General features: G+C 48.1%; 1 protein-coding gene across 10 annotated transcripts; it reads right to left on the bottom strand.

Moving 5' to 3' along the window:
* Nucleotides 1–13815: 13815 nt before the first annotated feature.
* Nucleotides 13816–63188, bottom strand: GTF2IRD1 (GTF2I repeat domain containing 1). Of its 10 annotated transcripts, none has more exons than XM_018076784.1 (28): nt 63065–63188; nt 60914–61055; nt 57844–57990; nt 54021–54204; nt 52185–52495; nt 51661–51750; nt 50673–50756; nt 49102–49285; nt 47853–47878; nt 45043–45163; nt 42101–42138; nt 40981–41061; nt 39148–39237; nt 38548–38607; nt 38038–38103; nt 36734–36917; nt 35569–35627; nt 35319–35384; nt 34405–34488; nt 28011–28194; nt 27277–27305; nt 26450–26548; nt 22068–22115; nt 18176–18253; nt 16166–16358; nt 15687–15724; nt 14855–14991; nt 13816–14077 (listed from the first exon to the last, which is right to left on the bottom strand). In XM_018076784.1, the coding sequence occupies exons 1-28, from the start codon at nt 63185–63187 to the stop codon at nt 14003–14005; spliced, it is 3021 nt and encodes a 1006-aa protein (XP_017932273.1). In that variant the 5' UTR covers nt 63188; the 3' UTR covers nt 13816–14002. The 10 variants fall into 10 exon arrangements, with proteins under 10 accessions (XP_017932273.1, XP_017932278.1, XP_017932274.1 ...); XM_018076786.1 differs by having other exon boundaries at nt 13864–14077; nt 14936–14991; XM_018076789.1 differs by lacking the exon at nt 26450–26548.
* Between the last annotated feature and the right edge of the window lie 8077 nt (nt 63189–71265).

Raw genomic sequence — 71265 nt, 5'->3', positions numbered from 1 at the left:
GCCCCGCAGCCTCCTCGGCCCCGCAGCCCCCGGCCCGCAGCCCCCAGGGCCGCCCGTCATGGTCCGTCCCTCGCCCCGCCCGGCGGGCCCGGACCCGCCCTCCACTCACCCGGCACGGCAAGCCCGGTTCCCGCTGGCTGGAGACGCCGCAGGGCTGCGGGGAGACCGGGGCGGTGGCGGCTCCTCGCGAGCCCTCGGTCGCTGTCGGGGCGGCGGGCGCCGCGCTGCCCCGCCTCCTCCCGCGGTGTCGGGCCGAGCCCAGCACCGCTCCGGGCGGGGGAGGGTTGCTCGCGCAGCCGCGGTGGCCGCAGACGCTCGCGGGGCCGCTGGGAGCCGCAGTTCCCGGGGCTGGAGCTTCCGCTGGGCCTGGCCGCGGGGGCCTTGGCGGGGCCCGGCCCGCGCTGCCCTTCCCTGCCTCGGGGGGCTCTGCCCACAGCACACTTCTCCTCGGGGAACGAGGAGGGTCCCGGGGCCTCACCATCGGCCCCTCTCCACACGGATCGGCCGCGCTGTACACCCGGAGCTGCTCCAAGCCCTGCAGAAAAAACGCTGGCGCTAGCGACAGCAGCCACCAGCAGCAGAAAGCCTGATTTTGGTTTAATCAGCAACTTGACAGCAAAGCAGTCTTTTATTTCAATTACAAAGGCGTTAAGCATAATGCATCCCATCTACGAGATCCTTTTTCTTGGCTAGAAACAGACAAATATTTTGTCTGACATCACTATTACTTTCCTTTGAATTTAGGTTCAGTGTGGTAAATGTGGATGGAAAGTTTTCTATTCAAAAGAAAATGCTGCATTTCAGAATTTGATCCCAATGATGCCTCAGAGCTTTTTCTTGATTTTTAAATTTTTATAGATTTTAGAAGTAGATGTGTAGTGAATGTAGATTTTAATGTAGCTGTATTATATCCCTTACCCTGTAGCATAATGTTTACAGGTACCCAACCCTGCTACTCTATTTCATATCAATCCCTCTAAAGTTCCATTAGCATGTTTAGTCTTCTTTTCAAGGTAGAATTGTAGATAAACACCCTAAGGCTTGGACCAGAAGATATCACACAGACACAGCAACTTCAAGCCCAGAACTTTGGAGGAACTCCAAGGACTGTAGGTGTAATGAGTGAGTAATGATGAAATAAACAATTTGCTCATCAAATTATATCTTAAATTAATATACTTTATACCGATATAGTTAAAGCTTCGCTTAGGCTGAAAAATCATAAGTTGCAGAATAGTTAACCACAATGCTGACATGACAAATTGTTATGCTTTGCTAAATGAGTATATTATATCCTGTTATTCTAAAAGTGTATTGTCCAAGTGTACTTATAAGGCAAGGAGGAGATGGATAAGGAGCAGAGGGTCAAGCACAAGGATGATAAAGAATAAACAGGACTGCCATCTGGAAAGTCCCACATACCAGGCCTCAAGGACAGTGGACTAATCAAACTATTGGTGGGAAGTCCCTAGCAACTAAACTGAGCCCGGGAAGGAAGGACCAAACAGAATGGAGCCCGCGAACCTAAGTCCAATGAAGAGATGACAAGTGACTGTGGGAGGGGAAATTAATAAGGGTATAAATGTTGCTGTTTGCTTGTTGCGCTTGCGGACCGTGAGCGGAGCAGAGGTCTCCCCGGTCACCCAGCACACTGTTTTGCTCATTTGCACTTTCAGTAAATCTTATAATAAATTTTTACTACTTTTCAAATTTAAATATTTTGGTTTGATTTAACTGTAACAGTAGGTGCTGCGAAGAAGACAAAAATGAGGAAGTAGGGGTCCCAAACACCCCCAGAACCAATTCCCAAAGGGGCGTGTCGGGGGACAGAACGGGGCAGAACCGGGGGTGGACAAATCTGGAATTGGATGGATCTTATTATAAAATCATAGAGCCACTGTCTGGGCGTGCGCACATGGTACATATTCCTCTAGGCCTACGGACTCATTAAAGGACCTACTTTCTTTTAAATTGGCCTGGAGTCTTTTTCTCCATGGTCTTTTAGGCAACACCAATGAAATGCTATTAAAAACAATTCGTTTTTAAATCAAACTATGATTTTCATAAACATCAACATTTTGTCTATAGTGTTTATAGTGTGTATAGGACTTAAAATGTTCAAAAAAGCACTAACTGTATTTTCAAAACGTTCACAGTGTGTTTAGAGTTTGTCAAGAGTAACCACCACACACTACAACTTGAAGTAAATCTCGTTTGTAAAAGAAATGGAAGTGTGCTCTGTTGAAAGCATTCAGATTCCTCCTAGTGGTAATAAATAGCAATAAATACATCTAGGGAATAAATCTCAGAAGCTGGGAAAGGGCCTTGCAGGAGATGTTGTGGTACATTCCTGTACCATCACTGTTGAGGCTGTGGACTTCGTGCAAAACAAATGCTGAGCTGCAAACACTAACCAGAATCCCCCAGCAAGCAATCTGAGTGAGAGTAAACAATCTGAGTGAATCAAGATGTCCTGGCTCTTTTAGTTCCTTGCTGGTGTTCAATTGGACATCACTGTTCTCATAATTTACATAGTGAGAGACAGAAGCATTCTGTAGTGGCCTATAAAAACAAACGCCTCAAAAAAAATTCCCAAACCCCAACACCAAAACACTCCAAAACCCCCAAAAGATTAAAAAAAGCCATCCCCTACTGATTGCCACCCTAACCTAAACCAGGAGATTTCGCCCTGCAGCACTTGGGTGGTTCCTTTTTGCAGACTCTGGGTAGGGAAAGGCATAATGCTGGTGAAAAACTTGAGCACAAGGTACACCAAATCTTTCTAAGCAACCACAGACATTTTCTACATCAATTTGCCAGTTCCCTTTGCTGTTGGCATTTTTAGTGGAAGGGATCCATAACTTCATGCTCCACCATAACTTCATGCTGCCATCTTCCAGCTGCACCTTACTGCACACACAGCCTGTCCTGGCCATTTCATATAGATTTAAATATCCTAAGTACACTCTTCCCAGAAGTTGCTCAAGCAAATCCTTCTGGAAGGCAGTAGGAGTTTACCTGCCTAAGAAATGGAAGCTCACTGCCAGGATATCAATGGGAGGCTGTGTCCAGACCGTGTTCTGCAGGCATGGATCGTTCTGGGGGCAGAGAAGATGCCTTTTGGTTCCACAGCATGATGCCATGATTTATTTTGAGAGTCATATCTGGCAGCTGCTTCTTGCTGGTAGGGCCACTGTTGCTACCACGTGGTGTGAGAGACTGAAATGTTACAGTTAATGGCTTAAACATTGTTAAAATCACCAAAGGATTTTTGTTCACTGTAGCAAAATGTGCAAAGAAGCAACTGCTCATTTGCGACCACTGAAGCCCATCCCTCCCCGCATATGCTTCCTGACAGGAACTGGACTGTGAATTAAGCCACCTGATGGGAACTTGAGATAAGATAAAGATGGTACTATTGTGCAAATATCTCAGGTCTAAGGGGAAGTAAACAAGCCTGAGGGGAGAAGAAGGTGTCCACAGAGAAAGCCATCAGCAAATCTGCAGATGACACCAAGATGGGGGGGGGAGTGTCAATCAGCTGGAAGGCAGGAGGGCTGTGCAGAAGGACCTGGACAGACTGGAGAGTTAGGCTGATTCCAACAGGATGAGGTTCAACAGGGCCAAGTGCCGGGTCCTGCATTTTGGCCACAACAACCCCCTCCAGCGCTACAGGCTGGGGACAGCCAGGCAGGAAGGGACCTGAGAGTTGGGATTGACAGGAAGCTGAACAGGAGCCAGAGTGTGCCCAGGTGGCCAAGAAGGCCAATGGCATCCTGGCCTGGATCAGGAACAGTGTGGTAGCAGGAGCAGGGAAGTGATTCTTCCCCTGGACTCAGTGCTGGTGAGGCCACCCCTGGAGTGCTGTGTCCAATTCTGGGCCTCTCAGTTCAGGAAGGACATGGAGGGGCTGCAGCAGGTCCAGAGAAGAGCAATAAGACTCGCGAAGGGACTGGAGCACAAGTGCTGTGAGGAGAGGCTGAGGGAGCTGGGGCTGTTCAGCCTGGAGAAGAGGAGGCTCAGGGGAGACTTCCTCACTCTCTACAACTACTTGACAGGAGGGTGTAGCCAGGTGGGGATTGGTTTCTTCTCCCAGGCAACTATCAGTAAGACATGAGGGCATGGTTCTAAGCTCTGCCAGGGGAGGTTTAGGTTGGATATTAGGAAGAAATTCTTTACAGAGAGGGTAATCAGGCATTGGAATGGGCTGCCCAGGGAAGTGGTGGATTCTCTGTCTCTGGAGGTTTTTAAGATGAGACTAGGTGTGGCATCAGTGCCATGGTCTGGTAACCACGGTGGTAGTGGATCAGGGGTTGGACTTGATGATCTCAGAGGTCCTTTCCAACCCATCTGATTCTAAGATTCTAAGATCCCATTCTCAGCAGCTATGTTGACACCCTAATCCGCAGACTCATTTGTTGAGGTGAGGTTTGCACTACCTGAGGGGGAGGGTCACACCCTTTAAGTTGGAGTGGTGCTCTTTATAAAGGTAATTGTCCTCTGCTCAATTATAAAACTTCCCCTCCTCCCCCCCAGGAAGGTCTGATAGGGCATTGTGAGAGCCAGCTGTCATGTCTTAGAAGGTGTAGTAAACCATCAAGACCCCCTGAGGCCTTCCACCAGCCTTCCTACACGTGATCCAAAAGTGTTGCAACAGATCCAAAGTTTGTTGCAAGAGACAGTGTAAAAGTTCCCCCCCACCCACAGGGGAGGTACTATGGTGTTCCCACCTAGCCTTAGTGCATTTTAACCCATCAGACTTTGTGTTCCATGGGCTTTCCCCTCCACGCCGGGATCCAGGCTGCAACCATCACATCGACCAACAGACATCAAAATTACAACAATCAAGTGACATCGCAGGTTCCTAGAGTGGTGAATGTACACCTTTCTACTCTTATGCTTTCTTTTTCTTTCTTCTCCTTTATATATTTTCTTAAGTAATATTTTTATGCTTTCATATTGCTATATTACTAGAGATAATAATAACCAAAACAGCTACATACCTGCTCTCCATTGCAACCAAATTGTTCTAAAATAAACACTACACATACATGTATTTACAAACACTGATCATTCAGGGTCATCTCACTAATCCACCTCTAGAGATCTGTTAGTAAGAGCCTGGGTCACCCTTCTCTTGTGAGGTGGGCCATAACACCTGGGTCCTCAGAAGAGTGGATATTTGGTATTCTCTGGGTCAGGATTCTCCCCACTCTTCTGTATCCCTCTCTATGACTTTCTCCAGCCACATGAAGCTATGAAGTCAGACTGCAGAGTCTGCAAGCTCTAAGAAAATCTATCAGACCCTCAGAGCACAGGGTTCATAGTTCCTTGCTGTGCACAGCTCCTTTTATATTTAGATATAATCTCTTTCCTTCTCAAAAATTATTTTTTTTAATAACAACTCCCAAACCAGTGTAGCTTCAATTCAGCCCAGGAACAGTAACGTGCTCTATGTGTCACAGCACAGCAGTGATGACAGATCGGAACAACACTACAGTGATCCGTATTTTTCCTGCACACAGATCAATATAAGCTTATTTTATGCTCCTTTACCTATTTTCCTTTGCTCTAGTTGTCTAGATTTTTTTGTGGTTTTCTTTCACTATGGTTTTTTTTTCTGTTAAATAGTAAATAAAGGCATCCTGTATTTTTACTTTGAATATGGTGCATGAGATAAGGCTGCTGAACATATGGGCAGTGCAAATATTTGTCTAGGAAAAGCACAAGCACTGTTTTCCTCCTCTCATTTATTGCTCTGTCCTCAGTTAAGCATATTCTGGGGAGTTTAGCAAGGAATGTTTACTAGAATGTCTTGGTTCCATGTACCCCCCACACTGATATCTTAGATCAAGTGATCAAGAACCTTCTATTACCATCATTTTTAATGACAATATAAAGTCTATAGAGCAGACAAGAATTCTACATTGGTTTGTGAACTGTAACTCTTCCAAAAGAAGAGGGAAGCATTTAAAAAAATAATTCACCATTTGCGACAGAGCATTACAGTGACAATAAATATGCATTTTTCCAAAGATCAGAATAAAACCTCCCAACTTAACATGTTATCCAAAATTGCAGGTGCTAGCAGCAGGTCACCCCTAAATGCATTTTCTTCCATCACAAAAGTTTGAAAATCCAGCAAATCTGTGTGGTGAGATGCTTCAATAAACACAGTGGTTAACATGGACATTAAAAGCATCCATGGCTGCTGAGTAATTATTCATGTCTCTGAACAGTTGCTGCCCTTGCAGGCTTGTACAGACACTGATGTAGAAGCTTGTGCTTCCCAATTTTTCCTGCCAGCCACACCAGCCAGGGACCAAGTGTCTCTAAAATGAAAGCTGAGAGTGTTGTACACAAGATGGCACAGAGGGAGAGGTGCCAGCATGCCACCAGATACCCTGGCCCTGCTCCAGCCCAGTGCCAGGCTTACATGGCCTGGTGGAGAGTCCTGGGCAGCAGACAGGACAACATGAGCAAAAGAGAAATGCAATAGCTCAGGTCCAGAGCTAATGCACTGCAAATTCATTCAATGATACAGAAGCCAGCAGTGCTTGTGCCTCATATGTTCAGCCAGTCCCTCAAATATACTTACATTGCTTTTGGCTCGTAGGAGGAAATTAGATCAGGAGTTCGCCAGCAAAGCATTATCATCTAATAGAAGGTTTTTGGGTTTTTTTGGTTTGGGTTTTTCTTCCTGCTTCATGCTCCCTCCTAAGAAATCTTTGCAAGTGTGATTATGGAGCCTAGATCAAGCTGCTGACAAACAGACCAGCAATTTGGACACCACAGTAATTGATAGAAATACCCACGACGGGTGAAAAGGGATTCTTGTACTTGTCTGCAATAAAGAAAACAGACAATTCTATTCAATCTTTTTTTTCTGAAAGAAAGGAGTTTAGGAGCATTTTTGCTCTACATTACCGAACAATTTCCTTGGCAGCTAAACTATAAAAAATATAAAAGCAAAAAAATTCAAATAAACCAATAAAAATTTTATGGAATTGCCTGTGTTCAGATTATGGTTCCAATCTTCCTAGGCACTGTCCTTCTCCCTAGGTATTCCAACATACAGGTGGTGCAGGGATGGCTGGGGACCATCAGCAAGAAGCAGGAGCAGGTTGGTTGTGATGGGATCATCTTCCAGGGTTCGGAGCTACTCAGCAGGGCTGATTGTCATCTCATCATCTACCAATCTCTCCAAGATACAACTTCTCCTCAGGGGCCAAAAGCCATCTGAAAGTGACGATGAAGGAGTTGAAAACTGCACAGCAACAAGCAGCCAGTGGTCCTCACAGGTTGCCCAGGACATGCAAGGGAGTGCTCTGCCCTGTGCATCTTGGTGGCGAGAAGTCCAAACCAGAATCAGTTTTCCTCAGCTGCAGAGCTGGGTATTTTTTTGTGCAAACTAACCATTCAGGAATCTTCATTGAGTGAGAGCATGTTTGTCCACATCCATCACCATCCTTCCCAGAGAGGTGATGTTCCTGGGAAGGTCCCCTGGCAGCACCAGCACAAGCAGTGTGTCAGAACTCTGCGCAGGAGTTTTCTCACACATCAGTGCTGTCCTCTACAGGGGCTTCCTGAGGCAAACACCAGGCCACCTTAGTTATTTTTGACTGAACACCATCAACTGTCACTGTTCCTTATATGCCTGCAGATCTATTAGCATGATGCCTCAGAGCTTTTTGGGTTTTTTTAACTTTTGTAGATTTTAGAAGTAGTTCTGTAGTGAATGTAGATTTTAATGTAGCTGTATTATATCCCTTACCCTTAACGTAGTAGTTACACATACCCAACTCTGTTACCTCATTCCATATCAATCCCTCTAAATTCCGTTAGCGTGTTTAGTCTTCTTTTCAAGGTAGAATTGTAGAAAAACACCCTAAGGCCTGGACCAGAAGATATCACACAGACACTGACCTTCAAGCCCAGAACTCTGGAGGAACTCCAAGAATTGTGCATGCTGCGAAGAAGATGAAGATGAGGAAGAAGGGGTCCCAAAGACCCCAAACCCAATTCCCAAAAGGGCATGTTGGGGGGCAGAACCAGGGCTGGACAAATCTGGGATTGGATGGACCTTATTATAAAATCATAGAACCACTGTCCAGAGGTGCACACATCCTTGGATCTCAAGCCTGAGATTAAAGGACCTACTCTCTGTATCTTATACACTAAATTGGCCTGGAGTCTTTTTTTCTCTGAGGTCTCTTAAGGCAACAGCACTTCTAAATGTAATCAGCATATTGCAACGTTATCTTCAATTATTTTGCACTCAGGTCTGTTGACATTTTGCCATGAAAAAGAAGGGGTTTTTTTTTGTACTGATTGAAACAGAAGACAGATTTACTGATGCAGACACCAGCAACATAACCAGCAACTTAAAATGAGTCATTAATGTTAGAAGAGCAACTGAAAGGAAGCTCACTACCCATAGACAAGTTGGATGCACCTCTTTCCAGCAGATTTTATAATCCTTTATAAGACCTTGAGCATGCAGTCAGCTCTCCATAGGCTGACACCAGCCAGTGTCCTAAAGCTGGAGGTTTCCAAGCTGGCAAGGTAATGTTGCACCATTAGAACAGAGAAGAAATCCTGTGCCACCACAGAGCAGAGCAATGATGGTGCTACATGTGGGGGTTGTTTTCTTAGTTCACTTCACCTGCTTGGAAACAAGTTGTGTTGATTTAGTCAGAGAAATGTGGAAAGTGTTTTGGAGAAAACTTTGCAGCAATACAGGAGGAGAGATTGTGATCACAGGCTACACAACTGCAGTCACTTCTAGGGGCTTTCCCAGGATGGGCCATGCCCTAAGTGCAGCAGCCCCTCACTGGTGGGTGATGCTGGATTGCAGCCAGTTGCACAGATGACTCCCTGACCCTCAATGAACCATTCTCAGCACCCTTTCTCTCCTCCTTTTTGTCTTAAAAAGCTCCTGCCCACGCCCTTCTCAGAGTGGTATTAGTGTGCAGGTTAATGAGGAGCCTCATTACCCTCCAGTGACCATGCAGCAGCTAAGGCAGGTGTCCATCCATCTTCTTTGCTACCATTTGCCATTAGCAGGACAGGGCAAAGCAGCAGAGCTGCCTCCTCCCTGGGCCGCTGGCAGCAGCAGATGTGCCACAGCCCTGTGCCTCCAAGTCTGGTGGCAGTGATGAGATCCCAGCCTCTATCATGAGGACTGTGAAACCATTTTAGTAAGACAGGCCGGGGATGGCCTGTCCCTTCTAGGAATGCCCATTTCATAATCTTATTGGGAAAAATACTAATAAATAAATTTCATGATGCCTCATGGAGCTTCATTCCACTTAAACATCACCCCTCAAAAAACCCCACTCATGGAAAGTCTTTGCATGAGAATGCTCCAGTTCAGTTCAGCTACATCAACCTGCCTTTATACCCCATAGACCTGTAAATCTGAGTGTGAGACAGCTCTGCAATACATTCATTTTACAAAAGACTTAGATACTCCACTGGCAGCTTCTCCATGAATTACAGCACTGCAACTCCATCCCTCAATTGACCCCAGAGCCTCCAGTGTCACTGCTACCCACCAGCTCTCCCTGTCCAGCAGCACAGGCACATCAGTAGAGTTCCTTTCTCTGGATTAGGTAATCCTAATCAATCGAATTAACAGTCTAAACTGAGCAGTGTTTGAGCCATTAACAGGAGAACATAATTCGAGAAATGGCAAAGCCCAAGTTATATACTAGCTATATGGGAGATAAATATATATACACCCAAGTTTTGCAAATATATATATATATATATGCAAAACGTTATGTGGGGAAGCAAAGCCATTGTCTGAAGGTCACACAACTTGCAGACACATGAAATAAATGAAAGTCACTGTGCCGTCAAGCAGCTGCCACTCCTTGGAAAGGCTCCGGTGTGCACTGTGCTGATGAAAGACCCTGCACAGAAACCAGTGCTTCTCACTGGGACTGCAGAAATGGTATGGAAAAACATCCACCAGGCTTTCCTCCACCTTGCATCATCTGACACTGGCATACAATGGGCTTTAAACCCTGCCATGGCCAGGCAGGCAGATGGGGGTTGACCTGGAGGGCAGCACTGAGCCCTGGCTGGAGCTGCCCAGGAGCTCCAGAGGCAGTCAAGCTGTGGCACCACCGAGACGGAGCCTCCCACAACACCTGAGCCTCTATTCCATTAGCTTTAGCCTTGGATAAGGAACTTGCTCTAAGCTGTGCAGGCTACAAATGACTACAGGTAATGTCTATGAAGTCATGCTGCTTTGTGAGTAGCTGGAAGGGGCTGGATAATGCGGGGAGGAGTGGATTGTGATGACTGCTGGGAAACAGTTCGAAACTTGGTTGTAGCTCAGACCAAGTCTTACTTTGGCATTAGCTGAACTCCTCAAAAATATAAATATAAATTAAAATTAAAAAATAATAGAAAAAACCAACAAAAACCCCAAAACCAACCAACCAACCAAAAAAAACACACAAAGAAGGAAGCAAGATCTTGCACTTCGGTGCATTATTAGTTTCCCAGCCTTGCCGTAGTGTCAGGAGAAGGTGGTTTCTGAAGGCACCCACCAGCCGTGCTGTCTGCTGAGCTGCATCCCACAACCCAGAATTGCTCCGGGCTTCGCAAAGGGATTCCTCTCAAATGCCTTCAGGCTTCTGAATTAAAGCACAGATGCTGTTTATACTGTTCTCTAGCATCTCGGTGCACTATATCTTTAAAAAATGATTTGAATCAAAGCTCTCATTCTTTAATTAAACCTCATTTAGCTGCCATCTGTCTTGGATCAAAATGGCTTCATGTTTTGCAACTCTTAATGAAGATTGTTATTGGATTTGTAAACACATAAGCAACACAAAACCCCCAAAAAACACCAAAGGCTTTGAAAAGTAATAAATGAGAAACACAGCGGAAGTGTTAAGATCATCTTCACTCATCTAATTGTAATGGAGTGGCTCCCATTCAGCAGATAATCGCAATATTCACAAAAAACAAGTGCCACTCTGACTGCAGGATCAAGATTAGGGAAGCTGTAAGAATTACAGCTGAGGGAAGCCAGTAATAAAATAAATGATCTATCATTTTTCCAAAGTGGGAAGGGTCAGCGCTCCTAGGTCACAAGCAAACACAGGCACCAGGGCAAGAGTTTCCCACTTCAGCCATGGAAAATGGAAGTGGATATTGTGGCCCTTAAACTACTCAAAATTACAGCAGGAATCACTGCTATTCAGTCTGCAAAATATACCTGTTATAAGAACCCAGCAGCCTCAAAACCCAGCCAGGGGAACCTGGAGGTGCCAGGCAGATGCGGGGCTCCCTGGCTTAGCATACAGGGCAGGGCACAAGCTGCCTATTAGAAAGTGGGGCTTGGGGATATGCAGAGCTCCATATCATGGATCAGGAAACTTAGGGAAGAAAATCTGAGCCCAGAGCTTTGGCTTAGCCCGTGCCAGAGCAGCACAGCCAGCCTTCCTCTGCCCCATCTTGCTCACCAGACTCCAAGCTGAGGATGCCAGCAGGAGAAGAGTCTCCTTGGTCAGTTTCCACCCCCCTCAACCATTTACAGCCTTTATGGTTACATTCAGCTCTCTGAATCAAATCATTAGTTCCCAGCACAGCTCCCATTCTCTAATTTAACTCTGTAGCCTGCACTCACCCCTGCCTTTTGGCAGCATCATTAGGGCCTGTGTGAGCACAGCCCCACCCCACCAGAGCCTCTGTTTGAGGGACGCTGGGATGGGCAGCCTCCAACATCCCCATCATTACTGATCTGCACAACTGCCTTTGGTGCTCTGGCATCAGACCTTTATGTTCTTCACAGAAAAAAAAAATCAAAATATAATGAGTGTGCTCTCTTAGGTGACACCGACTCAGTGGGATCTGACCTGTGAAAAAGCCCTTTTCAGACATTTAGGAAGAGAAAAATGTATTTTTACCTCTGAATCATGTTTCTTTGTTTCCTAATTGGAGATGCTGCAGGTTTGAGCATCAGGCAGAAACAAGACTCAGATTTTGATGCCAACTGCTCAGATGTCAAACTGTATTTATAATTGGGGTCACTGATACAGGCTTTGCCACCTTTGTGCACTATCCTACATTTGTTTCGGATTTGGTTTATCTCATGTGATCATTTACATCTAACTGTAGAGGAAATGCAAGTCCAGAGACAGGAAATAAAACTGCAGCTGTCTTGAAACACTTCTACTCACCATCAAATAACACTTCTACCAACCGTCCGAAACTCTTCTGTGGCCTTAAGAGACATGGACTCAAGCAGACCAAAAACATGTAAAACAAATAAAGCATGGCATTGCACTCAGAAAAACTGTAATGAGTGACTTTGATCCTGTGTCCACCACAGTCCACCCGCTGGCAGACCACAGCTGCTGCTGTCATGGCAGGTTTGCTCTGTGACAAGGCTCTGACCCATCCTGCATCCTGGAGGGACACCCAGCAATGGTCACCCCCCCAGTGATGCCATGTATTGCTGCTTGGGATGACTCCAAAGTTACAATCCTCTGGTGGCTCATGCTGAGCTGCATTTAACTACACCCAAGCCAGATGTTTCTTATGCCAGGATTAGTTCCCACCGTGTCTCACCTGTGCATGGCTCTCAGCAGGCATAAAGCACAAATTAAAAATGTGCAATGGTTAGTAACAGCAGTCAGGGCCATTTGCTTCTGCTGCCAAACTCCAGAGGTGGAATATACAAGGCAGAAATTTCAAATAATATCCCTCAATTTATTGCCTTGTTTCTTATATGGGGCAAAGTGGCCCAGGGTGTGTGGAGGAGCCCAGGGGTTTCCCCAGATGCCCTCAGCATTGCCATTTGCAGTGGCCAAGCAATCTGGAACCTGTGCAGCCTCAGCAGGATCAGCCTGGAGAGAAGGAAGTGCAGGGGGGACCTTCTTGCTCTATACAACTACTTAGAAGGACAACTACCTAGCCAGGTGGGGGTCGGTCTCTTCTCCCAGGTAACAAAAGGAAATGGCCTCAAGTTGCACCAGGGGAGGTTTAGACTGCATGTTATGGAAAAGTCTTCACCAAAAGGGAGGTCAGGCATTGGAACAGGCTGTCCAGGGAAGTGCAAGAGTCACCATCCCTGGAAGTGCGAGAGTCACCATCATCCCACTCAAATCCCATTCAAATCCATGTGGATGTGGTTCATAGGGATGTGGTTTAGTGGCGAACATGGCAGAGCTGGGTTAATGGTTGGACTCGATCTTAAAGGTCTTTTCCAAATGAAACAATTCTGTGATTCTATTGAAGGAACTTCCTCCCCCATAAGCCTCCCAGAAAGCCATAGAGCCGTAGAATGATAATCATAAAATCATAAATAGTGAAGGACTTCAATGGATGAAAATCTTTTCCTGGTTTAGACTCTGGTTAAACTCATGCAACCCAATGCTTCTGTGCCTTCCCAAGACCTGGGATGGCAGGAGGCTGGAAGGGAAGGCTTGGGAGGATCTCACCTCTTGGGAGGCCTGAAACCTCCTTCCTTCTTAATGCAAATGCACTTCAGCTCCAGAGCTGACAGGACTCATGAGTGCAGGTGCCTGATGTTCAGAAGGGCTGGTTCCCTCTCCTCTGTCACCACTGCAGTTCGGTACCACTCCCCTGGCAGCTCTGTACATGGATTTTTACAACTTTGATTTAAATTAAATGAAACATTAAAACATTGCAGACCTCTTGACTTCAAGCACTGGTGACACTACGGATTTACTGAGCAGCCAAAGCCTGACAAGGTCTGTCCAGGGGTGCCCTTCTGCCCTTACTCTTACCTATAAATCTATTTATCAATACTATATGTAATAAAATAAGTACTTTTAAGAGCAAGGCAACACTTTTTATTTTTATTTAAAAAGGCCTTGATGGCAGGAATATAGTGTAAAAATCATTGGAAAAACTAAAAGGCATTGATACATATTGGAATATACACTTTTTACATAAATTACATTTATTTATTTATTTATTTATTCTCTCATTTGAGGTTCTTATTCAGTATTGAGGTCTAATAGTTAATAGGTCCTGGGATCTGGACGTTTAGACCACCATAGTCTAACATGTACATGTTCATGGGCCATTGCTGAAAGAGAGGGAGAGAAAAAGAAGGCAAAAGTCTCTGTTAGGACACAACACAAAACCATACACACACCAAACCTCTGACATGTTTCGACACCAGCCGTTGCTCCCACTTTCCAAGGAGAGGAGAAGAACCAACCCCAAATCAAAAAACCATTGGCAAACTTGACAAAAAAACTTCTAAATTTGTATTTCTCTTGCTCTTTTGGGGGGGAGTTTTATTTTGTATCATCCACAACCAAAGCCAAGCCCTGAGGGAGTGCAGCTGTATGCATCTCCCTGATTTGTTTCCTATTTTTGTGGGTTTGTGGCATGCTGAAGCTCTGCATCACTCCCAGGACTGAGCTGGAGGTACACCCGGCACAGCTCAGATCATGGGGAACCACTGGGTCCTGCCAAGAGGCGCTACAGGCCCGAGACGATGCCACCAGCATCTGTGTTTTAACCCAGTGGGGTGGGAGAATTTGCCCGAGTCTGTGTGCAGCTCACGTGTGGCTCCCACTAAAGCTGAGTACCCCCATGGCACCCAGCAGGGATGTGGGAGAGCCCCAAGCAGTGGCAGACGCTTTGGTCTGCTGACCTCCCCCAGAGAAACCAAGCAGGAAAAGGTAGCCCCACAGGTGTGTCCCCTTCTTTGCCAAACCTGCTTGTGCCATTTTACATCACACTTAATAGTGTTTGTCAGGCAGAGGGAGGTGGTGACGGTTCGAGAACAAAGAGCAGCATCCAGAAGCAGAAAGATAGGTAGGCAGTAACCCCCCTAATATTTGGAAGGCTTTACCACAAGTGAGATCTGATTTGTTGATGATGTAGACTCCATATTGGAAGAGGAGGAAGAGGAAGACGAGGAAGAGGAAGATACCAAGTTTCCTTCAGAGATCCTCTTCCGCTTCCGTTTGGGAACACTGATGTCTTTCTCTGCAAGGAGAGAGGAAAGGCGTGAGGTGTCCAAGCCCTGCAAGTGGCCCCTAAATGTGGAGTCTCTTCCTGCCGCTCTGACCTCGCCTCCCACAGAACATCTCCCCACAGCAATCTGCTCAGCCTCCATGATCTGGCACAGAGCTGCCAGCTTTCCTTACATTGAAGGCATGCTCTTGCTTGCCAGATCTCCCTTCTCTAAAAAGCCACCCATTTTCATAACACTAATAGGATCATAATTTTCTCTAGGGTTGCTAATTCTGACACATTTGATTAAAACTGGCTGAGATTTATTGGGGAGGATGGGACAGAGAGAGAAACACATTCCCAGTGATCACAGAAACCTTGTTTCCTTAGAAGTTCAAAAGCTAAACAATGGATCAAATTTAACCAGTGAATAAATTGCTCATGGTGAGTAAATTGCTAATGGGAGAGAGATAATCACATCCTCCAGAATATGCTGGAAGTTTGAGACGAACAGCCCAGTCTTCCTGCAGCTCACAGAACTGGAATCATTTAAGAGGATGGTTTGCTAATGAACAGATGCTTAGCCTACTGAGGTAGGATCTTCTCCCCAGCCAGCCCTAGGGATGTGGGAGGTTTGAACACCACCTCACAACCCCCATCCATTTTGCCTTTGTATTTTCTCTCCTGTAGAGCTGGGAAAGCCAGTTATGTCCTAGCCCTTCCCTTACCTGTTTGTTTGACCTCGGGGCAGATTTCAGCAAATGGCCTGTGGAAGAGACAATGGGTGAGTCAGGCAGATGCTGTTGTTTCACCCTGTGTGCCTGCCCATGCTGGGACACAGCCCAGACCCCAACCCTGAGCTGCCTCCTCCAACACCCCTTTGCACAGAGAGGGGACTCAGAGGATCCCCAGTGTGCCCCAGAGGGAAGCAACCTGAAAGAACTCAGCTGGGTCTCTGAGTTTCCTGCCCCCATGTCATGTCCCTTCCCAGCATGATCATCAGAAATTGCACAAGAAAGAGGGGAAAAATCAGCCCTGCTAACCCTTTGCTGTGCCTACCCACAGGCGAGCACCTCCCTGCAGCACAGGACAATGTACATGGTGGCTCTGGTGGCCCTGTGGTGAGTTACCCCACTCGTGGCTGAAGAAGCAAAGACAACACTTAAAGAACAGTAACCTCCCCCATCACAAAGCTGGGGGGACTTACTGGAGCTGGTTTATAATCACCATCCGAATGCTCTCCCGTGCCTTCAAGATCTTCTCCAGCCGATGAATGTCATAGGTATTGGGATTTCTGAACGGGATATCGTCTGGCAACCCAGTAACCTCCACGGCATCAGGACTGTCCCTGATGAGTTTATAGGGCACCATGACAGGCCGGTTCAAGCCCAGAGCCTCTCCTGTAATGGCAGAGCAGAGGACAGCATACCAGCTTTACCCCAAGGGGCTCCAGACCCAACCAACTGAAGGACCAAGAGCCCCAGGGGACTTTGGGATGCCATGGCTGCCATAATGCCTGACCTTTGCTGCAGCCACACCCCACCCAGCTGTTTCACATCTACTTGCCCAATTTACTGTCTGCTCTATTAGCCTCCATTTAGAATTCTGCAGGAGCCTCAGGTGAGTTCAGAGCACGCCCATTGCACCAGCAGCTGGACCAGCAGCAGCAGCATGAGAGACAACCCAGGACAGGGGGCAAATGGGAGAGATTTGCCCATTTCCACTTCCCTCTAGGGGATCACTGGGGTGGATATCACTGCCATGCCTCATCATCACATCACATCACAGTCACATCACTCTTGCCCATTTTTTGGAATCAGTTTCTCTCTTTGGCCTCCACAACATCCTATGGCAGCGAAATACCACAATTTAATTCCTTGTTGCATTAAAAGCACTTCCTTCTGTGCGATTAAACCTGCTGCTCACCTCTCCGGATACCCCTTCAGTTCCTACTTGATGGGGAGCAGTGAACATCCCTCCCTCCTGTGCTGGTTCTTTCTGACTGTAAGAGCCTGTTCCCACCTTGTGTCTCTGCAGCCCAAAACATGAAGGTGTGAGTGGTGCCTCAGCCACATTTTTGGATTTCCTCACAGAAAGTTTGTCCCTGGAGCCTACCTGGCATCTTCTGCTCCATAAACAGTGCCAGGACCATGAGAAAGCAGGGATCTGCTGTGGGCTCAGCCCTCCCAAGGGTTGAATGGATAGAGATGCTCAGAGCATTGGCACCAGCCTCCTGGGGCGCTGTGCACATAAGCTGGCACCTCCAGTGACACAAATCCACCCTCAAAGCAGCACACAGCCCTTGCTGCAAGCAGCACCTCAAAATAAACAGGACTGGGAAGGGTGAGCAGCCTTGACAAGAGGAGATGAGAAAGGACAGCAATGACATTCCCTGCTGCTTTGCTATGAGTTTGGCTATTTTCCTTCTCCCTCAGGCAGTTATTTTGGGGAGGGAGGCTAGACACCACACTGAAGCTGTGGGGTGTCACTGAACTGCTGTGGCCTGGCTGTGAAGCCCTGGGGACTCAGAGGCTGAAAAATAACTGCACAGCTGTGCCCCTATGATGGCAAGGGGCAGCCAAGAGCAGAGGCAGCCCAACCTGCAGGGTCAAGATGCAGGGTCATGCACCCTACGCTGGCTCCTACAGACCCCCCACCCCCAGCTATTCCTGCTGCTCCTTTTCCCAAGGATGGGTGGAAGGAGAGGTTTGCTGGGTAGCACAAGGAGCCTGCAGATGGCATTTTCAAATTGTCACTATTCTGACCTCCTTTTCCACTGCAGCTTCAGCAAACTGTTCCCCACACGTGCTGCATGTCAGGATGGGGTTCCAGCCTTGCTCTCAGCCTGGCAGGCAGGGGCTGGCACAGGGCAGCACACTCGGTATTTGGCTCATGCCAGATCAGGACATGTTAAAAATGCATCAAAGACTGACAGCAGACTGAACAAATCCTGCTTCTGTACTGCATTTTGCCATCCTCCTTCCCCTTGCCAAGGATGAGCTGTCAACAAGCAGGTCACAGTCCCAGCTGCCAGAAGCAAGACACAGGGATGTTCCTGGGGAAAGGCTGTAACATGGAGCAGCAGGATGGAACCTGCGCTGCGGCAGCTGCGGTGTGCTCAGGCTATAAATAGAGGCCTTTGGTGGAATTAATTTTAACTACAGCTGCTGTCAGCAAAACCAGGCTCCCTCTGTGATGCATGCAGGCGGAGACTCACCGTATTTTTCATTGAAAAGCTCTTTCACTTGCTCTCGGAGAATCACCTTCTCTCCGAGCCTGTTGGCATCATCCTCATCTGCAAAAGCAAGGACAGGCATGAACACACCTTGTTTCCTTCTGAGCCCCTGGAAAACTAATCCCACTGCCAAAATGCACGACGGTGTCCCCATCCATCTGCCTCAGCGTGGCCTGGGGACACCTCAGAGGTGCTGCTCTATCCTTGCACCCTGTGATGCCTTTCAGAGCTGTGCAAAGCAGCTCTAAAATGTTGACAGATCTCCATTTGCCATGCACTGCCATGGCTGAGAGCATTTTACATCTACATTGAGGGGTGTATGACTAGAAAATTACTAGAAAAAATGCAAAGCAATGGATGCTCAAGCCCTCAGTGCCGTGAATGCTCCCACAAGCGACATCAAGGAACGAGAGAACACTTTTATGGCTAGGCTCTTAAGTACAGTATTGTTTTATAATATGTCATATAATCAGCTTGGCTTTACTAGCTTTTTCAATTATCCTCATCATGCTAAACAGTTTCTCCTCCATTCTCTCATTTCAAACGATGTGTCTAATTCAGTAGATTTTTACCCTCAGCTATTTAGCATCCTCAGGAGGCTCCAGGACAAACAAGTGGGGTCACTACAGGTCCCCTTCGATGCTTTTTTACCCCTACAGGTATAAAGCACCAAGTGAACGAACTTTATCTGCCTCTTGCTGGGGTCACCCCTCCAGTCCTGAGCCAGTTGTGATGTGCTGTGCAGGATCAGCTCAGTGGGGTCTCCTTCCCACATTCTCTCCTCCCAAAGAGAACCCTCACTGCACCCAAGGCAGGCACTGTCACCCTGGCTGGCAAGCCACTGGGTAGACATCATGGAATCCCTGAAAGGTTTGGGTTGAAAAGGACCTTAAAGACCATGCAGTTCCAACTCCCTGCCACAGGCAGGGACATCTTCCACTAGACCAGTTTGCTCCAAGCCCTGTCCAACCTGGCCTTGAACACTTCCAGGGATGGGGCAGCCACAGCTTCTTCGGGCAACCTGTGCCAGTGCCTCATCCACCCTCACAGGGGGGAATTTCTTCCCAATATTCCATTTAACCCTGCCCTCTGCCAGTGTGAAGATATTCCCCCTTGTCCTCTCACTTGTTCAAAGTTTGTCTCCAGCTCTCTTGGAGAGAGTAGCCCTTAGGTACTGGAAAGGGCTCTAAGGTCTCCCCAGAGCCCTCTCTTCTCCAGGTGAACACCTCCAGCTCTCCCAGCCTGTTTCCATGGCAGAAGTGCTCCAGCCCTTGGGGTATCTTTGTGGCCTCCTCTGGACTCGTTTCAACAGATTCAGGTCTTTCTTGTGTTGAGGGCCACAGAGCTGGATGCAGTGCTCCAGGTGGGGTCTCACAGTGGGTTTTTATAGCATCAAGGTGAGCCCTGTAAACCCTGGCATGAGGGATCCAAGCATCCTCTGCCTCCAGTCTGAAGCTATTTAGTTTCATTTTAAGCAATCACATGATTATGATTTTTGATTATTTTGAGCACATGATTTTTGTTTTGATTTTAAGTAAACAAATGGCTGGCAGGTTTGTTTTAAACACAAGGTGAAAACCCATCGTGAGTCCCTCAGCATGGGACTGAGCCCAGCACTCAGCACCCCTGGCAGAAACAACCCCATCCCACACCTCAGCCACTCTGCTGCTGCAGGTGCTGGAGAGAAGCTGGCACCCTTAAACCTCTGCACTCTGCTACTGTACAGTACAGCCTCAAAAAAGCCTCTTCTCCACCTGGAAAACAATTGTTTTGCCTTGATATAACTAGGAAAAAACAAAAAGACATTTCTGCAAAGAAACCCCAGGGCCAAGTTGTGCTTCAGATCCAGAAAGGGCAACAAAGGAGCTTGAATGGCATGGAACAAAAAATAAATAGAATAGATGAAACTTAAAGGTTGCCAGGGAGCTCTGATTTCAAGGTGATGCCTTCCAGTGCTGCTTCAGAGGTCATGGCAGGCGAGCAGGGGCCAACCCTATAGGCTCCCTCTGTGACTTCCTTGTCATCGATGCTCAGTTTCTGGGCTGTATATACACACCCGTGTGGATGTGTAGATGGTAGCAGACAAAGAAACACCAAAATTCAGTGTTCTCACTCATGTAATTCTCTGGGACTGAAAAATGAAGCAGCTCTTTCCTTTCCGCTCATGCCCCAAGCGATGTGAGTGCCAAAAACAAGATCCCAAGGGGTTTTTTCCACCTTGCAGTGGGCAGTACTCATGAATTCCCATCTAAGGACACAAACAAATATGAAAAACCTGGAACTGAGCATGCATAACAGAGAAGCCAAAGAGGAGGCTCTGCCCACTGGCGCTGCTTCTTGGGGACCTGCCCCTCCGTCCCAAGGCAAGAGAGATCTCCATGTCCCTTTGGTTTTACCCATTTGGATTTGGGAATTAATCAACTCAAGGAAGCCACTGCTACTCCTGAAATGTGCAGAGTCCCATCAAGCAGGTTTATCCATGCTGCTGGCTTCAGCTCTGTGTTATCTTTTTTTTTTTTCCAAAAAGTAGCCAGTTGATTAACCTTTTGTCCCCAGTCCTACTTGCCTGAAGCCAGGAGCCCTGGCTTCCATAGGCACTTACATCCATATGGTCACATTTTTAAAGCACCATTTGCTTTTTTCCTTGTCAGAACTTGACGTTTCTTTGAAAAACACCAAGTTACAGTTAGTAATTATTAAACTGGGCTTTAGGTGTCTGCTGTTGGACAACAGGATCCAAATCACTGCCTATTCTTCTAGTGACTCAAAAAACCCACACAAAACCAAATCCAAGGTATCCCAAGGATAAACAATGGTTCTGTGTTCATGATGGCACGTGCAGAGCCTTGATCTTGGCAGTGAAGCTGCAGCATGGCCAAGCAGGGTACCCAGTGGAGCCTTTCTCCTTCCCATGCCACCAACAGCATCCTTTGAGTGCTGCTCCAGGCAATGCCCCTCCTCCACTGGGCCACTGTGCATGGGGTAAAAACCTTCCGTTACCAAAACACGTGTCATGAAGCCTGTTTCATGAGGAAAACTGCCACTGCCCAACACATCCCACTGAGAATGTGGCTTAGATCCCTTCTGCAGCCAATCCCAGACACATCAAAGAAACACCCAGCCATGGCAGGATGCTTACAACAGCCAGGATCTGGCCCTTACTCCTAAGAGAATTCTTTCCACCTCAAGCTTCCATGGCTGCAATTCAGTTATACCCCTGTGCAAATCCAGAATAAACCTGCTGCCTTTACTGAGGCTATTCCGCAGTAACTCAGGTTTAAATGTAGTTAGAATAACCTCAACACATGTATGTTTTTAAAACGGAGCTATAAACTTGACACCTAGACACGCAGACAGAATTCCAGCTGGTTGCTTGCACTACCGCTGGATCTGCCTTGCCTGCCACAGGTACAGGCAGGAGAGCTCTTCCTTACTCCTGTACATTAGTCTACATCTTAAATCCCCCAAGCCTTCATGGCTACACACCAGCCTTGGCCCAGAGTATGAATTAAAGCAAAGCAAAAACCCCCCAACCCAAATCCATGCAAGCTCTCTGTTGAATGGTAAGTGGATTTTTAACAAACTAATTGCTGGGACACATGGATGAGCTGAGGAGAACATGGCACAGTGGTTTGGCTGGAGCAGAACTGGCTCTGATGCCCAGGGACTACAGCAACAGCGCTTAGAAATGCAGAGAGAATAATAACAACAATAAAACACTGTATCATTCAGTTTGGAGTATCACAGGGAAACAGAGCAGAGAGGAAAAAAAATACCTGAAATTTGGGGGGTTTGGACATTTTCATTCCCATATTAAAACGCAAGTGCATTTCTTGTCTGCTACCATCTACGATGCATCAACTGAGCTACGTACCATTCAAGGCAGCGTACGCTTTTTCCAAGGATGTTATCCGTCTAGGGGCTACAGTGCAAGTTACCGGAAAACAAAAAAAAAGAAAAGAAAGAGAAAGAAAAAGAGAGCCATGAGTGCTGCAGCTTGGTTTCTTGGTCACAAACTAAAGCAAAACCCAGGACAACTCTGTCCCTAGCAGCTTAAAATTCCTCTGGTCCTGAGGCCCCTTGGCACAGAGACAATTTTGGTAGCTAAATAACTGCTGGGTGAGCTATTTAGTGGTGAGCTGGGCTCTCCGCCTTGCAGCAGCACCTGCTTTGTTTGGAATGTGTCTGGGCCTGTGAGCATCCCTTGAGATATGCTGCACTCCTGGGCAGCTCAAGGCCCACACATGCCCAGGGATGCATGGTTGAATGGCAGCATTTATGGCATGTGCCAGAGCAGCAGCGGCTGTGCTGCATGGCTGTTCCAGCATCAGAGGAGAAAAAAATCTGAGGTTAAAGCAGATGAAAAGCAAACAGGGAATCTGTGTCAGTTCTGCAGCAATGGGGGAAAACAGGAGAAAGAGGAGTCCCTAAGGAGAGGCTGGTGCTTGCCACTGACTCCAAAGAGACGAGCGATATCAAAAAGAAATTAATTTCCTGGTGAAAAGCTGCAGGGACAGGGTTGGGGCCAGGATTTGCATGATGGGCAAAAGGAGGAACGAAGCGGCTCATCCCATTGAAGTCACAGCCACAGGGACAGCCAGTGGGGAAGCTGAGGCTGCAGCATCAGGGCAAGGAAGGGGCTCAGTGGGGAGGCTCTTACTGCCAAGCTGCAGTGCACTGGCACTGGCAAACTGGAGGGGATTGGGGAGAGAGCAGGAGCATGTGTCTAAATTTTCTTAACAGAGGCATAAGCAATCTGAAATAAAATACATATTCCACATTTCAAGGAGGCTCAGGAAAGCAGCCACTGAAGCACAGTGCTCTGCTGCTGCCCTGTGTGGGGGATGAGAACCCTTCGGTTCAGTGGCACCAAAGGAAGAGAAAAACATGGGGTTCTGCCCAGTGCAATTGCACGCACTGAGCTTTGGGCACAGACCTCAGACCCTCATAAGCTGGGACACTGAGCTGGGCCCTGCACCCCTGGGCTGCAGCAGGACAAATCCTGCCATAAGTGGTTGCAGCACTGCCACTCGCTGTCACACAGCAGGAGCACTGAAAATAAGTGATGCTCTCTGCAGCCTGGTCTCCCAAATCGCTGGTGACAGTCTGCTTGAGTGGGCACCCTGAGGGCAGCACCCATAGCACTAAATGCTTATCACAGGGAAAGAGATGCAGATGGATTATGCTGACGCTGGGAAAGCCAAGTTAGAGTCCAAGCCAAGAGGGAACAAGGTCCTAGCATGACTTCTGTCAAGGAGGAATGGAGACAGGAGTGCAAGCAGACTGCAAGCAGTGAGGTATAGAAACATATGGCAGCATCTTTCCAATATGGATCAGAACCAGTTTAGGAAGGGCAGTACTGCATTTCCTTTGGTTGGCAGCAACCCAAAGGTTTTTGCAGCATTTGAGGGGAAGATTTCAAGACACTGTTATGAAATCATGCTGGTTAAGAAAGATAATTAAAATTTCTTGTCCTGCTAACCCACACGTCCTGAGCCTTAACCATGGGAAGCATTCCACCAGGCTCAGGGCCACAATGCTGTGAGGTATGGACTGCATCCCAAAGTGCTGGACCACAGCCAGGATGGAGCAGTACTCATCTCACCCTGTGATAAGCACCCTGAAAAATGGAGTGGGGGGTCTCTGAAAGACCCAGCAGGATATAAGGGTGGTGGGGAGCAGGAGGGAGGTAAGAGCAAAGTGAACACGAGTGTTGGGATGAGCTAGGCAATGGTGCTGCCTTCTTGAAAGTGAGAGGATGCCAAACACACAGGCAAATGGGAAAAGCAGACCAAAATTAGGGAAAGAAAAAGGTGATTGGAATCACAGACAGGCTTTGAAGCTCCACACCTACTCACACTATCTGTTTGAATTTTCACCTTCAGACTAGAAACAGTGAAAAATAATTCACCCCGGGCCTCGCTGCTCCCACGAGGGGTAAACAGGGCAGAGGGGTAAAGGGAGAGGCACATGGACCTCAAAAAGCAACCTGGTGATGGAGTAAGATGCGCTCAGCCCCATCACTGCTTTCCTGTTTTCTTTTTTTTCTCGCTAGGAGTTTCAAATGCAAGGCACATCTCATCAAAGTCTTGAGGAGGATTGTGCTCTGGTTGTTTTAATTAAAGAACACTGCCTGCCCTACTTTATTAATTGGAGTATGGGAAATAATCTATCAGGGTGGTAGAGAGCTTGGGGAATAGGACAGATGTAGCTGGTGTACATTTTCAATCAAAAGACATAAAAATTAACATACAGAAAGATTTTTTTATGTTTGTGCTAGATTACTTATGCTTGATTTTTTTTTTCAAAGGCTCATATTAAGCCAGTTTTGTATCTCTGTGCCTCAGGAAAGAAAAAGAGAAAGGATAAGCACAGTGTTTATAGCACTGGAGCTTTACCCCTTCTCACTCGCTCCTGTTAAATGGTGAAAGATCATTCTGCTTTCAAAAACGGGTTTTGAAGGTCTTTTTGCAGAGCAGAGACCAGACATTTTTAGTAGTCTGGAGAAAAGACACTGGAAATCAAAACAAAAACCTCTGGATGCCAGGAGAATTGTGCTTCTGTGTTAAAGCCCTCAGGGGAGTCACAGAGGTGAAGTGCTGGTACCAGTGGTCTCAGGGATATTGTCCCATCTTTGAGAAGCTGCAAACCTGCACTGTGGATGGTTTTTTTTTCCAAACACCAGCCTCATTCCCCCCAAAATCCACCTCCTTCTGCAAACAACATCCCTGAAGGCACAGCACCCCCAGCTGCTTCTGCACCAGCAGCTCCCTCCATCCCCATTTCCCAGTAGAGGGAAGATACCACCTCAACAGATAAACTACAGATTATCTTGAGAAGAAAGCACTGAGGTGCTCAGATCATACTGAAATCCTTTTCTCTGTTTCTGTTGCACTGAAAAAACGGGTGTCCACGAAAGAGAGAGATCCATGGTCCTGCACTTATTGGGAATGCTCTTTGCAATGCAGGAGGTGCACAACTTTAAAGCAAATTAAACCCCATAATTTAACCTAAAGGCAACTAAAATCACTCCAAAGTGATTTTTTAAAAAATTATGTTAAATTTCCCCTTTTCCTTAAAATGTGTACTTTTCATGTGATTTTTGGCCAAAGTGATCCATAAAACCCATTAATTTCCCTTACCTTTATAAAGTCACCTCCTGGGCTTTCCAGTTTTAGAGACCTCTGCAATACCATCCTGCTTGGGAGTAACTATTGCTTTCATTTTAACCCTCCTCTATGAAATAAAAGTGATTTTTATTGATTTTGTTTTAAGGCCAAGCCCACTGCTGCTCATTTTACACGGCAGGGCTTCACTACACAAGACTGAGGTAAAAAGGATGCTCTTAAAGTTTTAGTGAACTATGGCTAGTTGGAAATCATTCATTTTGTTAAGGCAGATGAAAAGCAATCAAAGCCAAGGCAGTGAGTGTACTACTGTGTTGCCACCATCAACTTTCGTGTAATGGCATGGAAAAGCAAATGACTGGTTAATTGCTGCCAGTGGGGATTTTTCAGGGGGGCAAAATACAAATAGCTCTTTTCTTGAGGAGATATTCCAATAGTAATCTGACTACTAGAAAATCATTATAAGTCCTGGAATTGTCTCTGAAGATTTGGCAAGTATGGGAAATAATCTATAACAAATTGAGATGTCAAGTAAGGAAAACCCCTCATCTGTGACTCCCCTTATCTAAAACCTCAGTGGGAGGAGAGAGACTGAAGCACCGAGCCTGGCAGGGATGCTGCAACCTGCCGAGTCTGCTCAGGGTACCACAATACACATAATAAAATATATCTTTAGGTTTGCAGAAGGGCCAGTCCATGGGGGGAGCATTCAGCTGGAGAAGGAGAGAAAAAAATGTTGTGCATCAAAAAGAAAATCAATTTCCTCTCCATCTCTATTTATCAGGCTGCATCTTCCAGTCAGGTAGCATGTTGAAGTATTTGCCTTCTGATGTTCTCCTTTGTTAATGGTGTGATTTGTGTCAGATCAGGGTCTCTTAATGCAATTACACTGATTATGGCTGGGGAATGGGAAGACAAGATGTGGCTGGAGGAGCAGATACATAACCATGTAATTCTGTGGAAAACAAGAGTTCTGCAAAACTCGTGTTTCACTGAGAACTCATTTAAGGTCTAGCTACAAGTCTAAGGCCAAGGTCTGCAGAGGTCTTGAGGCATTATTGGCTGGAGCCTACACAGGGACACAGAAGGTGAACACAAAGACCATGTCTGAATTTTTCTGACAGCTCACCTTTTGTTAGAGCTCTTTCTGCTGTTCCAAATAAGGGTATATAAATGTTTTCCTCTCTGCCATATTTGTCTTTCCTAAATTGTGCCATTGCCATGGAGGCTGGCCAAGGAAATGGAAAGCCATGAATAAAGATGACAAGGTTCTTTGCACCCAGCTGTGCTCTTCCAATAGTTGTGATTACAGACATTTAAAATCGAGACAGGTTTTTACCCACATTTCTGATGGCAGCTCTTTTTTTGGGGCAGCCTAGAAATGAGAGACAAAGCTACTGCGGGAATACACAGTGAAGGACACGGTTCTGGGATGGTGATTTGAGCAGCTGTGTATGGAGTGCGTCCCAGACACCCTGTCCTCTCTTCTGCCATGACTTTCCCAGTGTATTTGCACACGAAATTCCCACAAGCTGGAGTGGGCTTTCAGTGCCACACTGCTGCAGCCCAGCATGGACCCTTGTGGTTAACCACCCCTTCCCATGACCCTCCCTTGCCACCAAACTTGCCAGCTCATTGCAATGCAGATTTATTTTAAGAAAACACTTAAGAAAGTGGGTGCTTTCTTAAATAGAAAACAGATCCCTGCCCTAGATTAGCCCTTGAAAAATGCCATCATTTCAAGGAAACAGCAGCAGTACGCTAAAGCCAGCTGTCTCAGGCAACAAATGCACCAAACAACAACAAAACCAAAGTGGCAAGCCCAGGAAAGTGAAGTTGGGACAACCTTTCTCCAGCTGATAAAATTATTGCTTGCCATCCACATTTTACAATTCCCTGACCACCACTAAACACCTGGCAAATACATTGCTTAGACAAAAAGGCATCATCTCTTACCAGGTTTGGGGATAAGTCCTTGAAAAGGCCTGTGAAAAATAAGAAAAAAAGGAGATTTAAAATGAAATGGTACTGGGAAGCCAGCATGCCTGGACAGAACACCCTCCTATGGCCCAGGGAAGGCTGGGAATCAACCTGTCCTTCACATGCTGTGGCATGACTCATGGGGGACCAGCAGGAGCTCTGTGGGGATGAGATCCCTGCTTGGGGCAGCATGTACCCTGTTGGTAAGAAGACAGGCAGCATGGTCCAGCAAGAGGGTGATGGAGCCACTCTTAAAAGTCCATTTTTTTTCCCCGTGTCACATTAGTGTGATACACAGCTAAAGTGCTTTTCCCCTCCCACTTGTGTCCGTCCCCTCTGGATGCAAAACTAAAAGGACCCTGCTATGAACAGGCAGTGCTAAAGGACTTCCCTGCACCAGCAATTATCTGCCTCATGCCTCCTAAAAAAGGGGCTGAGAGTTCTCTGCTTGCACATCAATCACACCGAGAACCTTATTCTCCGGATAGTGCCTGCCCCACCATCTCCCTGGGCAGCAAGTGGGAGGAAAGAGCGGGAGTGTCCATTTCATGGTCCCCTCCTTTCTGTTGACCCTATTGCTGCCTTGGGGGGCTGGAGGCACTTACAGCATTTACAGACCTGCCCCACTGAGGCTACAAAGCAGAGGGTGCATTTAGGTGGGCTCCCTCCTCTTCCCCTTCATGGGGCAGCTGACACTTCTTGCCATGTACCTTGTCACAGTGAACTTGATTTTATCAGCAACAGCTAGTATCCTCTCCAGGTTTTGTGAGCCAAAGGTGCAGGGCTTCCGGAAGGGGATCCCAGGAGGCAGTCCCTCTATAATCACTGACCCTGGATTGCTCTTGATCCTCTTGTATGGCACTTGCACAGGGTATTTAATGCCCAAGGCCTCACCTGGGAGAGAAGAGAGTAGTAAGTAAGCAGTGAGTGTGTGGGATGCCAGGGATACCATTTCTGCCGAGGCTCTGGCTCCATCCCTACCCTACCAAGGCACGGAACAACGTGGGCAGGCTGCTTGAGGCACCAGGTCAGCATTAGATCAAGGACCAACATTTTCAGGCTGCCTCCATGATGGTAGTAAAGGGATCCCAAGACAGGCACACATGGGCAGCAGAGCTAGTGGGGCCGAAGAGAGGTATCGTCCTGCACAATGATGACCATGCACTGCAGTGGGAAGGATGGAAAGCTGCTGCTCTTTGCTTTGGGACATTATCTGGAGATAACTCCATAGGCATGTTCCCTCTCTAAGGTAGCTGGAAACATGCACAAGTCTTACCCCTGCCTAGAAAATGGGGTGTCCTGGTTCCTGCCAGGAGAGGGTTAATTTTTGCAGTAACCAGGAGGGGCCTTAGCTAAGACCTGGAGGTTATTAGGTCACAATGTTGCTTGGGTCTGTTCACCTGGTTGTGGTACCTAACCCTGCACAAACTCCCGTATATGAACATCAGCATTTCAGAGCAGGTGGAAGGATCAGCATTGCTGCTTTTTTGCTGTACTATGTGATATCAGCGTATGACATGATAACATAGAAGGCAGTGAGGGTCATTTGGGATGTGTCTTCAGTGTTGCTCTCCTGCCCTGGCCTTCAATGCTACCTCAGGGAATTCCTTAATAATCATACCCAGCCTGTAGGGGGAACAGAAGGGTGATTTTCCCCAGCTTTTTATCCTCTTCTTCTCCTTCAGGCCTGTTATAACAGCTTTTGAGAATTTTGAATTCCCTCTGGATGATAAGGACAACATGTTTTTGTTGCTAAGTCTGCTAGGTCTCCTCAGTGCTGTCCACACCACAGTTAGAGTTAGAGGGTCTTTCAAAGATCTACCCCGAGGCTGGATAGTCATGAGTGGTGGGAGAAAATGGAAGCTCACTTCTGAACAACTACAGGACCCAGACAAAGTGGCAGGATATTTGAAAGAAGAAATGCTAGGGGCAGTTACAGAAGGATGCAAAGTTATGCAGTGTGCTGGATCCTGGCTACTACTTATCAGACACTGTTTGTCACTAGACAGCACCCTCACAGCCTCAGGAGGAGGAAAGCAGACCTACAAGGCACTGTGGCCACTCAAACTGCAGCTGAACCAGAGGAACAACCTGTGCCAGTAGCAGTTGCCCCTACACAGAAGAAGAAATCCAAGACAAAATCAGTTCACTTAGTAAGGGATGAAGAGGAAGCAGGGCCCTCAGAACAGGAGGAAGAGGTAGGGCCAGAGATAATCACCTGATCCCTATCCCTGGGTGAGATGCAAGATGCACAGGAGAGCCCCTGGTGACCTGGCTGCTCCAGTGCTGGGATATCATGGCCCAGGATATGGAACTAGATGGTAGTGAAGCCAAGTAACTGGGATCCCTGATCCCTGTCCCAGGATCCCAGGGCACTGACAAGGGGATTTGGGAAGAGGACAAACTCAGTCTCTGGAAGCAACTCCTGTCAAGCGTGAGGGAAAGGTGTTCTCTCAAGGGTGACCTAATAGTGCGCCCAAGCAGGTGGAACACCATGGAGAAAGGTATACAGTAGCTGAGAGAATTAGCTGTGCTGGAGGTAATCTATAGAGATTCAAATAATGAGCAGTCCCCTGTAGATCAGATGAGGTCCAGTGCACACAATCCATGTGCCAGAAGTTTGCATGGAGCGTGCCATCGTTGTACACCAACTCACTGGCATCAATGTCAATGAAAGGAGGAGGACAAACAGTGCTTCAGATGACTACCTGACTCTGGCAGTATGAATATCATCTTTTTTCCTCCCTACTGACCTGCGTCTCAGCTGTAGAAATACTCCCCAAGACTGTGAGCAGACTCAAAAGACTTGAGCAAACTAAAGAGGAAATATCCTATGCCCTACCAGTATGGACTAGAATCTCTGCTTGGGAGCAGGCGCCCCACTGCTCAAGAGGGAGGGTATACACCACGAAGTAACCTGTGGTTTTACCTGCATGACCATGGAGAGGACATGAGGAAGTTGGATGGAAAACCCACCTCTGCCCCAGCAGCATGGGTGCATGAGTTCAAAGGTAGGACAACCACCGCACAGAGTTCTTCAAGGATAAATGCTGCTCCGGTTTCCAGAGGGCAAGTCCTCAGACAGAATGGAATGGATGATGCTACATTCAATCCTCTTGAAGGGACTTCCAGGTCATATTTACAAGAAGTGAGCAACGAGTACCATGACCAGGACTAAAGGGGCCCTGCCTCCAGCCAGGTGGAGGAAAGGCACGGTCGGAGCTATTGGACTGTGTGGATCCAATGGCCTGGCACACCAGACCCACAAGAGCACAAGGCTTTAGTTGACACTGGTGTACAATGTACCCTGATGCCATCAAGATATGTGGGGACAGAATCCATCTCTATTTCTGGGCTGACAGGGGGATCCCAAGAGCTGATTGTACTGGAAGCTGAAGTGAGCCTGACTGGGAACGAATGGCAAAAACACCTCCTTGTGATTGGCTCAGAGGCCCGGTCTATCCTTGGCATAGATTACCTCAGGAGAGGGTATCTCAAGGACCCAAAATGACATTGTTGGGTTTTTGGGATAGCTGCTGTGGAGACAGAGGAAATTAAACAGCTGAATATCATGCTTGGTCTCTCAGAGGACCCCTCTGTTGTGGGATTGCTGAGGGTTGAAGAACATCAGGTACTGATCTCTACCACAGCAGTGCACCGTTGACAATATTGTGACCCCCCCATCCATGAGATGATTCGTGAACTTGAGAGCCAGGTCAGCAAGACCTTTTTAGTGGGTTGACCTTGGCTGGATGCCAGGTGCCCACCAAGCCACTCTATCACTCTCATCCCAGCTGGACAGGGGAGAGAAAATAAGATGGAAAATGACTCATATGTTGAGATAAGGCAGTTCACTAAAGCAAAAGTGAAAGTTTGTGCACACACAAGCAAAGAGGAAAAAAAAGGTTTATTCTCTACTTCCCATCAGCAAGCAATGTTCAGCCACTTCCCGGGAAGTGGGGCTTCTGCACGTGTGGCAGTTGCTCAGGAAGACAAACATTGTAAATAATGAATGTCCCCCTTCCTCCTTAGCTCCTGTCATTAGCTTTTATATCTGAGCTGACATCCTATGGTATGGGATATCCCTTTGGTTAATTTGGGCCAGCTGGCCCCTCCCAGGATGTTGCCTATCCCCAGCCTATTGATGGGGGGAATGTTGAGAGACAGCGCTGATGCCGTGGGAGCACTGTAACCAAAATGCTGGCGTGTTATGAACACCTTTCTAGCTACCACTGCAAAGCACAGCACTGGGACAACTGCTAGGGGAAGATGAACTCCATCTCAGCCAGACCCAATACACCCTTTAATAGCCCTATATGACCAGTGCACAAGTGCAGTGGAGAGTGGAGACTGACAGTGGACTATCGTGGCCTGAAAGAAGTCACAGCACCACTGATGCCGCTGTGCCAGACATGCTGGAACTTCAGTACGAGCTGGAGTCCAAGGCAGCCAAGTGGTGCCACTGCTGACATTGCTGATGGGTTCTTCTCCATTCCTTTGGCAGCAGAGTGCAGGCCACAGTTTGCTTTTACTTGGAGGGCTGTTCAGTACACCTGGAACAGACTGTCCCAGGGCTGGAAACACAGCCTCACCATTTGCCATGGACCGATCCAGACTGCACTGGAAAAGGGTGAGGCTCCAGAACACCTGCAGTACATTGATGACATTATTGTGTGGGGGAACACAGCAGAGGCAGATTTTGAGAAAGGAAGAAGATAATCCAGATCCTCCTGAAGGCTGGTTTTGCCATAAAACAAAGTAAGGTCAAGGGACCTGCCCAGGAAATCCAGTTTTTAGGAGTAAAATGGCAACATGGACATTGTCAGGTCCCAATGGATGCAGTTAACAAAACAGCAGCTGTGTCCCCACCGACCAGCAAGAAGGAAACACAGACTTTCCTGGATGCTGTGGGTTTCTGGAGGACGCATATTCCAGATTACATTCAGATTGTCAGCCCTTTCTATCATTTGACACAGAAGAAGAACAATTTTAAGTGGGGTGCTGAACAACAACACGCTTTTGAACAAATTAAACAGGAGGTTGCCCATTCAGTAGTCCATGGGCCAGTCAGGACAGGACAGAATGTAAAAATCGTGCTCTACACTACAGCTGGGGAGAATGGTCCTTCCTGGAGTCTCTGGCAAAAAGTACCTGGGGAGACTCAAGGACAAGCCCCAGGGTTCTGGAGTCAGGGATACAAAGGGTCCAAGGCCTGTTACTCCCCAACTGAAAAAGAGATCCTGGCAGCTTCTGAAGGGGTTGGAACCACTTCAGAAGTGACTGACACCAAAGCACAGCTCCTTCTGGCACCCTGACTGCCAGTGCTGGGCTGGATGTTCAAAGGGAAAGCCCCTTCCACATGATCCACGTAGAGTAAGTGGATCGCTCTGATCACGCAGCGAACTCAGCTACAAAACCCCAATTGCCCAGAAATCTTGGAGATCATCACAAACTGGCCCAAAGGTGAAAATTTCAGATTATTACCAGAGGAGGATCAGGTGACATGTGCTGTGAAGGCCCCACCATATAATCAGCTTCCAGAAAATGAAAGGTGACACACAATGTTCACTGTTGGTTCCTGCTGTATTGTAGGGACACACTGAAAATGGAAAGCTGTTGTATGGAGTCCTATGGTGGTGAGCTGCAGAAGCTCCTGATGGACAAGGTGGATCAAGTCAGGTTGCAGAGCTGAAGGCTGTCCAGCTGGCTCTAGGTACCACTGAACAAGAGAAATGGCCAATGCTCTACCTCTGCACTGACTTTTGGATGATGGCAAATGCTCTGTGGGGGTGGCTGGACCAATGGAAAAAGGCCAATTGGCAGCACAGACGGAAACCCATCTGGGCTGCTGAACTGTGGCAAGACATCGCTGCTCAGGTAGAGAAGTTGGCGGTAAAAGTATGTCAAGCAAAGGCAAACCCACCCTTGGGATCATTTTTGCTCAAGGACCTGGGTGCACTTGGTGGGTGATGCAGAGCGACAAGGAAACACAGTGTGTCTGGGGATTTGATTTTTGGGCAAGAACAGTCTCTGATGTTGAATCGTATAATACTAGTTGCTGAATGACACTGCTACTGTCTGCCACAACTACCATGGACAATGAGGATGGGCTGCTGCAGATATACCAGCTGTGAGCTCCTGATGCAGCTTGCAACCAGCTGACAGCACACCAGCCCTCCTGCTCTGGAAGACATCTAGGATGGATAGAATCCACAGTCATGGACTAAATGAGCTCAACAGACATTTTGGAGTGACGCCCATTGACTATGGAAATGATACCTATACTTATATATATACATATATATATATATATATATGTATATAGTTGGAAAGTGTAGGATTTCAGCATGACATAGACGGTACAGAATAAGGGGCGGATAATGTCCTGGTTCCATCCAGGACAGGGTTAATTTTTGCAGTAGCCAGAGGGGGTAAGGCCAGGACCCTGAGGTTATTCTGTACCACCTCACATTATTTTCTGGGGAATAGGGAAGGGGTCCCTTCTGGTGGAGTAAGCGTGGCAGAGGGAGCAATCAGATAGCACCAATTCCCTCTGTTCCTGATATTGTAGCTGTTACTGTTCGTTTTCTTATTCCATTGCTGCTTATAGTAAATATCAACCCATGATCTTTACCCTTTGTGCCTCTAATTCTCCTCTCCATCCACATGCAGGGGGAGGAGGACTGGAAGGGAGGAAGGAATGAGCAAGCAGCACATGGTTTTGAGTGCTTCAGTGGGAACACTAAATTGGGGAAGACTATTTCTAAACCACGACATGGGGATAACGGCATTTCCCTGCCCTGGGGACAGGAGGGGCAGCATCTACTTGTCCCCTACTGCTTCTGCGGGTGCTCAGTACAGCCTGTTCTTACTCTCTTCCCAACCTCCCGCCACCCCCTGTTGCTCCCACAGCTCCTGCAGCAAAGAGCACCAATTCCCAGACCTGCCATTCCTTTCTGGCCCTCCAAGGTGTCGGTGGCTCAAGGGGGAGTTGAAAGAAAGTACCTGGCAAGGAGGAATCAGGAGGAGAGGGGAGAGACAGGGTGCAAAGAATTAGGAGGGAATAAGGGGGGAATAAAACCAACTCTCTGCCTGGTTTCTCACCGTATTTCTTATTGAACAGGTCCTGGACTTGTTCCCGTAGCGTGTTAGCAATGTCTATTCTGGAAAGCCTGGCATCATAATTTTCTGTAAAATAAAGAATCAATTATGGACTTCTACTGGTAAATTAAAAGGCACTCTGTGACTTTTAAGTAATGCCATTTTCTAATTATAGGAAAGTCCTTATCTTGCAATTAGCTAATCTCTGGAGTGGGCCATTCAAAGTCCTTAAAAATAATCTAAACAGAAATATGGGGCTTTTTCCTCTGCCTGTTTGCTAAGAATAAAAGCCACGTGAAATTGAAGATTCAGTTGCGATAATTACCTGTGTTAAAATAAAACACACTCCAAAGCCTCTTGGAAAAGCCAAAGGTTTTGAAAAGGCTCCCTCCCTGTGCAAACCCTTGCAGGCCTCCAAGGCCCAAGAAGGGATGCTTGAGCAACAGCTGCATTTGCCCGCCCAGCCCACAGGCTTCTCACCATCACTTCCCCCAAGGGAGCCACCACATTGTTGCCAGTGCATGCTGAACTTGAGTGGCATTTATACAGGTATCACCCAGGCAGAAAAAGCCCCAGAAAAGGCAAACCCCGAGGCTTGGAAACTTAATTATGCATCTCACAAGGTCAGACAGGGAGACAAGCAAAGTGGGTTAATTAGGGCACCATGCAGAGCAGTTTGAGCTTCTTTCTTGGACCTGTGGGACTGCCTGTCCCAGCTGTACATCTTGTTTTCCAGTTGTCTGTGCTTCCCATCCCCTTATCCCACTTCCTCTCCTTCCTCCCAGTCTCGCCTTGCTCTTCTGCCAACCCACCAAGCCCCAACACCCGCAGCACTCCCTTCTCACGTGTTTGTCACGTGCAGCCCCAGTGGGCTAGGGGCTCTGCCTCAGCCCCCACAGATGCCTCCAGCCCCCCACCTTGAAAGCCCTGTCTCTTCACAGCGTCCTCCATCAGCACCTCGCTCGAGTCCCTCTCGCTGGCGGCTGAGACAGGGGACATAAGAGGAATTAGGATTTGCAGTGCTGCCAAGGGGGATGCACGGGAGAGGGGTTTCCAGCCAAAAAACGAGGTGGAGAGATAAGGCAACAGAAACGCTGTATGAAATCACTCTCATTCCTCTCCTACCTAGCCCTTAATGGCCCAGCTGCCGGGCGTCTCTCAACCTACCTTTGGCTGCTGGGCTGTCCGATGCTGGCTCCTTTATGCCCTCTGCCAGTAGCTCAGGTCTGGAAAAAAAGGGAGAAGCAGAGGGCACATGACTGACCTTCCTGGCCAGTGAGACTCAGCTGCTTCAGCATCCCCAGGACCACCACTCCTACAGCCACAAACCACTCACCCTGTCTAACACCATTTTAAAAGCTCCTGCAATGCAACAGGAGAACTTTGGACATAGTTTTCACACTGACAGACTCTTCAATGAACTGATGCGGTGCTCCCTGGGATGAGATTAATCAAGTGATGACTGAGCAGCTTAAGTCAGCAGCTACAGACTTTTAGTGGACATGGTCCTGAACGTTTCTCAGGGATGGGAAAAACTGTGCATGGCTCCTTTCAACATACAGTTGGCCCCAAAAATTTTTACCTTGGTACCTAATGCTAAAACTGCACAGTGAGGCAATAGCAAGGCTTGTTACAAGCTGCACTGAAGCTGTATCACTAAGAAATGGGTCCAAGATCAGGACAAGAGAAACCCCAAAGTATGGTTGGGCTGGTCTGGGAGCTGCTGCTCTGACACCACAAAATCTCCATGCTCCCAATGTTTATTTTCTGTTTCAGCCACCCACTGCATTGGTTGTGTCAGCAGTTGGGTGAGAAACATCACTAAAATACCCAAGACATCTTAAAATCCATCTCTGCTGGATCTGTTCCCTCTTTCAGGGCAATGCTACCATGTTACGTTGGTTGGGCTTCTCACAGCCCTCTCACAGTTCTTATGACATCCCCCCTTCTCCACACAGGGTTGGCATCTTCCCTGCTCTTTGCAGCTACCTCATTTTCTGTAGGAAGACCCCTCAGGGCTCCAGGCCCCTCTCCTTGTCCCACACCAAGGCACCCTGAAGTTTAAAGGCTCTTCCCTCACTGTTGGATGCTCCCTGCTGCTGTGGCCAACATTTGCAAAAGCAGGTTAAAAACCCAACAGACATCAAGGGAGAGATGACAACACCACTGCTGCCTCCCACGGATGGCTCTAACGAGGCAACAACTCTTGCTTCTAATCAAGCAAATTTATTGAAGGTGACCAAGAGATGGACGTTCCCCAGGACACTGCACAGCAGCAGGAGCTCTGAGCAGAAACATCCTCCCCAAGGGATGGCCACCCCACCCACCTTACCTTTTAATGACAAACTGGATGTTGTTGCTTGCTTGCAGGATCTTCTTCAGCTTTGCAATCCCGAAGCAGTTGGGGCGGCGCAGTAGGATGCCTTCTGGCAAGCCCACAACAAACAAGTCCTCAGGGTACATCAGGAACTTGGAGTAGGGGACTTTGACCGGCTCTGATATTCCTATGGCTTTCGCTGCATGGGGACCCAATCTCATTAGTTTGCTGGACCTCTGTGTCAGGTCACAGCAACAGCAACAAGGCATGTTGGTGGAGGTTTTAAGGGAGTTTATTGTCACTGTGCCTGGTGGGGATGTCCCTGACACTGGCAGACATGAGAAGAGGGACAGAGCCAGGCAGCCAGCTGGAACTGGCTTTTGCATTTGCTACATTATCACAGCCTGCCTTCCTAAAAAGGCTGCAAGCAGTGGGACCTCACATTCAGACCCCCATGGAAATCCCTCTCCTAGGTGAGGGGACAGGGAACATGCGTGGTGGTACACCACGCAGCCCAGCGTGGTGAGGGCTCCCCTTGCTCTGCTAAATATTGCCAAAAGCAACTGAGCAGCCAATGCCAAGTAGCACTGCTTGGGCAGAGATGATAAACCAGGACAAAACCCCACCAGTGTGGATGACAACTCCCAGTCTGTTATTAAAGCATGGGGTGCAGTGAGGACCATCACTCTGATGGCCATTTCAGCTGCATCCCCAGTGCCCAGCCCTGCCCAAGAGCATCCTGGCCCTTCTCTTCCTGGTCACAATGGGCTCTACAAGCCCAGGGGATGCAGCTCCGCTCTACCTCCAACTTGTGAGGACTGCCAGGCAAACCCACATCTCCTGGTCCTACCAGTGGCAAAAACTTTCTACCAGCTCTCAAAATGCATGTGTGACCTCACTTGTACTTTTTCTCAATTAAATAACCTCTCTAAGAAGAGGTGAGCAGAGCATGCTGAGTGCCAGTCCCCACCATCGAGGTGCCATCAGCCTTCCTGAGCTATGCAATGACCACCTTGAGTGGAAAACCCTCTCTGACATTTCAAGCAAATGATGCTGGAACCATGTTGGACCTTTCCTCCATGGGAGAAAGGCTGAAGGCCACGGAAGCAATTCCTAGGCTGCAGTCAGTGAAACAGCATTGAGGAAACCAAGGGAAAGAGCTTCAATAACAAGGCCTGAGGAGATTTCAAATGCATTTGTAAACCCAGCAGACAGCAAACAAACAAATTAGATAGCACCTTCAGTCAGCTGCTGGTTTGGAAATGGTAGGTGACAAGGCCGACACTCGGCATGATGAAATGTGTTAATGACCATCTTACCGTATCGTGAGTTGAACAGAATTTCAACTTGTTTCCTCAAATGACTTAAAACATCCCCTATACCATCTGCAAAAAAAAAAAAAAAACAATAGAGAGAACTGGTCTGAGCAACCAGCTGCTTCAGGAGTAAGCAACGCACGGCACAGGTGAGCAGCCCCTGATCTCTGGCAGAGCTGGCTGCACACTCTTCATGCCCGCAGATCAGTGCCAGACCTCTGACAGCTGTGTCCAAGCTCATCCCCTAGCAAGGAAGGGCAGGGATGCACCTGCCACAGAGTGGTGCTAGCAGCCAGAAATGAAAAAAAATGGTAGAAAAGTAAATCCAGCAAGAGAGGGGAGGACAGAGCCCAGGAACATGGCAGTGCCCTTCTGTGCTGAGGTTCTGGAGGCTGAAGGCTTTGCTGATAACATAGGAAGCCCACAAAACCGAACCCGAAATACATCTGTGTTCATCCATCCTTCCAAAAACCTGCAATGATGGGCAATGCTCAGAGTTCACCGTAGACTCACCTGATCCCTCCATCTGCCTTTCTTCACGTCGAGACTCCTCACTTGGCCCCTTCTCTGTCTCTGATGAGGAAGAATAGGGTAAGCAGTAGTAGGCACCAGCAAAACCACACCAGATGAGCAGGAGTTCTCTGGGTGCCCTACAGCCACTCAAATGCTCCCTCCCCTCACTAAGCTCTGAACATGTGTCCCAGCAGAAGCTGGGCTTGGTACCAGCATGCCAGGAGTTGCATCAGCAGAATAACTCATTGCCTACATACAAGAGGTCTCCCTGCCCTTTGGTATGGGCTCCCTGGGAGAGGAGAGACCCAGCAGGAGCAAGGGAAGCCACTGGGCCAGCACACGTTCCACAGGTAAATCCCAGGCATGAACCAGGAAGAGGAACTGGGATTTGCAGAATGCTGGGAGCTGGGAAGGAACAGCAGTGCCAGAAAAGCCACCAGTTAGTTCATCGGAGTTCCCAGGTGGTCTGATTGAGGCCAAGATTCTGGAATTGGGTCCCAACTCCATCACTTTGGCTCAGAAATGGTATTTACTCATTTCTGACACATGCGTGAACACCGGTGCCACCACACGGCCTCCCACATGCTTCATTTCTGGTACCTGCTACTGTTTCCAGGATGTAGCTCGACTCCTCGGAGGCCACGTGTGTGGGCACTGAGTCGTGCATCTCATCTAAACCAGGTGATCGGTCTGCAGACAAAAATCCATGGGCACCTTTTGTTCTGATGCCAGGGACACACTGTCCCCAAAACAGGGTTCAGAAGGTCCTGACCCATCAGCAAAGACCAAGCGAAGGGCCTCCCACTTCTGAGAGCCCCACACACCACCAGAAGCTGATCTGGGGATGCATTTGCCTTCTTCCTCCCCAGAACCACCCAAAGCTCATCCCTGAAACACACTCAGTCACTCAACCTGAGAAGCAAAAGTCTCTTCCTAACCTCTACAGAAGGCAAAGAGCAAAAATACTTCAAAATTATTTACTTGGCTTAATTCCATATGGACACTCAATTTTGGTTAAAAAAGTTAATGCTGCTAAACTTAGCTACTACACGGGAGGAAACCATTCCACTTACGCTGCCTTCTTCCACAAAATCACCCCTCTTTGGGCTTCCCTTACGCAATTTGTCTGCCCTCTTCTGTTAAATCTGTCTTCCCAGGTGCTAGGCTCTCCAGTGCCCTCAAAGAGCCATCCAAATTAATCTTCAAATAAAGTTACAGCTAGTTTATACACTTCAATCAGGTCACTTCTGACCTCACAGGAAAAATAATCCCAATTTCATCAATTTTTCCCTGCAGGTGAGAACCTCTTTTCTATTAGTCCTCCTCCCTGTCCTCACCTGCATTCCCCCTGATTGTACTCGATCTTCAAATAAGGTAAAAAAAGGCGGACTCAGGACTTGGAGTATGATCTCCCTGGCACGGGAGAAGTGGTAATTACTCCCCCTCCTCCTGCTGTACCTCACCACACATTAGCTTTCTTCTCTTTCATTAGCTGCCAAGTTGAAAATTAAAATGTTTGACGTACCACAATACCTTGTTCCTTCTTCTTCCCCTATATTACCCATAGATAAGTCCACCCTACACCAATCCTGGAGTGAATCCCCTTACTTACTATCACCTTACTGAGGGGATTGCTACAATTTGGGTGCAACAGAGGTGAACACTGGTGCAGTGGGGCTGGGTGTCACTGCTGTCCCCAGCATCACTCACCCTCAGGGCATGTTTGAGTCCTGTTGTTGCCCTTATTCTGGTGAGATTATTAATTAATGGTTGTAAAGCACACTGAAAATGCAAACTGCTAACAATCCACTCATTAAACCCTGAGGATCATCCTACCATTTGCTGTACTGTCCAGGTCAGGTAAGTAGAAAATAACTCTCACAGTTGCCCCTCAAGCACCTCATCTCCATGACCACCCATTGACACTGACCTCTGCGGGCAGAAATGCAGGGAACTTCCCCCATCAATGTCAACAATTCCAACACATTTTCAGCACATGCTTAATATTAAACCTGCATTAAGCAGGTTAGACCTGTTTTTATGAACTCTTCATAACCAGGCTGGTTTTCTAAACGAAGGACCTCGTCAAAAGCATCCTGCACTCAATACCTGGGATCCTCTAAGCCCATGTGTGAAGGAAAGCAGCAAACCAGGCTCGCTTTCTCCAAGGGAAAGGCAAGATAAGAAAGCAACGAAGGAGAGAGGTAAAAAACAACAAAGAACCCTAAAACACCTACCAATGCTCCCAGGAAATCTCAATATGCTCCTTAAAATGACTGTCAGCGAAGGAAGACTGTTGCACGTGCACAAGGGAACCTTTTGTTCTGGGAGATACCCTGCTAATGCCTCTTCTCAAAGCGAAATGCTGAGACATGATGCAGCAGCCCTGCCTGCGCAGCAGCCACTGCACACAGACGGTACCCCAGCAGCTACCTGGTACGGTGATCTGGATGATGTCCAGCTCGTCTGGTTCGATTTTGATCTGCCTGATCCCACCTAGCTCTCCTGAGGTACCTATGGGGAAAGGCAACGGAAGGCAGTCGCCAACAGGATCCAGTAATGCCATGTGTGCCCACCAATGCAGGGAAAGTGTGGCCGGCTGTGACGTCAATGCCAACTGAGCATCCTGCATCAACAAGGCTTTGGTAAAGTGGCCCAGTGGCATCAAGCCCACAGCATGGAGGCACCCAAAAGGACATCTGTAGGCATGGCTTCTGCAAACAGGTCAGCCGGCAGGAGCTGTTGGGGCCCTCGAAGTGGCCGCTGGCCCTTGTTCTATGCTTGTTTCCTGGCTTTCTTCACTTAAAATGAACCAAAGCCACCAACAGGCTTTGGTGGGGACACAGAGAAGCTGTCTCCAGTGAGCGCTTCTGGCATTTTTAATGCTCCCAAATGCCTGGAACATGCCCCTGTTCTGAGAGGGCTGACGGCAGCTGCATCATACCAGGATGCGACCAGCTGAACCCCTGCAAAATTCAGCATGGTTTCAACCCCAGTGGATGGGAACCTATGCTAACAGGCTGCCCCAGGAAGAGGCTGCCCCAGGAGGCTGCCCACAGTGCTTAACCCGCTTCCTTTTATCTCAGGATAAACTTCCTCACTTAGGATGGGATGGATCCACTGCAAGGGGCAGAGTCCCAGCTTGCAGCTTGGGCAAGCAAGATAGCAAGGCTTGGTGTGCTGTTTCAACAGGTCAAAACTGCTAAATCTGGGGAAAAGCACTTCCTTATCATTTGTGGTGCTCAGAACACTGACACCTATGACTTCTAAGTGATGGCTTTCAAAGGAACTGAGACTGATGAATTCCTTTCGCTTTGCACTTAAGCACATGCTTAAGCCTCATTAATTTCAATTTATGCACTTTGACCTCCTCAGCTGGAGGGTCACACAGTAAGAGCCTTCATCTCTGCATCTATCGAATGGGGATAAAGTCATTAGAGAACTGTACTGTGCCGCAATCAGATGTCACACATCCAAGTTACTTTGCAGGCATCTTTCTCTAGTTTGTCCCCCAGTATCACTGTTTTGCAAGAGAAAATGAATTATTCCTCACCTGGTTCACAGCTTTCAGAAACACTACACTTCTCAGACCTGGAAGGGAAAGGCAGACAAGAGAGGTGGTCAAGGAACAAGAAAAGAGAGAGCTTAAAAACACAGTGGTGTGTGTAGAACCAATCCTGGCAGGAGGGGTGTAGGAAGAGGTACCCCTTTTTGGAAGAATTTGTAATGCGAAAACTAGAGCTTAATTAAATGTCGCTTAGGGAGACTTTTTGCCTAAGAAGAAACCCCTTTTTCAAGGATGGGGGGGGGGGAAGTGTTTCTTTCCCTCCTGTGTCCCAGAGAGGAAGCAGCAGTCTCTCTCTCTCTCTCTCTCTCTCTCTCTCTGGTCTGAGGAGAGATAAAGCCTCATGGTGTTACAAAATGTGACTGCCTGGAGGCTGGGGAAGGGAGGCCAGAGAAGATAAGAAGCCTGGAAAAGATCAGGAGGCATTACTTTCTCAGGCCCAGTGCTCTCACTGCTGGCGCAGAATATTCTTTGTGAGTTTCTAGGGTTCTTGCCTTTGAATAAACCTTTTTGAATTCTTTCCACTGCTTTAGCATTTTGGGGGAATACCCGCATGTATCTTACTTTACAAGGGGGAAACCCTGCCTTCCATCATAGAGGGCTGCAAGGGCTGAGGACAGGTCCTCAGGGTCACTGCACCCAAGGTCCCAATAGTGGCACGGCATCCATGATTGCAAGGAAAGCCATGGTCTGTGAGTTTCTTTGTGAATAAGCCCTGCTGCCAAACCCATCCTGGTCCTGCTACCCCACTGATGGCCGTCCTGCCTCTAGACACTCACAGATGGAACCACAGCAAAGAGCTCTGGAAAGTAAGAGACATTTTAAGCCTGAAACCTGGTTGGCTCCATCCCTTTGTGACAGAGAGGAGTGCATAAGGTATCATTACAATGTGGTTACTCATAGAGCTAAAGTAAAGAGGGATAAAGGAAAAAACTCAATTGATTTGGTAAATACTTTTACTGCTCAAAACCTTTTTTCCCCAAAACTGGGCACTATCCCAATCTCCCATCTACAGTTAACTTCACATGCTCAGGAATTTACACAAGGTGTTCAGCATCCAAATGAGATTATTTAGCATTCTCAGGATGTGTATGCTTTCTGTCTCTCTCTTAAACAAGAACAACCATGGCTCTTTGGCAGTAAGGAACCCAAGGAACCACTCTGGAAATGCACTTCTCCCCCAGTGCTGGTCCTTCATGGGGAAGGAAAACCTTCTGAGCCAGTGCCATACTCCTATTGGTTTAAGAGTGATGTTCAAAACCACTTCTCACTCGCCTAAATCCACTCAGCAGTGTCAGCAGAACAAACCACAGAACAAGCTAGGAGTATTCTTGAAATGTTCTTCCTAAATGTGGTATTGGTAGAAAGGATCACTGGTCTAGAAGGTGAGCCTCGGAAAGGGTTATAAACTCTCCCACTTCAGGTTAAAGTCAACCTTTTACCAGGGAAATTTGGGAGGAGGGCTTCCCTGGGGAGCACGTTACCCCTCACAGTGTCTGGCCTTTCTCCTGGACTTTTGGGCACTGCCCTTTTCCTGGAGTAGGACTCTGATCTGAGTGGACCATTGCTATGGAAATGCTCCTACCAAGGCACAGAGGTTCCTCATTTGCAGGAAGAACAAAGTAAAAGCTCCTGCAAACCCTCCTTTGAAGCTGAAGATACCCAGAAGGCTGGAGACAAATGCTAGTCCTGTGGACTTGGCAGGTCAGGAAGTCTCTGCCCTCCAAAGATGGAGATTTCCGTGCTGGGCATATTGCTGGGCTCACTTGTTGCCTGCCCTAGTGATGCAGGTTCCCCTGCCCAGAGCATGCACAGCTTAAGGGGCATGTGGCAGCCACATCCAAGAGGATAAACCTGAAACAGCACTGGGGAGAACCAGAGGAGACTCCAGCCTGTCACGGGTTCATGTCAATGAAGAGCCAAGAAACGAGAGGAACCCAAGAGATGTCATGGAGGACGCAAGTCACCCTGTATCCCTGTCCTGACCTGCAGAACTTATCAACCCCATAGCACAGTCAGCAGTTCCAGCTGGTGGAGCTATCAGTGCTGGGTAGTGAGGCTTTGTGATGGAAAGGCTGAGGAGCACTTCTCACCCCATCCATGACTGAGCCAGCTGTGTGAAGCAAGGCCAGGAGAAGGCTCCTTGTCTTAGAGCAGTTTATACTGCTATAAACTGATGCCCTGCCTCTCTTCTTCAAAGTGATTTTAAAGACTAAATTATACCTTGCTTCCACTGAAGCAAGAACGAAGGACTCTGGGGCTATACAGAGAAAAACACCTCCTGGATCTCCTAGTCTGGGCTGGAAAGCTGTATGCTATGCGCTATATGTTCCACAGGCACTGCCAGCACGGACTTGTCTAGCTCATGGCATGACTGCAACAGAAACAGGTACTCTTATAAAAAGCTTCCTGCTCTGCTGAACTCTATAACCCAGTCTTTATTAAATCTACTTTTAGTCTCCCTGTGAGCTTTATAAGCAAGCAACACCTAATTAGCAGGATGCTGTTATGGTATGGGCTGAGGGTGAATCCTTAGGTCATGTTTTAACACCAGAGGGCTCCAACAGATAATCTCAGCCTGCCCAGGCACAGCACCGATTTTATCGGTTTTGTTCAAAATCAATGATTCCAAATTTTTGGCTTGCAAAAGGACAGGGCTGCTTGGCCTCCTCCTGTGCTGGCTAGCTGTACCATTACAGTGGGATTTTAAGAAGGCAGGAAAGCAACATCAATTCATCATCACTCACCTTCCCACCATGGACCTACATGGACCTGATGCTGCAGCTTACTGAATTACATCCATGGCAACCTCCTGCATGCATTGCACACTGCTGATGGATACAGCAGTAACCTGCTGTGCACACTAACGCTCCCCAAATAGCTCTGAGGAATGTCACTTGGCAGGGGACAGGGACAGAAGCCTCACTTACCTGCTGTTGGCCTGAGAGGTCCCCGCCAGGTCCAGCGCAGCCCCGCGGTGTGGCTCAGGGGAAATCTCCCGGGGGGGGCTGGAGGGTTCCAGCTTGGTTGGATCTTTGGTAAATTTGCTTCCTGGTGCCAAGTGCGCATGGCAGGTTTTGGGAGGAAAAGTAAAAACAGAATTAGCAACTGGAGATGTCAATGATGCAGCTTGGTCCCCTCCTAGTCCCAGAGCTGAGGTCAGAGCGGGAGGCAGGTTTTCAAGTGTCACCTGCTTGCAAAGAGACAGATGCAGATTTAATTTGGTTTACATGTTAAAATAATAGCAAGACATTTGCTTAAACCTCTGCATTAACTATGTGTGCTGAGAAGCCCTGCCAGGGTTGAGCATCTCCCGAAAGGGCTAGCTGCCAGGACAAGGTTCCAAGAGGTAGGGACTAGGGTCAGAAAACTCAGGGCCATGGACCAGTACTGTAGGAACTAACTTCTAATGGGGGACAGCCCTGTTCCAAGGAAGGAGATGGGCTGCACTGGATAGGAGATTGACAAAACCCAGAGTATCAGTGATACAGGCAGCCCTGTCCTGCAGCTCCAAGCCCCACAGGCAGTGACACCAAGAGGAATGAAAGCATCCCATCACTATGAAAAACCTCCTCTCTCCCTTCCCTGTTCCTCAGCAGCCTGAAAGGAGCTGAAATGAAGCCTGGCAATGACCTTGGAGATGAAAAGAGTAATCTGAAGGCAGGGTAGGAAATGCAATAAGGCAGGGAAGGTGAGCAAAGAGCTGAAGGATGAGGGCTGGGGGAAGGAGAGAATGCCATTACACTGTGAGGCTGCAGAAACCACAGAGGTGTCTTGTAAAACAGCTGCTGCCAAAGGCCCTTTGCTGGTCTCAAAGCACCATTGCAATATCCCCACCCTTCTAAAACATATCTCATCCATGGCAATGTGAATCCTCTGTCCCTTTGGTTCCTGCCTGCCAGGAAGGGCAGGGCTCTGGCAATGGGACCAGCAGCAATATAGAGCCTTAAAGACACTATTTATCTACCAACAGTCCAAAGGGCTCCTTTTAATTTGTGCTTTCTATGGACCAAATCTTGTTCTTCCAGCAGCAGAGCCTGTCTGAAGCTGCTACCCAGGGGAGGAGCAAAAATAGTCTTCCAAGCAGTAATGGGTATTTTAATGAAAGGGCGAGCAAAATTGTATGGGGAATCTTTGAGATACTTTGCACTTGGCAACTTAAAATACAGCTCCACTCAGAAAATAGCATCTCTGCAGAAATGGCACCTCCTGACTCAGCAGATGCTTTTTTTTTTTTGCACAGGCTGATGTGCTGATGCAAACCACAAAAAGACAGGTTTAATGGGTTTTGCTTCTAGTAGCCCTGCAGGGACCAGTCAAGAGAGATAACCTGCTACCCACCCCAGTTCTGCTGGGTTTGCTTCTTCGTTTCCTAATTTCTACTTGCAGCTCCCTGCGATGTAACCCCTGAGCTCACAGCACAGTGCTCTCCATCAGCAGCTCCTGAGCTGATGTACAGATGTACTTGATGCCTCCCCCAGATACTGTGCAGCCATTATGCAAGGAAAACCCAAGCATCCCAAGACACAGTTCAGTGTGCCATCCCTTGGGGATGCGTTAAAGCTTAAAGAAATCCTTTTCTTGAGAAAAAAAAGCCATTAATTACTTTAGACAAAGAACCCCCTCATGCAGGTGGGGACCCCTTCAGGCTCTGCCGGAGGTCCCCTTTGGGTGGCTTCAGCATCATCGTGCCCAGGGAGCAATGTTAGGGCTGGGGCTGCCACGGGACCAGAGCAATAATTTGGCTGGCAGAGATATCTGAGAAGGTGTCTGGAGAGCTGCGAGTGTGTGTGTGGTTGGCAGCTCAGAGAAAAAAACCAAAACAATACCCCAACACCTCAAGTCTTTTCTTGTGAGCCAAGCCCAGGTGATCCAGGAGCAGGGCTGGGCATGATAAATTTGGATGCAGTGCAGGTGTGCATGAGGGCGTGTGATGAGGGCACTGCTGGAGTGAGGGTTGAGTTGGACAGCACAGGTACCTGTTTTCTTGTATCTGCCAAGAAGTACTTATCATGGAATCACAGAATAGTTTGTGTTGGAAGGGACCTTCCATCTCATTCCAACTCCCTGTCGTAGGCAGGGACATCTTCCACTAGACCAGGTTGCTTGCACTAGACCCCTGTCCAACCTGGCCTTGGACACTTTCAGGGATAGAGTATCCTCAGCTTCTTTAGGCAACCTGTGCCAGGGCCTCACCACCCTCACAGTAAAGACTTAATCTGGCCTCTCCAGCTCAGAGAAAAAGGAGTGAAAACACAGAGCAGAGAAAGTCAAAGAACTCCCTCATCAGGGTTTTGCCACTGAAAAAATGGACTTTTGTTATTTTTCTTTTAAAAACAGTCAGCAGTTGGATGATGCTAGCACTTCCCAGACAAAAAAAGATAAAAATTTACCAGTGCAGAACACGGCAATGATTTTCTTGAAAGCACAGAAACATGCTGTGTGCTGCCTGTACTGCAACTCAGCCTGGTGCAGGGAGCCAGCCCAGCCTCACAAACCAGGAATTCTCACTTAAACCTTCAAAACTCAATTTTTAAGGGGAGCGCAGAGCTTGCACCAATCCCAGGCAAAAGAAATCTCAGCATGTCCTGGTGTAGGGCACAGACAAGGTTTCTTCTCACTGAGCATAACTGCATGTGTCCTGCACTTCTGTTGCTTACAGATGACATTATTTCAACTCTGCTTTCTGGATAATAGTTCAATTTTGTGGGCAATACATCAAAGGACATGGAGAACATACCTGTAAAAATTCTCTCATCGAACATCCTAGGAGAAAAGGAAAAAAAAAGGATTAGGTGCTTCTAATGACTGAATTGGAGGTTTTATTAATGAACGGCATTAAACCAAGTCAAAATAGTGGTTTTATTAATTCTCTAAAAAAAGAGAATTAATTTTTCAGCTTAAAAAAAAAGCCTTCTAGCCTGTTGTGCAACCAAGCAACCTTACAGCATATGTTTTTTAACTAAAGCACCTCTAAATCTGCTTATAAATCATTCACTTAATTTAATTAACTTATTAAATGAGGCTGCTATAGGCTGGCTTTACCAAAAGAGAGAGCAGGACCAAAGTCGCTGCTGGACCTTCACTTCCCAAGACAGACCATCAACCAGATGTCATCTGTCTCCTGAATATCATATTTTGGTGCTACCCACAACTTTGCTTATGGGAGCAAAGTGTATCCAGGGCCATATCCCAGGGCCTGATCCAGACTGGTGCAGCCTGAGCAGGGTGGGAGAAAGTGGCTCCTCTAGCAGCTGACATATGGAAAGCTAATTCCTCTTAGGATGCCTGAGTTCCGTTGATGTTGGTGATTTTAGTGCCCTTGGGAGACTTAGCTGGGATCTTTCTGTGCTATAGTTTCACACTTCTAGCAGGGAAACAATACAAGTGCTGCACAGGCAGGGACTAAATAATTAAATATATTATAAAGCAGATTTTCCTGATAGAGAAGCAAAGAGGGATTGCATGCCACAGACATAACTGGGAATGCATCCACTCCTCCTACTCTAGTGCAAATGCAGACACCAAGACACAGTGCCCATCCTCGTCACCAGATATAGAGGACGTGCACAAGTGATCAACAAAAAACAAGGTGGAGGGAATCCCTGTGCATCATGTTCCTCCCCCCACCCAGGCACCACTTCCATCCACCAAATGCCATTGGAAAGGGTTGTGCTGTGATCGGAGGGTGCTGTAACAACCTGAAATGCTTGGGGTGGCACGAGCAATGTCTAGTGCCATCATCACTTAAAACAGGATGGCAGGGCTTGAGGGTGACCATGGTACAGCCAGACCTGTCACATCTTTACAAAAAGAGAGATGAAAACCAGAGGTTTGTGGGGGGAAAAGAGCTTTCAGCTCTTTTCCATGAAAAAGGGTGAAATGAGTTTTGGGTGTCAAAACAAACCCTGTGAGCAACGAGAGGAACACAGCTCAAGTCCCCAGTGCCCTCAAGCCATGCATTCCCCCTTGCCTTCCTCACCACCCACCTTTTGATAACAAAATGGATATTGTGCCTCTCTTCCAATATCCGCTTGAGTTTGGGGACACCATAGGTGCAAGGTCTTTTGAAGGGTATTTTGTCCGGGATGCCGATGATCTCCACTGCCTCAGGGTCACAGGCAATCTTCCGGTATGGGACAGGGACCATGTGGTCTAACCCCAAGGCTTCAGCTGGAAGGTGAACACATGGTTTTTATTTACACAAGCACTTTTTCTTTTACAGATGCTAAAATGAAGGTGTCAAGGCTTGAACTCAAGCACAGCAAGTGTCTTCTGTCCTCTTCTTTGCTTGTCCCAGAAGGTGAGCCCCAGGAGCAGATCTCCCATACCAAATGGGACAACAGGAGAGAAAGCAGCAGTAAACACAGCTAATTGTGTCCTCCAAAACTCCCAAACATTCCCAGTGATGCTCAAACCAAGGGTGAGCCACATGCCATCCCCAAACTCCCTGTAACCCACCAGAGCAGATTTGTGAGCTCTATGCCTCACGAGTTGCATAGCACATGGAATCATAACATTGTTAAGGCTGGAAAAACCCTCTAAGATTGATTCCAAATGTTAACCCAGCACTGCCCTGCTCACCACCAAACCATGTCCCCAAGTGCCACATCTACACATTTTTTGAACATTTCAAGGAATGGTGACTTCACCACTGCCCTGGGCAGCCTCTTCCAGGGCCTGACGACCCTTTCAGGGAAGAAATTTTCCCCAATATCCAATCTAAACCTTCTCTGAAGCAACTTGAAGCCACTTTCTCTAAATCTGTCACTTGTTACCCAGGAGTAGAGGCCAATCCCCACCTGGTTACAATCTCCTTCAGGTAATTGTAGAGAGTGAGAAGATCTCCCTTGAGCCTCCTATTCCCCATGCTGAGGCCCCCCAGCTTCCTCAGCTGCTCCTCATCAGACTTGTGCTCCAGACCCTTCCCCAGCTCTGTTACTCTTTGTACACACTCGAGCACCACATATATTGATCATAAGTTAAAGGGCTCACCTCAAGCCCATATATAACTCACAGGTGACACATGAATTACATAGACTGATGGGGATGGCACAGGTGAAGAGCCAGCCCATCAACCCATTCCCAAACTATTTCCCAAGCTTCCAGCTGCCCAAATGCCCAGTAGCTACCCTTGAAGCACTGCCCATTGCAAAGGGAGCACCAATGACAGCTGTAAGCCATGCAGATGGAAAAAAGAGCAGCTGCAATAACAATCGCCTTCTTTTTACCTGCCATGTTAATGTGAAAGGGCTACATGTCACCACTTCCGGTGCCCCGGGTGCTCTGATCTGGCATGCCACACTCCCAGACAGAGATGCTTTACAGCCCAGTGATAAATTCCTCGACAGCAGAGGGGGTGTTTCCAAATGGAAATATTGACATAACCTTCAGCAGACACCCAAAGACTGGAAGCTGCTGAGCTAAATGTGTTAGGAAGAGCAGGGAGCTCTAGCATATGGCTTCTGCTGCTGTGTTAGGGAACAAAAATGATTGCTATATAATGATATGCAATCCACAAGCGCTGCAGATGCATAATGGGATATTAACTCCTACTCACCATATCTGCTGTTAAACAGAATTTGCACGCACTCCCTAAGGGTGTTGATATCTTCAGTTTCTTTTATAAAACTGTCCCACTTATCTATCAAAACAAAATACAAGAAATAAGAAACTTCCATATGGTTCGTACACAGCAGATGCACTTTTCTCCCACAAAGTGCTGGGAAGCACGAACAAGACTTTGCTGCTTTAAAAATTATTTCCCTCTTCCTAAGCAGATTTTGCCAGGCTGGGCTTTCTCAGCCCCAAGCACCCTCCAGAGCACATGCAAAAAGCAAATTACTAAGAAATGACCCCACAAAATTTCTAAACCCTGCAATGAAAGACCCTCTGGGACAGAGTCAACTCCACCTGGAATGAACCTTTGAAAGGAACAGCCATTTCACACTGGAGCTTTTCGATCTCCTCCTCTTTCCCAGCTTTCCCATCCATGTTTTTTTCTCCTCTTTAAGGCAGGCAGGTGAGGGTTTTGATGGAAACACGTCAGCATTTTTAGGCTGCATTTTCCTTGGGTGGAGTGGAGGTGGGGAAATGGCAGAGTCTCCTCCCCCCTGCTGATCCCTGCAGGCACCGCTGCAGAATCACACTGGGATTAGTGGGGTTTAGTTATTTTGAAATAACGCCAAGTTCTCAGCAGGTATGTGCTGTTTGCAGCTGGGGCAAACAGCCTCTCCCAAAGCCATGCCTTCCTGTGCAGGAAGTAGAGATGGGAATTCCCACCCAGCCAGCAGTGCTCAACAACCACTGGCAGCATCTTGGAGACAGCAAGGATGGACCTGAGCAGAGATGAAGGTTTGGGCTGCAATGTGAGATGCTGCATCAAGGAAAGGGAAAAAAATCCCCTCCTGCATCATCTCCAACATTGCCAAGTTCTTGCAGAGCATGCAGTCCCTGCAGGGCTGCGAGACTGCTGGGGAGAGATGAGAGGAAACCTTTCCCTAAGAGGCGGCTACCGACTGCCTCCAACGCTAGAGCACAACACAGACCTGTCTTGTCGTGTACGATGGAGAAGAGGATGCGCTTGGATGAGTGCACATTCTGGATGAGGGGACCTCCGGAGACCGATGATTTCTGTCCTGGACAAGAGGGGAGACAAGGAGAAAGGGCTGATGAGAGCCTGACCACTGCTCCAGGCATCCCAACAAGACTCCAGGTGCTGACCCCCGCCAGTGACACTGACCTGACTCTTCTCTCTCTCCTCCATGCACCCTGGCCTGTGACTCCTGGTGTGATGCTGACCAGACCGACCCTTCCCATCCCCATTCCAGCTGTCATTCTACCTGGTAGTGCAGCACCCAGCATTTTGGAGTAAAAATAGAGGTGTGCCCCGTTGGCACTTTGCAGCCACCCAGGGAAGGGCTGGGGCAGTGCAGCATGGCAGGGGCTCCACTCATCTTCATTCAGGCCAAACTCATCTGAGGACCACCAAAACACCCAGCCTGTCCCCTGCCAGTGCCCAGGGTGGGCTGTGCACAGGGCCCTCATCTTAGAGCAAACTCTAGGCTATTACCACAGCAGTCGCTGTACTCCTGTGAGGAAGGCACCTTCAGCTCTCCTGCCGGCCGAGCCAGCAGAGCCTCGCCCACCGCGGTCGGCCCAGGCAGCCCCGAGGACACCTCCTGCTTGAGGTCAACGGCGACAGGAGTGGGCAGCGAGACGCTGTATAGGAAGTTGGTGACAGCAATGGCGGAGGGGGTGTCCTGGGTGGCAGGCTTGGCCATGGGGCCGTTGGCACCGGAGTCTCGGCTGCCCTTGGAGGCGAGGGAGGAACAAGTTAACTCAACGCTGGGGTTGGGCTCTCGGCTGGGCTCATCTGCTGGCCTGAGGGGAAGGAAGGGAGAAGAGGAGGGAAAACAGGTTCCTTTGGGCCCAAGGCACTGCTAAGCCTCAACAAGCAAGGATGTGGAGGGGGAAGGAGAGCCATGCCCAGGAGGGTGAAACATGCTGCATCACTGGCTGCCAGGCTCCTTGTCGAGGAGGGCCATGAAGACAATTAGAGGGCTGGAGCACCTCTCCTATTTGGAAAGGTTGAGAGAGTTGAGATTGTTCAGCTTGGACAAGAGAAGGCTCTGGGGAGAACTTACTGCAGCCTTCCACTACCTAAAGGTACTGGAGAGCTGGAGAGGGACTTTTGACAAGAGCAGGGAGTGACAGGACAACAAGGAATGGCTTCAAACTGAAAAGAGTAGGTTTAGATTAGATAGTAGGAAGAAAATCTTCCTTGTGAGGGTGGTGGTACAGGTTGCCCAGAGAAGCCGTGGCTGCCCCATCCTTGGAAGTGTTCAATGTCAGGTTGGACAGGGCTTGGAGCAACCTGGTCTAGTGGAAGGTGACCCTGAGGGGGTTGGAACAAGACGGTCTTTAAGATCTCTTCCAACCCAAGCCATTCTATGGATCTATTCTAGTTCTATTCTATGATTTAGAAGTTACATCCATCACCCAACCTCCAGAGCATCTTCAGGCCCCTGGACCGTTCTTGTCTTCTTTCAGTGGATCTGGTTGGTCTTATGGTGGTTCAAAGTGTTTGTATTAGCTAAGGCAAAGCTGTTCAGCTTCATGCCTGATGCATTTAAGAGGTAAAACCTTGTGTGACCACAACCACTTGGCTATATTGCCTGTGCCAGCCCCCAGCACCCATGGCATGTTCAAAGGGGACCTCAGTCAGCCCAGGGATGAGCTGCAGACCAAGGAAATACAAGTGCTCCACACGAGACAGGCAGCCACGAGCTCGCAGACACCTCAAATTCTGTGTGTCCTACTTTTAGCTGTCTCAGCCTGATTTTCCAGAAGTACCAAGCCTTCAGATGAGGTATTTGGTAGTGCTCAGCATTTCTCTGAATGGATCTGAGGTGCTGCCAGCCAGGCAAACACAAGGGAAATGCACTCAAAACGACCAAACCCCTTGTGTAAACGTGGCCAAAAGGGGGAGTTTGTCCTGTCGCAGTCTCCCGCTTCCCTCTTCATCTGCCATTAAAAAACCCATTTCAGGCTGGGAAGACACTTGCAGCACTTACCCCAGAAACTCCTCTGGAGACAAGAAAAGCACTTAGCTTACTGCAGTGGAAATTTTGGCAGAGACATGTAAAACGATGCAGTTAATCTGCATGTTTGCATGCACTTAAAAGAAACAAGCCTGAAATGGTCTCGAGCCCCACGACATGAAAAAATCTCTGTGCAAGGCTGGGTTTGGCATGGACCCAGGTTTGTGTGTCTGGGAGAGAAGCTGGGACATAGGAGGGACTCTCTTGCCTGTGCCACACAAAATCTTCACCATCTGCCAGCATTGTAAGAGCCACTATCCCAAGGGCTTGCTGCTCTCTCACCCCTTGGGGATCCCCAAAATTACCTTTTAAGCCTGAAGCGGATGCTGTGGCTGTGTTCTAGGATGGCCATCAGGGATTTCACATCGTACTCCATGGGTTTCTTAAAGCTGATCCCTTCAGGCAAGCCAGCGACTGCAAGTGAGCCCGGCTCTTTCAGGAACCTCTCATACGGCAAAGGGACCACACTGCTCTTCCCCATGGCTTCACCTGGCGAGGGGGCAGAGTTACACACTGACAAACACCCCGCGCCCCCGACCACAGCTGAGCCAGGCTGCAGCAGGAAATGCAAGAGCAAGAAATAACAACAAAACCATTAGGAGAAGACCCATTCTTACCTCTGCACTTAGCATGCAAGGCACTCCAAGCCCTTTCTAAAAGCACTAATTAATAAAAAGCTCATAAAAGCCAAAAAGTCAATGTCTCATCATTCAGGTTGCACAGTAAAATGCTCAGCTAGGGTCATTTGGCACAAGCTGACTCCTGGGAGTTCCCAGCAATGTGCCAGTAAGGTACATGGCCACCAGCAAGCTGGGAGGGAGCTGAAAGCTGACAAAGAAGGCTGAAGGCCTCATGATGATTTTTATCTCATGTTTACTGAGATATTCTGGGAACCTTATTTTCAGCCAGTATTTTTATTTTACCTCCTGAAAGAATGAGAAGTAGCTTGATTGCTGTTGCTTTGATGCACTTTAGCAGACAAGAAAAAACCCCCCAGTAATCTCCCTCCATCCCACCATTCACAGACAGCTTGGATATTGACCTGTTTGACCACACAATCACCTCCAGCAGCCCAGAACTGTCACCCCCTCCCCTCAACAATGGCCACAGAGTCCCCCCATGTCCCCATTACATGAGCCTGGCTCCATTTTACTTCTGACACCAAAATCTGCTCAAGGAGTTGGGTGCACAGTGCTTTCCCTTCCCTGGCAGCAAGAGATGACCAGCAAGCCTTGCCATTATAGAGGGATTTTCTAAATGAGCTGAAGAGCCCATGTGCCCAAACCACGGTTGTTTATGGTGCTCTCCAGTCAGAAAAAAAGTCCCCTCTGAAGGGTTCCAAGAAATGGTCAAAACCTTCAAGCTGCTCTCTGTGGAAGAATTATTTTGGAAATCAACCCAAGCCACTGCAAGCAATAAACTTGGTGCTGAAAGCATGAAGCAGAAGAAACAGCCATGAAGGAATGAGACTGGTCTGGCAACGCAGTATCCAGATGCAGAACATCTGGCAGCATGGCATGGTGTCTGCACCTTTGTCTCCAGGCTGAGGGACAGGCAGAGAAGAGTACTGGACATTTAAGTTACTGTGGGATTTTATACTGTGGATTTTCTTTTAAATATTTTCTTTTTCCTCTCCTCTTAAAAAAAACTCAACCCCCACACCTAAGTATCTTACAGAAGCCCTGTAAATCTTGTGACACCGTCAGCAAGTCCTTATTAAAAGTGGCTTCTTCAACATGTTCTTTGAAGGAACACACGATAACTAACAATGTGCAACTTGCACGAGCCATCAAGGTTCCTTATACATGGGATGGATAATATTTTAATTAAGCCAATAACTTAAGTTTCAAAATGAGCCTTTGAACGACACTGCGAGTTCACTTTCTGCAAGCTGACAGTTTCTCTGTCCCGAACTGCTGGCTCTAGCAGTTCTCCACCTCCCTCCATCACCTCTCTTTGTGATGAGGAAAAGCTCCTGATGCCTACAGTGTCTCCTTATCAACCCAATGCCCAAGAACTCCCCAAACATATTTTAATGGGGAACATGTTACTGTCAAAGTGACCTTCACAAGCCTAGCACTGCCACACAGAGGCTTATAGTTTAGCTAAAGAGAGGCAATAATCATCATTAATGCCTGTTTAATAGAAGCCAGTGGTAATCAGTCATCCTGTTGGTTCAGAGATTACCTGGAGGGAACCTTTTTGATGGAGAATTTTCTAAGACTTTTTTGTTTCCAATCCCTGTTGATGGGAGGTGACTAAAAGGATAAAAAGCCCCCTGTAAGAACAGTAACTGTTAATTTCTCACAGTCCTCTCACTGTTGGAAACAGAATCAAGCTTGGACATGTATTATTTCTCCACTCAATCAAGAGAGGCTCTTTCCAGTGGGAATGCTGGGAGTGCTAGGCAGCTTTCGCCACAGAGCAGCTCAAGGATGGAAACAGTTGATCCTACTGAAGCAGCAGCAAAGGCAGAATTACACCCAGTGCCAGAGCCAAAACCACTGGTTCAGGGATGCCTGACCTCCTCCTGCTATTAGCAATGCTGGCCAACTCGGACTGGGGACCAGCTTGTCCCCATGCACCTCTACAGATCTCAACAAGGTAAAGAGCATTGCTAATCATCCTGATGGATGGGCTACCTGCCTGGTTTGTACACCCCATGCAAATGCATCCTGATCAAGCTTTTTTAATGCAGTTATACATTTATGGTATGTCAGATTTTAGTAATTCTCATATTCCCAAGAGGACAGCAAATTTTGGCACTCTCTCAGCAGCAGACCTACAACTTAGAGAGGGGATCCACCAGTACAAAAACGTCCTCTGCATCCTATTCCCTTGTCTCTTCTGCATCATCCCTTCCCTCACTCTTAGGTCCAGCCTTTGGAAGGCAGCAAGGGGATCTGATTGCCCCCTTAATGGGAATATTGCCTCCACATCCTTTGAATGGTTTCAGAAAACTTTAGTGACTGTCTCTCTCGGGGGGGAGGAAAGGATACCATTTCCCTTTTCTGTCTGTGAAGCCTGTGGCAGGTGTGACAGCCAGCAACAGCAACTCCTGCACGTGAGCCCAAGGTGGTTGGTGGTAGTTCCCATTATCCCCCTTCTGTCAAGCGGAAATGCCCAAACCCCACACACAGACCTGGGCAAGCCCCACACCTTGGGTTCAGGAAGACCTGTGCAGCCCTGGTAGGGCTCTACCAGGCTCTGAATCGCAGATGGTGATGGGGAGCTGCACCCAGGAAAGCCAAACACCCAGTTCTGCAGCTGATCCAGCCACATGGCCTGAACTCCCCCGAAACATCACAGTAGGCTAAAGCACACTGCTGAGCACCACGTGAAAATATTGATGCGTGTTGCCCTGTTTTCCCAAGCCAACCTTGCTTTTCCTTTCCCAAGCAGCACAGCCCTAGAGATGCTGTCAGAGGATGAGCTGGTAGCATGGCTGCTGCCTCCAGCCACTCCATGGGGGCTCCAGTGGATCCTCCTGAGTGAGAAGAAGGCACTGCTGCTACTCAAGCCACCACAGATTGGGCCTGGAGGGAGCTCTGCAACCCACTGGGTTCCATATCAACAGCCATATGGTCATCTACATTTTAATTGCAGAAGGTTTATTGCCAGGGATGGAAGAGCACCAGCTTGTCTCTTGAAGCTGGGGCTGCAGGGCTGCTTGCTAGAAAATCATCTTTTTTTCCTTCTAAATAGACTTGCCAGGGAAAGGGGGGAAGTGAGTCTGTAGAGTCCCAACACAGCGCTATGAAAAAGGTGCAATGGACGAGGTGTGAGGGATAAAGGTGTGCTTGGAAATCCCATCCCAGGGCATAGCAGAGGCTTCCCCTGGTCAGGGGTGACAAAGGATGCTCCCCCCAGCATGGGGATTTTTTTGGCCCAGTTTGGGACACTGGAAAGTGAAGCAGTGGCCAAATCCCATCTCAGTGCAATGCTAACCCCATGCAGGAGCACATCCCACCACACCACCCGTGCCAGGCACCTGCAGGCACCTGCAGGCACTTCCTCTTGCTGGGGAGCTGGGCTGGCACTCAAAGCCACATCTGGTGGTGGCACTGGGCAGCTCAGAGAGCCCTGGGGGCAATCCATATCCCCAAAGGGAAGCATGAAGATTCTTACTATAAAGCACATCAAACACTTCCTCTACCATCTTCCTGAGGAGGTACACGTCTGATCCCTGGTCCGGGGAGATCCTGAGCACCCTTCGCCCACACTCCTTTGCCTTCTTCTGTGCCTCTGTGTCCTGCTCCTTCCTTTGCTGGATTCCTGCAGCGGGAGAGGAAAAAATGGGAGTCCCTGTAGTGAGAAAGGGCTCATGGTGATGACTCTGGCTAAGGAGGTGGGTCCCCCGGGTCTCCCACCCACCCCGGACCCTCAACATGTCCCTCCCAGCAACCCCCGATGTGCAGGAGAAAGTGCTGGCATGGGCAGTGGTGCCAGCAGTGGGGTCCGTCATCCTGTGCCTGCCCCCCTCCTTTCCCTGGCTTTTCCCTTCAGTTGCACTGAAACTGTTGAGATTAATTAGGCAGCACACTTCTTTTCTCTGGTTTCAATCTGCTTAGCCTTCAATCTCGCAGCAAAAGAAAATCTGCCTTTCTTGGAGGCTTTTTTACCCTTCAGCATCATGTAGCTCAGTAATACCAGCTATTTCCTGCTAATTTCCCCCATTAAAGCTCAAATAAAGCATAGCTTTGGCAGTGACTTCCTTGCATCTCTAAATGCACAGAAAATTAAACACTATATAAGTGCATTATTGCTGTTCTATTCACAGTAATTCACAAGGGATTTTTGTTGGTGAAGGACTAATTCCTTCATCATCCTCGAAAGCCTCCTGCCAATGATTGGCCCTGCATGCCACCTGGGTGCTCGAGAAGGTGCTCATGAATCCTTCCTGTGGAAAAGGCCTGTGGCTACAATAGCACTGAAAAGGGACGGGTCAAGAGCCACATGGGATACCCCTAGAACTAGACATAAGAAAGTAGACAGCCACTATGCCACCCCTGGCAAGTTCCGCATGCCTCCCACGGCACAGCAAAACAGGCCCTGGAAAATTTTTTGGCGGGTTTTACCACGGCGATGAAATGCATATATATCTGCACCCTCCAATTACTGCTTCTCCCACCAGCTGGGCATTAATGCTATTCTGCTGACATTAATCCGGATCACTGTCAGGCCCCCCCCGTGCACAAGGAAAGGCTGAGCCAGAGGTTCAGATGAAGGAGGGTGTTCAAGTGAGGTCTATGCACCCAAGAGAGATAAGAGGCTTCTTACCTCTCCCAGCGATGTCTGCTTTAGACTAATTCAGATCTTTCTAAGAGGGCAGCAAGACCATAAATCAGAGGCACTTACAGGGATGCTTTCCACTGCGTGCCAGTTGTAAGAGCTTTATGGAGCTGAGTTGAGCGTGGACCATTTATAATTCAAGACAGAGTTATCACATTTCACCCTGTCTCCAGCATCAGCTGCTTCACCCAAACACCATCATCAAGATTTTGTACTTTCAATCAGACATCGCTATTTCTTTTTGACAAAGGTATAAAATGAAACCAAAGAGATGGGAATCAGGATCTAGTGCCAGGTGCCTTGTCCCAGCACAGCAGTAAGTCACTGACCAGGATATATCACAGAATCAGAGAACAGTTTGGGTTGGAAGGGACCTTAAGGACCATCTTGTTTCAACCCCTTGCCATGGACAGGGACACCTTCCGCTAGATCAAGCCCCATCCAACCTGGCCTTGAACACTTCCAGGAATGGGGCAGCCACAGCTTCTCTGAGAAACCTGTGCCAGTGTCACACAACCCTCATAGGAAAGAATTTCTTCCTAACATCTAATCCAAATCTCTCCTCTTTTAGTTTAAAACCATTTCCCCTTGTTCTATCACTATCTGCCTATGAAAAAAGTCACTCTCCCTCTTTTTCGTAAGTCTCTTTTAGGTACTGGAAGGGGCTCTAGAGGGCTCCCCAGACCCTTCTCTTCTCCATGTTGAACAATCCCAGTTCTCTCAGCCTGAGGGAACTCCTTCCCATTGGCCATCCCACTGCCATTCACATCTTGTAGGTGGTGGGAAGGGGAGGCAGAGTTGCCCATGAATGTGGAAAACATCCCGCAAATGCCTCCTGCAGAATGCAATGGAGGATAACTAATGGCATCTCTCCCGGGTGCAAGTGGGATGCCCAGGGCAGCAGGACGAGGGGCAGAGCAGAGCCATGGCAGGGAGCTGCTCCTGTAGAGCTGTGCCGAGAACAAGCTGAGCAGTGACCTGGACAGCTTCACAGCACTGGTGTTGTCACCAGAGCAAACCCTTCCTGCACAATCTCTCCAATGGATTAAGCACCTATCTGGTTTCTTTCAATACCATGTGTGCACACACACAGCCGGGTCATTTCTTTCCAGTGACATCCCACCGTGGGCAGTGTATAGGAACAGATCCGAGTCTGGGGTCCCTAGCACCATCAAAACCAGATTCTTTCCCAGCTCCTGTATGGAGTAGGGAAAGCAGCAGCTGGCATGCTGGGGATGATGCTGACCAAGAAATGCAGGTCCCTGTTCACAGCACGGCTCCCACTTTCCCCTCAGCTCCCAGGCTGTTTTTGGGGAGCTGGCAGAGGCACAGAGCTGGGGCCTGCAAGACACAGGAATCCCTCAGATACTTGGTGAATCTGATCTAAGACTGGAGGGACACAGCATCTGCTCAAGGCATCCTGTCACCCCTGTTCATCCCTCAAAAATATAAGCAATTCCACAACCGACACCTTCATCTACCAAATCCATCCCTGTTTTTCCAAAACCAGGAAAAAGGCCCAGGACCAAGAAAGCCTCTTGGTTCCTGGGGGATCACTTGGACAAACTATTTCTGCAAAGTCCTCCAAAAACACTCCAGCACTCCCGCAGCATTGCTGAAGGCTAACAGAGCCAGGGGAACAGAGCAACCATCCAGCCCTGTGCCACTTCAGGGATGCTTTTGGAGAGAAGAGCCAGGGCATACAGTGCCCTCCCTGGGAGGGGAGAGGCTCTGACCACAGTTCCCACCTGCCATCACTTCAACCACCACTCAGCCCCGTGGACAGACAGACAACATTGTGGTGCCCCCCAAACCACAATCACTTCGTGCATGGTGGGAGTCCCAGCTCGCAGAACTGAAGCACCCACCTTGGCATGGGAGAAGATCTCTGGCGGGGGATACTCACTGCAAAACTTCTGGAAGTCGGCCTGCAGCTCCTTGCGGGTGCTGAGGAAGACCCGTCCCTTTTCAGTGCCCACCACGAAGGCACTCTCCTCATGGACAGCGATGCAGGCCACCTCTGCGTTTAGCTTGGAGAGCGCTGAGCACTGCGGGAGGCACCAGGTTAGTGCAGCACGGGACTGGAGAACATCCCTGCTTCCCAATCCTTGCCATTTCCCAGTGGGATTTTTTAGTTCCCATCAAAAGATTCCCCTACCAAAAGCAATGTTCTGATTTGGGTCAGAATTTCATGGGTTTATGACATGCCCTAAATATTTTGGTGACTTTACTGCTCCCAAAGATATCTGGCCGAGCTAGGCTTTGCTGGAAAACAAGAACTATATTCCCACCATTTTACTTCATTTTTTCCTATCCTAAAAGTAAACATTTTATAGCATTTCTTTAAAAGAAAACATTTCTGTAAAAAAAAAGAAACAAAAAACCCACACCACAACCAACAACAACTTTCCCCCAGCTCTAATGGAATAAGGAACATGAGAATCTTATTTCAGCTGCAGAACACTAATATGGTCAAAGTCTGGAGTAGTTGAACGATTCTTCTTGTACAGTTATGCAAAACAATAAAGAGATGGAAAAGACTTCCTCTATTAATCCGTTTTATGTAATGTGCACTTCCAGCTCTACAAAATACACATGTATATGTCTTTTATTAGTATTTTTTATATTATAATAGTTACTCAGTGCCGGCAGCCTGAGCCATATTCCCATAGCTACAGCATGGTGCTATTCCCAGGTCATGTTTTAAAAGGGTAAAAAAGGGGTGATTTTCCAAGCAGTAGCCACGGTTAGACACATCAACAATGCCATGGAGGGGTTGGGAGCAGGAAAGCATGGACTAAACCCCCTTGAGCTACCTTCAGTTCACTGAATGCATCTACAGTGAGCTTCACTTGTGTGGGCCTAAACCAGCCTTTATACCAGGTCATTTTACCTCCTGATCACCTTCTTCAAGGATGCACCAAATCAAATCCCCCAAAATAGATATTTTTAGGAAACATCCCTTCAAAACCCAGTAGCAAACACAAGTATTTTGCTCAAAAAGCCCAACACTCAAAAGATAAACACAACAACTAAGGTATGTGAAATTTGGAGGCAGACCAAATCCAAACCCCAAGCCCACCTGGTGATGTGCACGTGGCCTTGCAGTTTATTTACCAGGCATGCAGGCAGCTAGGCTTCAGTGGGCACAGAGCCTAGCACTGGTGAAGCACTGGGATAAAGGCTGAATTTCAGGAGCAGCCTGGCTCCCTAGCTCTGGTCTAAGTACCTAATGAAGACTGCGGAATAATGTATATTCATTAAGAAGCCAAACTACAATATGTTTGTATTGTATGTTGTATGGGTTGGCACGTATATAAATCATCAAAGCTGCTTGGGGTGTGTCAGCTCCAGGGAACCTGCTCCTTACTGGGGCAGTGATGTCAAAGAGAAGGAAATTGGTATTAATGAAAAAACCTCTACCCGCAGAGAGAAGAAAACGAAACGCATCCTAGACAAATGCATTACATATGACTTGACTTTAAAACAGGAGGGCTATTTAGCATATCTCATTGCATTACACATTTGTTACTACACATCTGCTTTCCCTTCTTGATCACATTCACAGTTAAAAATAAGATTAGCTCTGGTCCACGAGACTTAATGCAGACAGTTATCTTGTTTATGTAAGCACAGCTGACTTAGGCAAGGTTTCCACAGGGAATTCTACGTCAAATGATATGAAAGTTATTTTCTTTGTTCTCAAAGATAAAAAGCCATTGTTCTGATGTTGTGTAAAAGCTCATGGTAACATTGGTAAAACGGCAAGAAAAAAAAAGACAACCACCCTACGTTCAGTTGATACCAACATAAATATTAATGGAAAAACAATACACATCTGAGATTAACTTGGGCTGACTTTATGATTCTTACGGCTGTCAGGGTGGGAGAGGGATTTTATTTCCCAGCTCCAGCAGCTCCCTGGGCTTTCCAGTAGCAGAGGGCAGCAGGATGAGCTCACCAGCTCTCCTGTGCCAGCCCTGCGCCCAGCCAGCCCTGCTAAACGGAGGCCAAAAGAGGGAGGGGAACATCAACAGGGATGCCACTGGCCTCTTACCATGGAGTCTAAGGCAGACACTAAGCTGGTGATGATTTCGTCTTTCTGGGGAAAAACCATATTCCATTGGTCAGCTCTGGAGGTGGTGAGAGTCGCATCTAAAGGCTTCCCTGCCAGGGCCATATTCACCTGAAAACAGAAAAAACAAGAGCTATGCATGACTGTCACTAATCGAGAGCTGGCGCTGAGCACCACCCATTACCATGGTGTGGCATGGAGAGCAATGCTGGCACGGATACACAGGGGAAACTGAGGCATGGCCAGGAGCCAGGGTAGCCTGAACCCCATAATCCCCTTGTGTCCTCTGCTAAGGCAGATAATTGAGGACGCTGTTGAGCTGTAATCAAACTCTGGAGCCAATGCTGTGTGTTCCAGCAGCGGCCAGGTCATCTCCACCCTTGGGGCTCACCCTCAGGGAGATGTCACTGCTGCGCAGGGCGCGCTGGATCAGTTGCATGGTGGCACACCCCGGATGTGCAGACTGAGGCTGTGCAAGCCAGAGGACACAGTGTTGAAGCAGACGTGGAGCACTCCTGTGTCTGAGCTCTTACAGCAGCTGCGAGCTAGGGGTGATGGCTGTGTCCCCATGAGGACACTGTACCAGCCATCCTTGTGCCTCCCTCCCTACACCCTGGGCAAGAGGAGAACCTAGCATCCAAAAGTGTTCCTGAAACAGGCCAAAACCACAGGGTGCTCTGCTTTCACCCCAAGGGAGAGATGCAGCTCATGGCAAGGAGTTCCCACATCAAATCATCCCACACTGCAGTTCCGGGTGTCAGTGGCAACAAGACCAAGTGATGCACAGGGACTGCACATCTGAGAAGAGGCTCAGCCCCAGAAGCTCTATCGCTCATGAAAAAATGGGGAAAAAAGGGGATAAATGCTGGGACCCAGTTACACATGCAGCAACAGCAGCAGGTTTCTGTGCACACTGCACCGGGCCTCACTGCGACCCACAGCAATGCCAGTGCTGCAGGGGAAACTGAGGCAAGGTCTCGCCTTGCATAAATCACCCCATTCCAATGCTGGGACATCCACACCCGAGACAGCATCACACCCAGCAACCAACACATCCCTGTCAGCTATTGCCTCTCCATCCAGAGGGCAGTATTGCACTGTCCAGCTTTAATCCTGCGAATAAAGGATGACAAATTAGCTCAGAAGCCACTCAAACCAAATCGTAAATCATGTGCTCGCAAGTGGATAAAAGAGGCCGGAGAACCCCTAACAAGGCTGGATGGGCAGGAGCCAGGGAATATGAATGAAGTTGCCCATGCATAACTCAATTTGCCACTCAGTCAATAATCACACTGCCTGGCCCTGCTGGAAACAGGGGTTATAGGCAACAGAAATACCCCCAGTTCACCTTCCTGCCCCAGTCTGCACCTATGTCCAAGTAGAAGGAATCTGAACACAAAAGTAGGTAGTGCAACTGGGGAAATGGTGGATTTTGGCACAAAATAACAAGTCCCTCGTGCTGGCATCTCCATAGGTGTCTGAGCATGCACATCTTATCACAGAATGTTTTAGGTTGGAAGGGACTTAAAGATGCTCTCGTTCCAACCGCTTGCTATAGGCAGGGACACCTTCCACTATCCCAGGTTGCTCCAAGCCCTGTCCAACCTGGTCTTGAGCACTTCCAGGGATGGGGCAGCCACAGTTTCTCTGTGTAAACTCTTATGAGGGTCTCCGATAAGCTAATGAGAGGGTAGACAAATCCCAATAAACAATAATGATTAAATTTCAGGAATTGCTCTGAATAAGCCCTCCAGGTTGTTACCCCACATTGCTGGCCAGTGAAAGCAGCCAAGCAGCGCTGGGGCTCCACTGGCATCTGTGAATGGCAGAGCCAAAGCGGCATCCAGGCTGACAGCCACACAGGAAAATCCTCTTCCATCCATGTGACACTTCCTAACAAAGTTGACAGACAACTCTTCTTCCACAGAATGATCCTGGGGGGGGGGGAAATCTGTCCTAACTAGGTACCAGCTTGGAAAATAAAGCAGGAAACCGAACACATGGTCCTGCAGCTGGGCACAGACCACAGGCGTCCACATGCCGGTGACAGGGCTCTGCCAGGCACCTCCAACTTAACCATCATGAGAGCCTGTAGCAACACCAGGCATTCCTCCTTGCTCCAGCCCTGCAGTCTGTGCATGGACAGACATATAGACAAGGAACCATTTCACCTGCAAGCTCCTAAGCAGCTTCCTGAGCACTTCCCTGAAGGAGCAGGGAACTTGACATTCTGTGGATGCTTTGTTAAGAGGTGCCTTGTTGCAATTGGCAGGAAACAGTGAGGTGGTGGTGCCGATGCCCGGTCCCAGGCTGAGCTGGGGGACCAGCCATCACTTGGTCTAGGGAGCATCACTCCCTTCTTAAACCCCCCAAGCACTCGTTTGGAAAACAGCCTTACTTTGATGCCCGTACATGTTTCTGAGGGCCCTAATTATTATTAAATATGACTGCTACGACATGGATGTTCTGTTGCCTTCTGGCAATCTGGAGAGCCAATCCCTGCCCCGGTGGGGCTGGTCGTGGCCCCTTGGAGAGCTCCAACTGCACCAACCTGCTCGGCCACAGCCTCTCACAGGAAGCAGCACTTCCAGGGAAGAGATGTTCCTCCCTCCGCTGCAAAAACCAAAGTCACAAGATGGATCTGGCTCCAGAGGGAGAACCAATGGGAAAGACAGGGATAACATCAATGGGAAGTGGGGCAGGGTACCTGCATCCCCTCCCTCTCCCGCAGGAGACCAGGACAAAAATAATACCTTTCACCTGGTTGATTGTTTATAAGGAGAAGGGAGAATTATTCTACAAGAAAAAAAAAAAAAAAATACCCAAGTAACACAGCAGAACTTTAAGGGATGGGGGAAGATGACAATATTCCTGTAAAGCTTTTAATCATTTGTGGTCACAAAGAGCAGTGACAGTGGATATAGAAAAGAGGAGAATAAAAGGGAGGGGAAAAACTTCACAGCAAGTGCTAGGCTTATTTAAATCAAATTAAGGGCTTGATGTTGTTTGCCTAATCAAAGGGAAAGTAATCTTAAGGAAAACTAGGGTAAACCATTCTTATAGCAGTTCAGGCTGGCGACATGGAGAAAGGTGGGTAGAACGGGTGCAGAGCATCCTGCCCTGCTTCCCAAGGATCCACACATCTGTCCTACTGAAATCCCTCCCTGGGACACCACTGATGTTCCTCTCTGCAAGGGACTCTGTTCTGGCCCCAGCCCAATCCCACCTCTGCACACCAAGTCCCATCCCCAGGGGCATGGGGACCATCACATCACTGTCACAAGGCCAAAGCAAACATTTGCAGATTGTTTTTACATTTTTCAGGGTTTTTTTTTCAAATGTTATTAAATTTTATTAATTATTTCTCCTCCCCAAAGGAATCTTGGGGGGACAGGGTGCTATGCAACAGCTGGCACAGGATGTCATCTCCTGCTTGGCTCTTATGACACCTCCCTTGATAATCCTGGGAAAGATTGGAAATTTGGCCTCGAGGGAGTTTCACTCATGAATCACCTGAGCTGCAGCAAAGGAAAAACCAGGCATGTGGGGAGGCTTATGAACCCCTATGGAAAGGGCTGGGGCCCCCCCCAACCCCGTGCTCACAGCAGGCATGTCCCCTCACCAGTCCTCCAACTGCTGCCACAGGGCAGCATCTCCCCAAAATAAACATCCTCCAGCCTTCCGCCCCACATCACCATTTCCAAACACTACAGAGCAAACAAAACAGTAAAAAAACCCCTACTAGTGAGCCAATGACAACCTTGCCAAGGAAATTTCCAGGCAGAAAACTGTTATTATACCCCTCAAATTATAAATAGGTCCCATTAGGAGAAACAGAGGGGGTTTATGGGATCCAGCAACTTGCACACTACGCCCGGGCCCTTGCAAAGACTGAACTTACAGGGTGCTACCGCTGTTAACTTCAGTATGAGAGAGTTTTCATCCTTCTTCTTCCTCTTCATCTTTTCAAGTCTTACAGTGATTTCCAGCCCCATGCCACAACCAGAAGCAACAGCATCTTATTTAACCCAAGCTGGTGTTTCCACACTGCAATGGTCCTTGAAGCAGAACCTCCACTGCCATCCTCCCCATGGCCTTCACCTTGGGGTGAGTAAAAACCTTATTTAGTGTAAACCTCCAAAATCTCATTCCTCAAAGGAAACTGGGTGCTTGTCGAGGACTCGCAAAACTGGGCTGAAAAGCTCTCCTCAAGCCTTTCACTCCTCTGGGCCACATCTGCCAGCAAGAAAAAGGTAAAGCAATGACCCCTGTTTTGGGTATTACCCAGGACCAAACTCAGTGCAGAGTGGGAGATGGGAACAGCCAAATGCCCAGGAGGGACTGAGGACATCCCACACCTGCTTCTCATTCCACTGACTTCTACAAATACTGGGGTTTTTTACTATCAATACTAAATCAAAGAACCATGGAATGGTTTGGTTTGGAAGGGACCTTAAAGCCCATCTCACTCCAAACTCCTGCCATGGGTAGAGACACCTTCTGATAGACCAGGTTGTCCAGCCTTGCCTAGAACACTTCCAGGGATGATGCATATTGTGTTTAAATTAATTGATTTGTTTTTTCCTGCAGGTCTACTGTATCTTAAAAATATAACTCTCTCCATTCCCACCATGTGAAGCATCTCCTGTACTGAAGACCTGGAAAGGACACCAGATCTCAAAACCGTCAGAACAAAGCATCCTCAGGCTGGTGCCCCAACCCAATTGGTGGCTGCCACAGCTGTGTCTTCCATCTCAGCCCTTAAACTACCGGCTGTACCCAAGGGCGACAAACTGGAGAGCACTGGCTCAGACCCAGCACCCAGCAAGGGAGAAGTGAAAAGCTGAGGAGCAGCACAGAGAGTCCCAAAGAGACACTGCCACTGCTGCCTGCTTGCCCTATGGAGACTGTAGTATCACCATGGAAATCCCCCTGCGCCTGACAACCCAGAACGTTTAAAACACCTGCAGCGATGTGGACTGGCTCCCAGTTCAGGAAGCTAAACAGGAATTAAAATTAGTGAGAGTTTGACTATTCAGCACATTGAGGGTTAAAAAAGAAGAAAAAAAGAAGGGGAAAAATATGATCCTCACACTGGTCCTGTCCACATCTCCATACAACAGTGGCTGGAAATTATCTGCTAATTCATTTTTCCAGGAAAATTCTGCCTGTTGCTTCAGTGGTGCTGGTGAGATGGCAGAAAGCCCAAGCAAGCCAGCCTCAGTTCCAACAAAATAATGAAAATAAAAAATAGATATATCAATCTCTATGGAATATATATTTTATATATATTTTTAATATTATTTTATTTATATATATATATGAGGTAGGTTTTGAGATGGATTACAGGCCCTCTACCCTGGGTAGGGGAGGGGCAGCCTAGGGGTATATTAGAGCAGGGGAAAGCACAGCTGTGGGTGGGAAACTTGAAGGTGGTAGTTGGGTTTTTTGGTCACCTGAAATGTTTGATGAGCTCCGGGATATCAAGTACCACATACAGCCATCTCCATTCCCCCCAGGACCAAGGGAACAGGACAAGCACCCCCAGCCCATCTGCTGGGAGGACACCTCCAGCCCACAAATGTAAAAATGAGATACCAGTGATTTCATTTGTTATTTCCTTTTTCTCCAGGAGGGCATATCTTAAGGGATTTTTAAAACAGACCAGATTTGGAAGACCTTTCAGCAAATAGCTCTGGCTATCATTAAACACGCTTTTAAGTCGACCAGGAGACATCCTGATTGGAGCCTGAGGGACAAATAATGTCCTATGCCAGTGCTGGGACAGTGTCCCCTCTCCAAGCAAGGGGCCAATCCCTGTCTCCCATTTTGGGACATCGTTCTGGAGCAGGACCCACACTAAGGATTATGTCACAAGTGAGGAAGGGGCAATAACTCAGAAGGCATTTCCCCGTCCCACTCCATCCCAGGGATTTTGGAGGTCTCTTTTTTTGGAGGCACTTGTGAGCAGGAAGGTGCCTGGCAAGCTGGAGTCGTTTGAGCAAAAAACCCTGGAAACCACATCGGCCACAGCAGGTCAAAAGCCAGGGAAGGGACTAGGCTTGAATTTCCGCTTGTGTTTTTTTCTAATTGCTTAAGCAAACACCAGTATCAGCAGAGCCAGTGGATGTGATCAAAGCTGTCTTGCTTGCAGGAGCACCATGGCACGACCCCGCATTTGCCAAATAGCTGGCCTTGGGATTTTTGCCACAGCAGTGGAGATTTCTGCTCTGCATGGGCAACTTGCTTTAACCCATCCATGCTGCCTGACTAAACCTGAATCCCTTACGCCTAATTCAGCACTAGTCTTCAGCCTCTGTAGCCAGATTCTGTCCATCCTTAGCCAGGTAACACACACCCATGCCAAGGTGGTTTACTTTGTCCCTAATGATGCCTCATTCCCTAACAGTGCAGGGTTAGCAGGTGGTTGGTGAGCTGCAGAGCTGCACCATCAACACAATGCCAGTGGTAGAGCAGATTAACTGCAGTCCAGAGTACTCACAAAATGCCCAGAAACACCCTCAAATGTCTCATCATCATCATCATCATGGCTGGGCCTCGCGAACGAAGATTTGGGAAGGCTCTATCCACATTTGTTACAGGCACGCTGGTGGCTTATGAGGCCAATATGTGACAGACATGTCCGATTGCAAAAGGCACAGCAGAAAGGCTCCTTAGATGGTGTATTCTGCAAGACACGGTTCTTTCTGCGTTGCCTTTTCTCCTCGAGAGTGATCCTGCGTGTGTTCTCGAAGGAGACAGCTGTGTTATAGATAGTGTGTCTCCAGGCCTCCCAATTTGAGGCCAGAGTGGACCAGTTATGGTGATCAATATGGCCAAGGCTGAGATGTTGTTTCAGGGAGTCCTTGTATCTTTTCTTCGGGGCTTCTCTCTTACAGCAGCCAGAGGCAAGTTCACCATAGAGCAAGATCTTAGGGAGGGGGGGGTTGGTCCTTCATCCTTGAGACGTGCCCTGCCCAGCGCAGCTGTGTTCTCATCAACATGGCTTCTATACTTGTGACTGCTGCTTGTTCTAGAACAGATGTATTGGTCACATAATCTGACCAGTGGATGTTTAAGATTGACTGCTGCTTGTTCTAGAACAGATGTATTGGTCACATAATCTTAAACATCCTCAAATGTCTAAACACCCCCAAAATCCCCCAAATTCCTAATCTGTGCCCTACGTGTGTATACCCCTGCAGCACATCTCTCCTGGGACACGCAGGGGGATCTGGGTTTTAGGGGACCCAGTTGATGCACCCAGTGTGAGAAGCATTTGCTGAGGACACATCTGCATCCTCCAAATGTGAGTGTCAGCATACTCCCAGCCCCAAATCTTGTCTAAGTGCTGCCCCATAGCTATTGCTATGTCTCTTCCCAGATCCACAAATTCCCTTTTATTTTGCTACTTTTCAAGCTAATACCTTTTTCCAAATCCTGAAAGTAGCAGAGCTGGGGGGCAAATGGCCTTCGATGCAGTCTGGGGCACCCAACTGCTTGTGCCCACATCCCCATTGTGCCAGTAAGTCTTACCTCACTGCCTCTACCAGCCTTCCCAAACCCTGTATCTCCCCTCCCTGCTCCTTCCAAACAGGTAGTACAGGGCAGAACAAGTTCCCATCACCAAACACCTCCTTCCTTGTTTTGTTTTACCCAAAAAACTCAAGGCACCTGCTGGAAAACCTCCTCACATACACCCCAGCACCACAACATTCAACAGCATCACTGCCTGAACTCGGCTTTCCTGGATAATCTGCCATGGTTTAGTCTCACTTATGAAAGAAGCAGAGAGCAAACTGGGGGCTCCTGTGTCTGCCACAGGAATTTCACTTTGTCTCCCCAGCTAGAGCATGGCATTCTGCTGCCACCTTGATTTCCTTAAGCCCAGCCCAGGTGCACCTCTTAATATAATATGGTAAAATTATAGTAGGCTTCTGCTAGTGCAAAGAGAGACAGAAGAGGATCAAGTGCCCTTCAGAAGCTGTATGTCATCTCCCCCAGGATAAACACTTCCATGGCATGGCAGCTGCTGGGGGACCACTCTGCCTGTGGAGCTCCAGCAGCATGGCTTTCAGTTCCAGACAAGTTTCCATGCCACAATCTCACAGCAGGCAGGCAGAGAAGCTCTTGCTTCCAGGAACTGCCTCTTCAGTTATTAAAGAAATTTAAAAGAAAAAAAA

This window comes from Manacus vitellinus, unplaced genomic scaffold (assembly GCF_001715985.3).
Source record: "Manacus vitellinus isolate BGI_N305 unplaced genomic scaffold, ASM171598v3 scaffold_32_pilon, whole genome shotgun sequence".
Classification (NCBI taxonomy): Eukaryota; Metazoa; Chordata; class Aves; order Passeriformes; family Pipridae; genus Manacus; species Manacus vitellinus.
Note: the sequence above shows the minus strand (reverse complement) of the source record. Positions and strands in the feature narration are given on the sequence as shown.

Coding starts and splice junctions, on each gene's coding strand:
- GTF2IRD1 (XM_018076784.1), bottom strand. CDS start 63,187: ATGGCCCTGGCAGGGAAGCCTTTAGATGCGACTCTCACCACCTCCAGA. Junction 52,496..54,020: donor ATCCGCTTCAGGCTTAAAAG/GTAATTTTGGGG, acceptor CCTTCCCCTCAG/GCCAGCAGATGAGCCCAGCC. Junction 15,725..16,165: donor GTGATTATAAACCAGCTCCA/GTAAGTCCCCCC, acceptor TCTCTTCCACAG/GCCATTTGCTGAAATCTGCC.